Source organism: Colius striatus, chromosome 26 (assembly GCF_028858725.1).
Source record: "Colius striatus isolate bColStr4 chromosome 26, bColStr4.1.hap1, whole genome shotgun sequence".
In the NCBI taxonomy this organism is placed as follows: Eukaryota; Metazoa; Chordata; class Aves; order Coliiformes; family Coliidae; genus Colius; species Colius striatus.
The window spans coordinates 724573-793917 of NC_084784.1; the positions used below are offsets into that span (position 1 = coordinate 724573).

The 69345-nt window shown below is 49.3% G+C and overlaps 2 protein-coding genes and 5 pseudogenes across 3 annotated transcripts in view; 6 read left to right on the forward strand and 1 right to left on the reverse strand.

The window, feature by feature from the left end:
- Positions 1-6256: 6256 nt before the first annotated feature.
- Positions 6257-7486, forward strand: LOC133628008 (heat shock protein HSP 90-alpha A2-like; annotated as a pseudogene).
- A 7459-nt stretch (positions 7487-14945) lies between these two features.
- LOC133628007 (heat shock protein HSP 90-alpha A2-like) lies at positions 14946-16175 on the forward strand (annotated as a pseudogene).
- Positions 16176-23592: 7417 nt separating this feature from the next.
- Positions 23593-24822, forward strand: LOC133628009 (heat shock protein HSP 90-alpha A2-like; annotated as a pseudogene).
- A 7420-nt stretch (positions 24823-32242) lies between these two features.
- Positions 32243-39190, forward strand: LOC133628001 (heat shock protein HSP 90-alpha-like; annotated as a pseudogene).
- Positions 39191-40887: 1697 nt separating this feature from the next.
- Positions 40888-42117, forward strand: LOC133627987 (heat shock protein HSP 90-alpha A2-like; annotated as a pseudogene).
- Positions 42118-49630: 7513 nt separating this feature from the next.
- On the forward strand, positions 49631-50866 carry LOC133627986 (heat shock protein HSP 90-alpha A2-like; the record flags this gene model as incomplete). The annotated part of the gene is given in 4 exon segments (XM_062015644.1): positions 49631-49789; positions 49883-49979; positions 49982-50242; positions 50736-50866. Coding segments are annotated over 4 exon segments (648 nt in total), but the record flags the coding sequence as incomplete, so codon positions are not given.
- Positions 50867-68250: 17384 nt separating this feature from the next.
- LOC133628004 (maestro heat-like repeat family member 5) overlaps positions 68251-69345 on the reverse strand; it is a 2500-nt gene continuing 1405 nt past the window's right edge. For both annotated transcript variants that reach the window (XM_062015682.1, XM_062015681.1), the window contains exons 6-8: positions 69112-69217; positions 68871-68927; positions 68251-68596 (exon numbers count right to left, since the gene is read on the reverse strand). In XM_062015682.1, coding sequence (XP_061871666.1) covers positions 68430-68596; positions 68871-68927; positions 69112-69217 — 330 coding nt within the window. In that variant the 3' untranslated portion in view covers positions 68251-68429. The remainder of the gene's footprint in view (positions 68597-68870; positions 68928-69111; positions 69218-69345) is intronic.

Sequence of the window (69345 nt, forward strand, 5' to 3'; positions counted from 1 at the left end):
GTGCTGGGGAAGGACTTTTGGAGAGGGGCTGGGTGCTGGGGAGGGCTCTGGGTGCTGAGGGAGGGGGTTTGGGTGCTTGGGGAAGGGGTTTGGGTGCTGGGGGAGGGCTCAGGGTGCTGGGGAGGGGGATAGGGAGGGAATTTGGGTGCCGAGGAGGAAATTTGGGAGGGGGTTGGGTGCTGGGGCGGGCTCAGTCTTGAAAGGGGGCTCCTGGTGTTGGGGGGTGGTCAGGGTGCTGGAGGAGGGGTCAGTCTGGTTGGGGGGGGGTCAGACTGAAAGGGGGCTCAGGCTGATTTGAGGGAGTCAGGCTGGTTTGGGGGCTCAGGCTGGTGTGGAGGTGTCTGTTTTGGGGGGCTCAATCTGGTGTGGGGGTGTCTGTGTTTTGGGGGGCTCAGGCTGGTTTGCGGGGTTCAGGCTGGTTTGGGGGTGTCTGTGTTTTGGAGGGCTCAGGCTAGTTTTGGGGGGCTCAGGCTTGTGTGGGGGTGTCTATGTTTTGGGGGCTCAATCTGGTGTGGGGGTGTCTGTGTTTTGGGGGGCTCAGGCTGGTTTGGGGGCTCAGTGTGTTTTGAGGGGCTCAATCTGGTTTGGGGGCTCAGTGTGTTTTGGGGGGCTCAGGCTAGTTTGGGGGCTCAGGCTGGTTTGAGGGCTCAGTCTGATTTGGGGGTGTCAGTGTGTTTTGGGGGGCTCAGTCTGGTTTGGGGGCTCAGGTTGGTTTTGGGGGGCTCAGTCTGGTCTGGGGGGCTCAGTGTGTTTTGGGGGACTCAGGCTGGTGTGGGGGTGTTTGTGGTTTGGGGGGCTCAGGCTGGTTTTGGGGGCCTCAGGCTGGTGTGGGGGTGTCTGTGTTTTGGGGGGCTCAGGCTGGTTTTGGGGGACAGTGTGTTTTGGGGCGCTCAGGCTGGTGTGTGAGTGTCTGTGTTTTGGGGGGCTCAGGCTTGTTTGGGGGGCTCAGGCTGGTGTGGGGGTGTCTGTGTTTTGGGGGGCTCAGACTGGTTTTGGGGGATAGTGTGTTTTGGGGGGCTCAGGCTGGTGTGGGAGTGTCTGTGTTTTGGGGGGCTCAGGCTTGTTTGGGGGGCTCAGGCTGGTGTGGGGGTGTCTGTGTTTTGGGGGGCTCAGGCTGGTGTGGGGGTGTCTGTGTTTTGGGGGGCTCAGGCTGGTGTGGGGGTGTCTCACCGACACAGTCGAGCTGCGCCGGGTCCAGCCGGTAGCCGGGGTCGCAGCTGCAGGTGAAGCCGTCGGGGAGCCGGACACAGCGCCCGTGGTGGCACCCAGTGAGCACCCCACACTCCTCCCCTGGGGCTGGGGGGGTCAGGCTGGGGGTCAGCACCCCAAAATCCACCCCCTCAGGCTGGTTTGGGGGTGTCTGTGTTTTGGAGGGCTCAGGCTGGTTTTGGGGGGCTCAGGCTGATTTGGGGGACAGTGTGTTTTGGGGGGCTCAGAGTGGTGTGGGAGTGTCTGTGTTTTGGGGGGCTCAGGCTGGTTTAGGGGGCTCAGGCTGGTGTGGGGGTGTCTGTGTTTTGGGCGGCTCAGGCTGGTGTGGGGGTGTCTGTGTTTTGGGGGGCTCAGGCTGGTTTTGGGGGACAGTGTGTTTTGGGGGGCTCAGGCTGGTGTGGGGGTGTCTCACCGACACAGTCGAGCTGCGTCGGGTCCAGCCGGTAGCCGGGGTCGCAGCTGCAGGTGAAGCCGTCGGGGAGCCGGACGCAGCGCCCGTGGTGGCACCCAGTGAGCACCCCACACTCCTCCCCTGGGGCTGGGGGGGGTCAGGCTGGGGGTCAGCACCCCAAAATCCACCTCCCCTCCACCCCACCCCCTCCCCAAACTCACCCTCCTCCTCTTCCTTCTCCTCTTCCTCCTCCACCAAGGCTCCGTGGGCTTGGTAGGACCAGGCGTGGGGGTCGGGGTGGGGGTCAGGGTGGGGGTCGAGGGGTTCATAACGGGGTCCCCGAGGTCGGTGAGGGATGAAAGGTAAAGGGGGGGCCTCAAAATCATCCCCCTCGTACCGGGGGGGGGGGGGGGTGTAAAGAGGATCGTGAGCGCCGATGCCGCCAAGCAGCGCCCCGAAGGAGTAAGGGTCGTATTCGGAACGGGGGGGCAGAGTGGGGGGGGCGAGGTGGGACCCCCTGAAATAGTCGGGACTGTAAGGTGGGGGTGGGGGGGGCGTAAGGGGGGGGGGTGCTCGAAGGGGGGCGTGGCGTAGCCCGGGGAGCGCAGAACGTTGCACAGGAACTCCGTCTGGGGAGGAGGGAGGAGAGAGAGAGGAGAGAGGGGGGTTATGGGGGACCCCCACACACAGTAAATGGGAATGGGAGGGGGTTGGGGGGCTGGGGAGGGGGTTGGGGTGGGGGTTTGGATGCTGGGGAGGGAGTTTGGGTGCTGGAGGTGGGCTCAGGGTGCTGGGGAGGGGGTTTGGGTGCTGGGGGAGGACTCTGGGTGCTGTGGAGGGGATTGGGGAGGGAGTTTGGGTGCTGGGGAGGGGGTTTAGGTGTTGGAGGTGGGCTGAGGGTGCTGGGGAGGGGGTTGGGAGGGCTTGGGATGCCGGGGAAGAGGGTTATGTTTTGGGGGTTTGGGTGCTGGGGGTGGGCTCAGGGGGTCTGGGTGCTGGGAGGGGGTTGGGGGGGACAGGGTGCTGGGGAGGGGGTTTGGGTGCTGGGGGAGGGCTCTGGGTGCTATGGAGGGGGTTGGGGAGGGGGTTTGGGTGCTGGGGGTGGGTTCAGGGTGCTATGGAGGGGGTTGGGGAGGGGGTTTGGGTGCTGAGGAGGGGGTTTGAGTGCTGGGGGTGGGCTCTGGGTGCTGAGAGGGGGTTTGGGTGCTGAGGGGGAGGGGGATTGGTGCTGGGGGGATAAAAACGCCCCCCAAAGGGGTCCTGAGATGGGGGGTGGGGGGCTATGCGTGACCTTCTTAGTGAGGCACTTGGGGTCCCATCATGGGGGTGCATGGAGGGGTCAGCTGGATCCCTCCCATCGCCACGGGGTGAGTGGGGAATGTTGGGGGGTCCCTGTTGCTGCCCATTCCCGAAGGAAATGGGCACACTCCCCAGGCTGTGTGCGTTGGTGTACAGGCAACACAGGGGCTCCCTCCAGCAGATGGGTTTCCCTGGCCCCTGGCAGGCCACACCTTTCCCTACTCCTTGTCCCATCTACGGACGGGTGTCTCGATGCCTTTTCACAGTGAGTCACCCCCAAGGAGCAGCCCTTGCTTTTTACAGGGCCTGTTGCCAGGGGCACAGTTGATGGTGTATTGGTTGTTGAGATTTGCCCACCCAGACCGTGTTCATTCATGACCACATTTATTAGAGCTACAAAGGTATAATTTATTGGAACACGGGAGGGAAGGTCACGAAGGGGAGAGGGTCGTGTACCAGAGAGTGGCAAAGCGGAGAGGGGAGAGGGTCGCGATGCGGAGAGAGTCTTGAAGTGGAGAGGGACGTGGAGAGTGTCATGAACATAGAGAGCCTTGTGAAGCGGGGAGTCCTGAAGCTGGAGTCCTGAAGCTGGAGTCCTGAAGCTGGAGTCCTGAAGCGGGGAGTCTTGAAGTGGAGAGGGTCACATAGTAGAGAGAGTCGTGAAGTGTAGAGGGTCGTGGAGGGGGTCGTGAACTGGAGGGTCTTGAAGTGGAGAGGGTCGTTAAGCGTGAGTCGTGGAGACAGTCTTGAAGTGGAGAAAGTTGTAAAGCTGCAAGGCTCTTGGAGAGGGTCTTGAAGTGGTGAGTCATGAAGCGCAGAGTTGTGGAGGGTGCCTGAAGTGCAGAGTCTTGAAGTGGAAAGGGTCATGAAGCAGAGAGTCGTGACCTTGAGATGTTTGTGAACTATAGAGTGTCGAGAAGCAGAGAGTCGTGAAGTAGAGAGGGTCGTGAAACTGGAAGGATCGTGGAAAAGGTCCTGAAGTGGTGAGTGGTGGAGGGTCGTGGAGAGGGTCGGAAGCATCGAGTCTTGGAAGTGGAGAGGGTCGTGAAGTGGAGAGTTGTGAAGTTGAGAAGTTTGTGAAGTGTAGAGAGTCTTGGAGAGTCGTGAAGTGCAGGTGGTGGGAAGCACAGAGTGGTGAAGTGGAGAGGGACGTGAAGCGGAGAGTGGTGGAGAGAGTCGTGGAGACAGTCATGAAGCTGAAATAGTGAAGAGGGTCGTGAAACGGAGAGTGGTGGAGAGAGTCATGTACCTTAGAGTCCCAAAGTGGGGAGTGGGGAAGTGGGGAGGGTCGTTTACCTTAGAGTCATGAAGTGGGGAGTCGGGAAGTGGGGAGGGTCGTAAAGCAGAGAGGGTCACGAAGCGGAGGGTCCAAGGTCTTGTGCTGCAATGGATTCTGACACTAGAGTGGCACTCTGACATCAATATTTCCGTGGTGTTGCAAAGAGGAGCCTTGGCATTCGTTTGTGATGCCGGGACCCATACTGTGGTGGATCGACCTCCATGGGCTCTTCCCGATCCTGAGGTGGATCCACCTCCATGGGCTCCTCCTGATCCTTTGGTGGATCCACTTCCATTGGCTCCACCCTGTCAGCTGCTGGAGGAAAAGCCATTGCAGCAGGAGCAAGAAGAGTTGCGGGAGGAGGAAAAAATGGTGCGGGAGGAGGAAAAAATGGTGCAGTAGGAGGAAAAGGGAGGGGAAAGGCAGCCATCGGTGCAGGGGGGCAAGTCGTTGTTGCAGGCATTGCTGGAGGAAAGGCAGGAGGTGCTGGAAGAGGAAAGGTGAACGTTGGTGGTACAGGAAAAGCCATTGGTGCAGGGGGAAAAGCTGGCGGAAAGGCAGGTGCTGCTGGAGGAGGAAAGGCAGGTGTTGCTGCTGCTTTGTTGATCTTGAGAAGTCTCTGAAGCCACATCTTCACCCTCCTGAACTTCTTCTCTTCTTGGCCAGGCAGAGATGAGCAACTGCTGTCTTTGGTGCTAAGGATCCCCGTCCAAGTGTGTGGAGGTCACGACGCCAGGAGCTCTGCAGCTGAGAGTCAAGTGCCGTGTGTCGGTTGGTATGCTAATGGGGTTAACGGACATGGCAGGAGACAGCGTGATGTCAGCAGCACACGCTGGGGTGAATGCAAATGTCCACGCGGACGACTGTGATTGGCTCCCGTGTGTGTTGGCTTGGCAGCGTGAGCTTAGGACTAGATGATGGTCAAGGCCTTTTCCAAGCAAACTAATGCTATGATTTGATGAAAGGTAGCGTGGTGTGGGAGGAAGAGGAGGGCTGTGGAGGGGCAGAGGGCCCCTTCCTGGGAGTGTCCCCTCTGTGTCCATTGCTAAAGGAGGGCCGTAGCAGGGATTGGGTCTGACCTGTGGTTTCTGGGTGTTAAGTAGGAGAAACACAGCACGTCACAAGGCAAGGCTGCTGCGGCTTTCAAAGCTACCCTTGAACTGGATTTGTGACTTAGGCACCTTGATCTTGTAGAGAGGGCTTGGATGGGATTGCCGAGTGGGTGGCCTCCACAGTGCTCCAAAATATGCCTTTCTTGGCTGCTGAGAAGTGCCAGTGGGCTGATGCTTCTTGTCCAAGTGGTGCTTTGCAGCCCTACTTTCCTGACTTTGGGCCAGAGCCCTTCCGAGTGGGCTTGTCAAGCCCCAGAAGTGCCTTCTAAGCTGCACTGGATCTCATGGATGTGAAGCCGTGCCGTTCGTTGCCTTCTCTCCTTTGGCACTTAGTGCAGGGAGCTTTGGCTGCTTGTCTGTCAGCATCAGGATGTTGTGAGTTCAAGGCTCCTGCCTTCCATTGGCTGCATCCTGTTGGCTCTGCAGACTGGGAGCAGGCTGGCATTTTTCAGGCAGGAGCAAGGTAGTTCTGATCCTCTGGCACTATCAGAAAGCATCAGTGTTTGTGCTGTAGCAAGACTGAAAAGAGTCCCCCGCAGAGAGTGACTGGGAAGAACAGGCAAGCTGCTGCTGCCAAGGAAGGCTACGTCTTTCTGTCCAGCAAAGGCTTTCACGTTTATTGCCAAGGCATAAGGTGCCCGTCATGCGCAAACAGTTGCAAGGTGTCTTTGGAAGGCAGCAAAACCTGTTGCTTCCTGATCTCGCTTCACGTCTCCAACGTTGCTCTGCATGAAGCATCTGAAGGGTGGAGAGGAGTGGGTTGGTATCTAAAAATCAATCCTCGTTTTGCTTTAATTCTAAAGCAAAGATATCCTTGTGTCCTCTCATCTGGAGAAAGAGGATCCTGTGTGTAGTCAAGCACATAGTTAAATAGCTTTATCTGGTAAGGCCATTGTTGCTGCCTGCAAGAAGATAATGTGCCCAGAGCTGCTGGAGGTGGGATTTGAACTCCTTCTCTTGTTGCAGATGGCGGAAGCTGTGCAGACTCAAGATCAACCAATGGAGGAGGAGGTGGAGACCTTTGCCTTCCAGGCAGAGATTGCTCAGTTGATGTCTCTGATGATCAACACTTTCTATTCCAATAAGGAAATCTTTCTGAGGGAGCTGATTTCCAACTGATCAGAGGTAAGTTCTTTAAGGTCTGCCCTCATTCATGTCAATAAAGCTGCTATAATGTTAAAAACCAGGCAATGCTAAAGCCTGCGTCTTCTTTTAAAGGCTCTGGACAAGATAAGGTACGAGAGCTTGACAGACCCAAGCAAGTGGGATTCTGGAAAAGACCTGAAAATTGACTTGGTTCCAAACAAGCACGATCGCCCACTGTGGATACAGGCATAGGGATGACCAAAGCTGACCTGGTCAACAACCTTGGTACTATTGTCAAATGTGGTACTAAGGCTTTGATGGAAGCACTGCAGGCAGGAGCTGATATGTCCATGATTGGGCGGTTTGGTGTTGCTTTCTACTCGGCCTACTTGGTTGCAGAAAAAGTGCCAGTGATCACCAAGCACAATGATGATGAGCAGGACGCTTGGGAGTGGTCAGCTGGAGGATCTTTCACTGTCAGACTTGATAATGGTGAGTATGAAATGTCTCTGCTCAAGTATGCTTTCTAGAAGGTTTTTGGTACTCGGATACCTAATGTATTCATTGAAAATGAAAGGAATTGGGACTAGTCATGTGTCAGGTGAAGCCCAGGCCCAGTTGTTCTCATGCCATTCCTGTTTGAGTAGCTGTTGGTACCAAAGGGAATGCTTCATAATGAACAGTAAGCTTTCAAAGCTTGTAGATATCAATATTTCTGTAGATTCCTACAGTTTATCTACAGAAACTTGAAAGAGACCATGTGAGTAGATGAATGAGTTTCAAATCTCTTAGACTTGCCTGAAGTACCTTCTAGGTACGGTCAGCCCGAGGAAGTGTCTGTGAGGCTGTTCCTGTGCCCAGAAGTTTCCCTTCTCCCAGTAAAGATACTGCAGGACGTAGTCAAAGAAAATCTGCTTTAATATTCATTCCAAAGTGTAGGCTTCTGCTGCACAAATTAAAGCCGTCAACACCGTTCTAGGTGAACCTTTGGGCCCTGGAACAAAAGTCATCCTGCATCTGAAGGAAGATCAGACTGAATACCTGGAAGAGCGGCGAATCAAGGAGATTGTGAAGAAGCACTCTCAGTTCATTGGCTACCCCATCACACTCTTTGTACGTACCTTGCTTGAAGTTTTTACAAGGCTATTAATACATTTCACAAGATCTAGGTAAGTCACGTCATTTTAAGGGTTGGAAGGGACCTGGAAAGCTCATCCAGTGCAACCCCCCTGCCAGAGCAGGACCACCTAGAGTAGGTCACACAGGAACTGATCCAGATGAGTTTGGAATGTTTCCAGAGGAGAGTCCACAGCCCATCTGGGCAGCCCCTGCCAGTGCGGCCTCACCTGAACACTGAAGAGGTGTGTTTCTTTGGAAGCTCTTACGTTCCAGCTTGTACCCATTGCCCCTTGTCCTAGAGCACAGCCTGGCTCTATCCTCCTCACACGCAGCCTTTATGGCTTTGTCAACATGAATGAGGTCACTGCTCAGTCTCCTCCAAGCTCAAGAGCCCCAGCTCCCTCAGCCTTTCATCACAAGGGAGATGCTCCACTCCATCATCTCTGTGGCCCTGTGCTGAACTGTCTCCAGGAGCTCCCTGTCCTTCTGGAACTAAGGAGCCCAGAACTGTGCTGCCCGTTCCCAAAGGAAAACACAAAACAACCGAGGTCGTTTCATGTGGTGCTTTATTGAGGGCCCTAGGGACCTGAGGACTGGTGTCCAAAGTCAGAGCCCCCACTAACAGAAAATTTCACAGAGTTTATATACTTTCCACAAATGATTACTTCATCAGGTCCCCGTGATGTTTACCAGTTTTCTTAGACTTTAGGATTATGTCGTGCTCTTTCATGTAGTTACTTGAGACAACGCTTATCTGAATCCACAGCCAGAAATTTCCATAGATAACAAACAGGTAAACATTCCAGATAACGATTTCTTTGAGAAAAACAAGATTCAGGTTCAGCATTCTTCACTAATCTCTTTGCTTTGTTTAAGCGAGAATGCACAAGCTCAGCATGCCCCACTAGTTCCCCAGACTGCTAGGTTACATCAACATCCCACACTGCTCACTAGGCCTCGATACAGACCTTAGCCTAACTACTTCTAACTTTCCATATACAGTAATGCTAACAACTGGACACTATTCCAGATGTCGTCTCACGAGGGCAGAGTGAAGGGGGAGCAGAAGCTCAGGATCACAGTCTCCAAATCACTGAGAAAAATGAAACACATCTTGATGTGTTGTCAGTGGTAGTTGAGTGTAATTGAAACGAGACAGTATAAATTACATCAGCACATGGAAATACACCAGCACTTGTGCCTGGGCACGCAGAATGCAAGGAGGAAAGTACCGTTTCCCTGGTGCCATTTTCAGGCCAAAGAAGAGAAAGCGGCCTCGTTATCCCAGGAGATTTGTCCAAGCAGGTCTTTGAAGAGGCCCAAGTCAGCTGGCCGAAGCCCAGGCTTGCAAGCCAGTTTGGCATCCTGCTGCTTCTCCATAGCAGCTGGAACTGCACCATTTCATGGTCACTGCAGCCAAGGCTGCCTCCAACCTCCACATCCCCAAGCAGCCCTTCTTTCTTGGTCAGCACAAGGTGCAGCAGCACACCCCTCCTCCTTGGCTCACAACATTTGTCCAGTGCAACAGCTTAGTGTTATTGCTTGTGTTTCCAGACCAGTAAGGAATGCACAAAGAGGTCAAGAGACTTGCTGGAGGGGAGGAGGAGCATGGATGAGACAGCTGGCAAGAGACCTCAAGTCTCCTTCCTCCTATCCCTGTAGTTTTCCCTGAAGACCGTTGTTGTGCGTATGAAATAAGACGGGGACAAAGGCTGTTTTCCTGGTAGTCTGATGTAGTCTTGAGGTCTGTGTAATAAACCCGGCGTCTGTTAGAATTCCAGCATGTAATATAAGGACCCTGTAATGAAATGAGTAATACAGACAGAGAGATATTTGTAACTGTTAATAAGATCCCTACTCAGTCTTCTCTTTTCTAGACTAAACAGCCCCAGTTCCCGCAGCCTTTCCTGGTATGAGAGATGCTCCAGTCCCCTGATCTTCTTGGTGGCCCTGCGCGGGACTGTCTCCAGAAGTTCTCTGTCCCTCTAGAGCTGAGGAGCCCAGAACTGGACAGAGGATGTCATTGCTGTGAGTTTCATCTTTAGAAACATTTCCCTTCAAGGTGTTTACATTGAAATTCAAGGTGTTCTAGATGTGCCAAACCACTCGGGAAAAACCACTGGGTTTTGCCCTCTTAAGACTCAGCTGGTGGTGTTGGTAACCTCAACCATCTTTTGAGGTGAGTTGAGATAGAACTGTGCGTGCTCAGGTTCTCAGCTGTGCTCGTCACCAAATGTTCACTTGAAATATTCCATCATTCACTTCCTCTTCTCACTTACCTTGGGGTCTGCGTAGACACTTGTCCCTCATGCAACTCCTTCCACTTCCCAGAAAAATAAGCTTCCTCTACTTTCTTCCTCTGACAAAGGGGTTGTGGAGGGTGCCCAATTGGCTCAGCCCCAGAGGTGGGTCTTACTTAGAGACAGGGAAATTTTTGAGCAACTTAGCATTAGCATAAGGACCAATATTACAGCTCCTTCCCTGGGACCAGAACCAGCTCTACACAGAGCCAAGACGTTAGCTAATGTTGTTCCTTGTGTGTGTTTGTGTTTGTTTGTCTTGTTATTCAACCAGTTGCAAAACCTTGTTTTCAAATAGAATCCTAGAATCATAGAATGGTAGGGGTTGGATTGTTGACGGATCTGCAATCCATGAAAAACTTCCCTACACAGGAATGCAGAGAAGCAGGCACTTCTTTATTCTGCAGCGCTGGGAAGACACGAGGGATAGCTCCTCCATAGGTGCTTCCTTGTTAGTTACCATTGTCAGGGTTTTTACAGAGCTGAAAGAAAAGGATCACATTTGCCAATACAAGCATGCATAAAATGTCCATCTGTCAGTTTAGCCCTTCACCTTGATTGGTTCCCAACAAACACAAAATTTCCAAAACCACAGTGATTGGTCAAAGAAAGATATCAGTCCCTTTGTTTTAGTAACAACTAAGGTAACAGCCAAGGTAACCTAAGGAATACATTGACCAGGGTCTCGTAGTTCAGGTAACAGCCAAGGTAACCTAAGGAATACATTGACCAGGGTCTTGTAGTTAAGGTAACAGCCAAGGTAACCTAAGGAATACATTGACCAGGGTCTTGTAGTTAAGGTAACAGCCAAGGTAACCTAAGGAATACGTTGACCAGGGTCTTGTAGTTCAGGTAACAGCCAAGGTAACCTAAGGAATACGTTGACCAGGGTCTTGTAGTTAAGGTAACAGCCAAGGTAACCTAAGGAATACGTTGACCAGGGTCTTGTGGCTAAGGTAACACGTCCCCATCAGGGTGGTATGTAACTCTTGCAGTTTGATCCTTATGTGATTCAAAGGAATGCTTACAATCCATAGGTGTGTGAGTTATTTGAAGTGCTGAGGTAACTGATTGGTCTCTTACTAACTAGGTGCTTAACAAGTACTTCTGGTGGTGATAAGCGGTTCACTAAAATAATTGTGTGTGTGCAACAAGAAGGGACCTTTAGAGATGATCTAGTCCAACCTCCCATGGCAAAGCAGGTCCACCTAGATCAGGTCACACAGGAACATGTCCAGGTGTGTTGGGAAGCCCCCCAGAGAAGGCTACTCCCCACCCTCCCTGGGCAGCCTGTGCCCGTGCTCCGTCACCCTGACAGTGAACTAGTTTTTCCTTAGGGTTAAATCATAGAATGATAGAATGGTAGGGGTTGGAAGGGAGCTTTCCCCTTCTCCTTGGCTCCTTGACCACTTGTGACAGTTGGTTGTCACGAGCACTGTGCAGGAAGCTCCTGGCCTGTGTGTGCTTGGCTGAGTGGCTTTGCCAGCAAATATCAGGGGTGTTGAGGTCCCCGTGAGGACCGGGGATGATGATTGTGAGGCAGCTCTGAGCCGTTTCTTCGAAGGCCCGATGCACTTCTTCTTCCTGCTCAGGTGGCCTAGAGTAAAGTGCCATAGTAGGATCACCCACACTAGCCTGCCCCTTTGTTTTCACCCAGAAGCACTCACCCCAGCCCTCATCCCCACCCAGGCAGAGCTCAATGTGCTCTAACTGCTCTCTCACCTAGAGAACAACTCCAGCCCCTCGGCCCAGTTGCCTATGTTTCCTAAACAGCACGTAGCCATGGCTGGCTGTGCTCCAGCCCCGTGAGCTGGCCCAGCACATCCGTGTCACTGGCGTGAGATCATGGGCGCCCTATCTCTGCAGCCACATCTCTAGTTCCCCCTGCTCACTCCCCAGGCTGTGTGCGTTGGTGTACAGGCAACACAGGGGCTCCCTCCAGCAGATGGGTTTCCCTGGCCCCTGGCAGGCCACACCTTTCCCCACTCCTTGTCCCATCTACGGACGGGTGTCTCGATGCCTCTTCACAGTGAGTCACCCCCAAGGAGCAGCCCTTGCTTTTTACAGGGCCTGTTGCCAGGGGCACAGTTGGTGGTGTATTGGTTGTTGAGATTTCCCCACCCAGACCGTGTTCATTCATGACCACATTTATTAGAGCTACAAAGGTATAATTTATTGGAACACGGGAGGGAGGGTCACGAAGGGGAGAGGGTCGTGTACCAGAGAGTGGCAAAGCGGAGAGGGGAGAGGGTCGCGATGCGGAGAGAGTCTTGAAGTGGAGAGGGACGTGGAGAGTGTCATGAACATAGAGAGCCTTGTGAAGCGGGGAGTCCTGAAGCTGGAGTCCTGAAGCTGGAGTCCTGAAGCTGGAGTCCTGAAGCGGTGAGTCCTGAATCTGGAGTCCTGAAGCGGGGAGTCTTGAAGTGGAGAGGGTCACATAGTAGAGAGAGTCGTGAAGTGTAGAGGGTCGTGGAGGGGGTCGTGAACTGGAGGGTCTTGAAGTGGAGAGGGTCGTTAAGCGTGAGTCGTGGAGACAGTCTTGAAGTGGAGAAAGTTGTAAAGCTGCAAGGCTCTTGGAGAGGGTCTTGAAGTGGTGAGTCATGAAGCGCAGAGTTGTGGAGGGTGCCTGAAGTGCAGAGTCTTGAAGTGGAAAGGGTCATGAAGCAGAGAGTCGTGACCTTGAGATGTTTGTGAACTATAGAGTGTCGAGAAGCAGAGAGTCGTGAAGTAGAGAGGGTCGTGAAACTGGAAGGATCGTGGAAAAGGTCCTGAAGTGGTGAGTGGTGGAGGGTCGTGGAGAGGGTCGGAAGCATCGAGTCTTGGAAGTGGAGATGGTCGTGAAGTGGAGAGTTGTGAAGTTGAGAAGTTTGTGAAGTGTAGAGAGTCTTGGAGAGTCGTGAAGTGCAGGTGGTGGGAAGCACAGAGTGGTGAAGTGGAGAGGGACGTGAAGCGGAGAGTGGTGGAGAGAGTCGTGGAGACAGTCATGAAGCTGAAATAGTGAAGAGGGTCGCGAAACGGAGAGTGGTGGAGAGAGTCATGTACCTTAGAGTCCCAAAGTGGGGAGTGGGGAAGTGGGGAGGGTCGTTTACCTTAGAGTCATGAAGTGGGGAGTCGGGAAGTGGGGAGGGTCGTAAAGCAGAGAGGGTCACGAAGCGGAGGGTCCAAGGTCTTGTGCTGCAATGGATTCTGACACTAGAGTGGCACTCTGACATCAATATTTCCGTGGTGTTGCAAAGAGGAGCCTTGGCATTCGTTTGTGATGCCGGGACCCATACTGTGGTGGATCGACCTCCATGGGCTCTTCCCGATCCTGAGGTGGATCCACCTCCATGGGCTCCTCCTGATCCTTTGGTGGATCCACTTCCATTGGCTCCACCCTGTCAGCTGCTGGAGGAAAAGCCATTGCAGCAGGAGCAAGAAGAGTTGCGGGAGGAGGAAAAAATGGTGCGGGAGGAGGAAAAAATGGTGCAGTAGGAGGAAAAGGGAGGGGAAAGGCAGCCATCGGTGCAGGGGGGCAAGTCGTTGTTGCAGGCATTGCTGGAGGAAAGGCAGGAGGTGCTGGAAGAGGAAAGGTGAACGTTGGTGGTACAGGAAAAGCCATTGGTGCAGGGGGAAAAGCTGGCGGAAAGGCAGGTGCTGCTGGAGGAGGAAAGGCAGGTGTTGCTGCTGCTTTGTTGATCTTGAGAAGTCTCTGAAGCCACATCTTCACCCTCCTGAACTTCTTCTCTTCTTGGCCAGGCAGAGATGAGCAACTGCTGTCTTTGGTGCTAAGGATCCCCGTCCAAGTGTGTGGAGGTCACGACGCCAGGAGCTCTGCAGCTGAGAGTCAAGTGCCGTGTGTCGGTTGGTATGCTAATGGGGTTAACGGACATGGCAGGAGACAGCGTGATGTCAGCAGCACACGCTGGGGTGAATGCAAATGTCCACGCGGACGACTGTGATTGGCTCCCGTGTGTGTTGGCTTGGCAGCGTGAGCTTAGGACTAGATGATGGTCAAGGCCTTTTCCAAGCAAACTAATGCTATGATTTGATGAAAGGTAGCGTGGTGTGGGAGGAAGAGGAGGGCTGTGGAGGGGCAGAGGGCCCCTTCCTGGGAGTGTCCCCTCTGTGTCCATTGCTAAAGGAGGGCCGTAGCAGGGATTGGGTCTGACCTGTGGTTTCTGGGTGTTAAGTAGGAGAAACACAGCACGTCACAAGGCAAGGCTGCTGCGGCTTTCAAAGCTACCCTTGAACTGGATTTGTGACTTAGGCACCTTGATCTTGTAGAGAGGGCTTGGATGGGATTGCCGAGTGGGTGGCCTCCACAGTGCTCCAAAATATGCCTTTCTTGGCTGCTGAGAAGTGCCAGTGGGCTGATGCTTCTTGTCCAAGTGGTGCTTTGCAGCCCTACTTTCCTGACTTTGGGCCAGAGCCCTTCCGAGTGGGCTTGTCAAGCCCCAGAAGTGCCTTCTAAGCTGCACTGGATCTCATGGATGTGAAGCCGTGCCGTTCGTTGCCTTCTCTCCTTTGGCACTTAGTGCAGGGAGCTTTGGCTGCTTGTCTGTCAGCATCAGGATGTTGTGAGTTCAAGGCTCCTGCCTTCCATTGGCTGCATCCTGTTGGCTCTGCAGACTGGGAGCAGGCTGGCATTTTTCAGGCAGGAGCAAGGTAGTTCTGATCCTCTGGCACTATCAGAAAGCATCAGTGTTTGTGCTGTAGCAAGACTGAAAAGAGTCCCCCGCAGAGAGTGACTGGGAAGAACAGGCAAGCTGCTGCTGCCAAGGAAGGCTACGTCTTTCTGTCCAGCAAAGGCTTTCACGTTTATTGCCAAGGCATAAGGTGCCCGTCATGCGCAAACAGTTGCAAGGTGTCTTTGGAAGGCAGCAAAACCTGTTGCTTCCTGATCTCGCTTCACGTCTCCAACGTTGCTCTGCATGAAGCATCTGAAGGGTGGAGAGGAGTGGGTTGGTATCTAAAAATCAATCCTCGTTTTGCTTTAATTCTAAAGCAAAGATATCCTTGTGTCCTCTCATCTGGAGAAAGAGGATCCTGTGTGTAGTCAAGCACATAGTTAAATAGCTTTATCTGGTAAGGCCATTGTTGCTGCCTGCAAGAAGATAATGTGCCCAGAGCTGCTGGAGGTGGGATTTGAACTCCTTCTCTTGTTGCAGATGGCGGAAGCTGTGCAGACTCAAGATCAACCAATGGAGGAGGAGGTGGAGACCTTTGCCTTCCAGGCAGAGATTGCTCAGTTGATGTCTCTGATGATCAACACTTTCTATTCCAATAAGGAAATCTTTCTGAGGGAGCTGATTTCCAACTGATCAGAGGTAAGTTCTTTAAGGTCTGCCCTCATTCATGTCAATAAAGCTGCTATAATGTTAAAAACCAGGCAATGCTAAAGCCTGCGTCTTCTTTTAAAGGCTCTGGACAAGATAAGGTACGAGAGCTTGACAGACCCAAGCAAGTGGGATTCTGGAAAAGACCTGAAAATTGACTTGGTTCCAAACAAGCACGATCGCCCACTGTGGATACAGGCATAGGGATGACCAAAGCTGACCTGGTCAACAACCTTGGTACTATTGTCAAATGTGGTACTAAGGCTTTGATGGAAGCACTGCAGGCAGGAGCTGATATGTCCATGATTGGGCGGTTTGGTGTTGCTTTCTACTCGGCCTACTTGGTTGCAGAAAAAGTGCCAGTGATCACCAAGCACAATGATGATGAGCAGGACGCTTGGGAGTGGTCAGCTGGAGGATCTTTCACTGTCAGACTTGATAATGGTGAGTATGAAATGTCTCTGCTCAAGTATGCTTTCTAGAAGGTTTTTGGTACTCGGATACCTAATGTATTCATTGAAAATGAAAGGAATTGGGACTAGTCATGTGTCAGGTGAAGCCCAGGCCCAGTTGTTCTCATGCCATTCCTGTTTGAGTAGCTGTTGGTACCAAAGGGAATGCTTCATAATGAACAGTAAGCTTTCAAAGCTTGTAGATATCAATATTTCTGTAGATTCCTACAGTTTATCTACAGAAACTTGAAAGAGACCATGTGAGTAGATGAATGAGTTTCAAATCTCTTAGACTTGCCTGAAGTACCTTCTAGGTACGGTCAGCCCGAGGAAGTGTCTGTGAGGCTGTTCCTGTGCCCAGAAGTTTCCCTTCTCCCAGTAAAGATACTGCAGGACGTAGTCAAAGAAAATCTGCTTTAATATTCATTCCAAAGTGTAGGCTTCTGCTGCACAAATTAAAGCCGTCAACACCGTTCTAGGTGAACCTTTGGGCCCTGGAACAAAAGTCATCCTGCATCTGAAGGAAGATCAGACTGAATACCTGGAAGAGCGGCGAATCAAGGAGATTGTGAAGAAGCACTCTCAGTTCATTGGCTACCCCATCACACTCTTTGTACGTACCTTGCTTGAAGTTTTTACAAGGCTATTAATACATTTCACAAGATCTAGGTAAGTCACGTCATTTTAAGGGTTGGAAGGGACCTGGAAAGCTCATCCAGTGCAACCCCCCTGCCAGAGCAGGACCACCTAGAGTAGGTCACACAGGAACTGATCCAGATGAGTTTGGAATGTTTCCAGAGGAGAGTCCACAGCCCATCTGGGCAGCCCCTGCCAGTGCGGCCTCACCTGAACACTGAAGAGGTGTGTTTCTTTGGAAGCTCTTACGTTCCAGCTTGTACCCATTGCCCCTTGTCCTAGAGCACAGCCTGGCTCTATCCTCCTCACACGCAGCCTTTATGGCTTTGTCAACATGAATGAGGTCACTGCTCAGTCTCCTCCAAGCTCAAGAGCCCCAGCTCCCTCAGCCTTTCATCACAAGGGAGATGCTCCACTCCATCATCTCTGTGGCCCTGTGCTGAACTGTCTCCAGGAGCTCCCTGTCCTTCTGGAACTAAGGAGCCCAGAACTGTGCTGCCCGTTCCCAAAGGAAAACACAAAACAACCGAGGTCGTTTCATGCGGTGCTTTATTGAGGACCCTGGGGACCTGAGGACTGGTGTCCAAAGTCAGAGCCCCCACTAACAGAAAATTTCACAGAGTTTATATACTTTCCACAAATGATTACTTCATCAGGTCCCCGTGATGTTTACCAGTTTTCTTAGACTTTAGGATTATGTCGTGCTCTTTCATGTAGTTACTTGAGACAACGCTTATCTGAATCCACAGCCAGAAATTTCCATAGATAACAAACAGGTAAACATTCCAGATAACGATTTCTTTGAGAAAAACAAGATTCAGGTTCAGCATTCTTCACTAATCTCTTTGCTTTGTTTAAGCGAGAATGCACAAGCTCAGCATGCCCCACTAGTTCCCCAGACTGCTAGGTTACATCAACATCCCACACTGCTCACTAGGCCTCGATACAGACCTTAGCCTAACTACTTCTAACTTTCCATATACAGTAATGCTAACAACTGGACACTATTCCAGATGTCGTCTCACGAGGGCAGAGTGAAGGGGGAGCAGAAGCTCAGGATCACAGTCTCCAAATCACTGAGAAAAATGAAACACATCTTGATGTGTTGTCAGTGGTAGTTGAGTGTAATTGAAACGAGACAGTATAAATGACATCAGCACATGGAAATACACCAGCACTTGTGCCTGGGCACGCAGAATGCAAGGAGGAAAGTACCGTTTCCCTGGTGCCATTTTCAGGCCAAAGAAGAGAAAGCGGCCTCGTTATCCCAGGAGATTTGTCCAAGCAGGTCTTTGAAGAGGCCCAAGTCAGCTGGCCGAAGCCCAGGCTTGCAAGCCAGTTTGGCATCCTGCTGCTTCTCCATAGCAGCTGGAACTGCACCATTTCATGGTCACTGCAGCCAAGGCTGCCTCCAACCTCCACATCCCCAAGCAGCCCTTCTTTCTTGGTCAGCACAAGGTGCAGCAGCACACCCCTCCTCCTTGGCTCACAACATTTGTCCAGTGCAACAGCTTAGTGTTATTGCTTGTGTTTCCAGACCAGTAAGGAATGCACAAAGAGGTCAAGAGACTTGCTGGAGGGGAGGAGGAGCATGGATGAGACAGCTGGCAAGAGACCTCAAGTCTCCTTCCTCCTATCCCTGTAGTTTTCCCTGAAGACCGTTGTTGTGCGTATGAAATAAGACGGGGACAAAGGCTGTTTTCCTGGTAGTCTGATGTAGTCTTGAGGTCTGTGTAATAAACCCGGAGTCTGTTAGAATTCCAGCATGTAATATAAGGACCCTGTAATGAAATGAGTAATACAGACAGAGAGATATTTGTAACTGTTAATAAGATCCCTACTCAGTCTTCTCTTTTCTAGACTAAACAGCCCCAGTTCCCGCAGCCTTTCCTGGTATGAGAGATGCTCCAGTCCCCTGATCTTCTTGGTGGCCCTGCGCGGGACTGTCTCCAGAAGTTCTCTGTCCCTCTAGAGCTGAGGAGCCCAGAACTGGACAGAGGATGTCATTGCTGTGAGTTTCATCTTTAGAAACATTTCCCTTCAAGGTGTTTACATTGAAATTCAAGGTGTTCTAGATGTGCCAAACCACTCGGGAAAAACCACTGGGTTTTGCCCTCTTAAGACTCAGCTGGTGGTGTTGGTAACCTCAACCATCTTTTGAGGTGAGTTGAGATAGAACTGTGCGTGCTCAGGTTCTCAGCTGTGCTCGTCACCAAATGTTCACTTGAAATATTCCATCATTCACTTCCTCTTCTCACTTACCTTGGGGTCTGCGTAGACACTTGTCCCTCATGCAACTCCTTCCACTTCCCAGAAAAATAAGCTTCCTCTACTTTCTTCCTCTGACAAAGGGGTTGTGGAGGGTGCCCAATTGGCTCAGCCCCAGAGGTGGGTCTTACTTAGAGACAGGGAAATTTTTGAGCAACTTAGCATTAGCATAAGGACCAATATTACAGCTCCTTCCCTGGGACCAGAACCAGCTCTACACAGAGCCAAGACGTTAGCTAATGTTGTTCCTTGTGTGTGTTTGTGTTTGTTTGTCTTGTTATTCAACCAGTTGCAAAACCTTGTTTTCAAATAGAATCCTAGAATCATAGAATGGTAGGGGTTGGATTGTTGACGGATCTGCAATCCATGAAAAACTTCCCTACACAGGAATGCAGAGAAGCAGGCACTTCTTTATTCTGCAGCGCTGGGAAGACACGAGGGATAGCTCCTCCATAGGTGCTTCCTTGTTAGTTACCATTGTCAGGGTTTTTACAGAGCTGAAAGAAAAGGATCACATTTGCCAATACAAGCATGCATAAAATGTCCATCTGTCAGTTTAGCCCTTCACCTTGATTGGTTCCCAACAAACACAAAATTTCCAAAACCACAGTGATTGGTCAAAGAAAGATATCAGTCCCTTTGTTTTAGTAACAACTAAGGTAACAGCCAAGGTAACCTAAGGAATACATTGACCAGGGTCTCGTAGTTCAGGTAACAGCCAAGGTAACCTAAGGAATACATTGACCAGGGTCTTGTAGTTAAGGTAACAGCCAAGGTAACCTAAGGAATACATTGACCAGGGTCTTGTAGTTAAGGTAACAGCCAAGGTAACCTAAGGAATACGTTGACCAGGGTCTTGTAGTTCAGGTAACAGCCAAGGTAACCTAAGGAATACGTTGACCAGGGTCTTGTAGTTAAGGTAACAGCCAAGGTAACCTAAGGAATACGTTGACCAGGGTCTTGTGGCTAAGGTAACACGTCCCCATCAGGGTGGTATGTAACTCTTGCAGTTTGATCCTTATGTGATTCAAAGGAATGCTTACAATCCATAGGTGTGTGAGTTATTTGAAGTGCTGAGGTAACTGATTGGTCTCTTACTAACTAGGTGCTTAACAAGTACTTCTGGTGGTGATAAGCGGTTCACTAAAATAATTGTGTGTGTGCAACAAGAAGGGACCTTTAGAGATGATCTAGTCCAACCTCCCATGGCAAAGCAGGTCCACCTAGATCAGGTCACACAGGAACATGTCCAGGTGTGTTGGGAAGCCCCCCAGAGAAGGCTACTCCCCACCCTCCCTGGGCAGCCTGTGCCCGTGCTCCGTCACCCTGACAGTGAACTAGTTTTTCCTTAGGGTTAAATCATAGAATGATAGAATGGTAGGGGTTGGAAGGGAGCTTTCCCCTTCTCCTTGGCTCCTTGACCACTTGTGACAGTTGGTTGTCACGAGCACTGTGCAGGAAGCTCCTGGCCTGTGTGTGCTTGGCTGAGTGGCTTTGCCAGCAAATATCAGGGGTGTTGAGGTCCCCGTGAGGACCGGGGATGATGATTGTGAGGCAGCTCTGAGCCGTTTCTTCGAAGGCCCGATGCACTTCTTCTTCCTGCTCAGGTGGCCTAGAGTAAAGTGCCATAGTAGGATCACCCACACTAGCCTGCCCCTTTGTTTTCACCCAGAAGCACTCACCCCAGCCCTCATCCCCACCCAGGCAGAGCTCAATGTGCTCTAACTGCTCTCTCACCTAGAGAACAACTCCAGCCCCTCGGCCCAGTTGCCTGTGTTTCCTAAACAGCACGTAGCCATGGCTGGCTGTGCTCCAGCCCCGTGAGCTGGCCCAGCACGTCCGTGTCACTGGCGTGAGATCATGGGCGCCCTATCTCTGCAGCCACATCTCTAGTTCCCCCTGCTCACTCCCCAGGCTGTGTGCGTTGGTGTACAGGCAACACAGGGGCTCCCTCCAGCAGATGGGTTTCCCTGGCCCCTGGCAGGCCACACCTTTCCCCACTCCTTGTCCCATCTACGGACGGGTGTCTCGATGCCTCTTCACAGTGAGTCACCCCCAAGGAGCAGCCCTTGCTTTTTACAGGGCCTGTTGCCAGGGGCACAGTTGGTGGTGTATTGGTTGTTGAGATTTCCCCACCCAGACCGTGTTCATTCATGACCACATTTATTAGAGCTACAAAGGTATAATTTATTGGAACACGGGAGGGAGGGTCATGAAGGGGAGAGGGTCGTGTACCAGAGAGTGGCAAAGCGGAGAGGGGAGAGGGTCGCGATGCGGAGAGAGTCTTGAAGTGGAGAGGGACGTGGAGAGTGTCATGAACATAGAGAGCCTTGTGAAGCGGGGAGTCCTGAAGCGGTGAGTCCTGAAGCTGGAGTCCTGAAGCGGGGAGTCTTGAAGTGGAGAGGGTCACATAGTAGAGAGAGTCGTGAAGTGTAGAGGGTCGTGGAGGGGGTCGTCAACTGGAGGGTCTTGAAGTGGAGAGGGTCGTTAAGCGTGAGTCGTGGAGACAGTCTTGAAGTGGAGAAAGTTGTAAAGCTGCAAGGCTCTTGGAGAGGGTCTTGAAGTGGTGAGTCATGAAGCGCAGAGTTGTGGAGGGTGCCTGAAGTGCAGAGTCTTGAAGTGGAAAGGGTCATGAAGCAGAGAGTCGTGACCTTGAGATGTTTGTGAACTATAGAGTGTCGAGAAGCAGAGAGTCGTGAAGTAGAGAGGGTCGTGAAACTGGAAGGATCGTGGAAAAGGTCCTGAAGTGGTGAGTGGTGGAGGGTCGTGGAGAGGGTCGGAAGCATCGAGTCTTGGAAGTGGAGATGGTCGTGAAGTGGAGAGTTGTGAAGTTGAGAAGTTTGTGAAGTGTAGAGAGTCTTGGAGAGTCGTGAAGTGCAGGTGGTGGGAAGCACAGAGTGGTGAAGTGGAGAGGGACGTGAAGCGGAGAGTGGTGGAGAGAGTCGTGGAGACAGTCATGAAGCTGAAATAGTGAAGAGGGTCGCGAAACGGAGAGTGGTGGAGAGAGTCATGTACCTTAGAGTCCCAAAGTGGGGAGTGGGGAAGTGGGGAGGGTCGTTTACCTTAGAGTCATGAAGTGGGGAGTCGGGAAGTGGGGAGGGTCGTAAAGCAGAGAGGGTCACGAAGCGGAGGGTCCAAGGTCTTGTGCTGCAATGGATTCTGACACTAGAGTGGCACTCTGACATCAATATTTCCGTGGTGTTGCAAAGAGGAGCCTTGGCATTCGTTTGTGATGCCGGGACCCATACTGTGGTGGATCGACCTCCATGGGCTCTTCCCGATCCTGAGGTGGATCCACCTCCATGGGCTCCTCCTGATCCTTTGGTGGATCCACTTCCATTGGCTCCACCCTGTCAGCTGCTGGAGGAAAAGCCATTGCAGCAGGAGCAAGAAGAGTTGCGGGAGGAGGAAAAAATGGTGCGGGAGGAGGAAAAAATGGTGCAGTAGGAGGAAAAGGGAGGGGAAAGGCAGCCATCGGTGCAGGGGGGCAAGTCGTTGTTGCAGGCATTGCTGGAGGAAAGGCAGGAGGTGCTGGAAGAGGAAAGGTGAACGTTGGTGGTACAGGAAAAGCCATTGGTGCAGGGGGAAAAGCTGGCGGAAAGGCAGGTGCTGCTGGAGGAGGAAAGGCAGGTGTTGCTGCTGCTTTGTTGATCTTGAGAAGTCTCTGAAGCCACATCTTCACCCTCCTGAACTTCTTCTCTTCTTGGCCAGGCAGAGATGAGCAACTGCTGTCTTTGGTGCTAAGGATCCCCGTCCAAGTGTGTGGAGGTCACGACGCCAGGAGCTCTGCAGCTGAGAGTCAAGTGCCGTGTGTCGGTTGGTATGCTAATGGGGTTAACGGACATGGCAGGAGACAGCGTGATGTCAGCAGCACACGCTGGGGTGAATGCAAATGTCCACGCGGACGACTGTGATTGGCTCCCGTGTGTGTTGGCTTGGCAGCGTGAGCTTAGGACTAGATGATGGTCAAGGCCTTTTCCAAGCAAACTAATGCTATGATTTGATGAAAGGTAGCGTGGTGTGGGAGGAAGAGGAGGGCTGTGGAGGGGCAGAGGGCCCCTTCCTGGGAGTGTCCCCTCTGTGTCCATTGCTAAAGGAGGGCCGTAGCAGGGATTGGGTCTGACCTGTGGTTTCTGGGTGTTAAGTAGGAGAAACACAGCACGTCACAAGGCAAGGCTGCTGCGGCTTTCAAAGCTACCCTTGAACTGGATTTGTGACTTAGGCACCTTGATCTTGTAGAGAGGGCTTGGATGGGATTGCCGAGTGGGTGGCCTCCACAGTGCTCCAAAATATGCCTTTCTTGGCTGCTGAGAAGTGCCAGTGGGCTGATGCTTCTTGTCCAAGTGGTGCTTTGCAGCCCTACTTTCCTGACTTTGGGCCAGAGCCCTTCCGAGTGGGCTTGTCAAGCCCCAGAAGTGCCTTCTAAGCTGCACTGGATCTCATGGATGTGAAGCCGTGCCGTTCGTTGCCTTCTCTCCTTTGGCACTTAGTGCAGGGAGCTTTGGCTGCTTGTCTGTCAGCATCAGGATGTTGTGAGTTCAAGGCTCCTGCCTTCCATTGGCTGCATCCTGTTGGCTCTGCAGACTGGGAGCAGGCTGGCATTTTTCAGGCAGGAGCAAGGTAGTTCTGATCCTCTGGCACTATCAGAAAGCATCAGTGTTTGTGCTGTAGCAAGACTGAAAAGAGTCCCCCGCAGAGAGTGACTGGGAAGAACAGGCAAGCTGCTGCTGCCAAGGAAGGCTACGTCTTTCTGTCCAGCAAAGGCTTTCACGTTTATTGCCAAGGCATAAGGTGCCCGTCATGCGCAAACAGTTGCAAGGTGTCTTTGGAAGGCAGCAAAACCTGTTGCTTCCTGATCTCGCTTCACGTCTCCAACGTTGCTCTGCATGAAGCATCTGAAGGGTGGAGAGGAGTGGGTTGGTATCTAAAAATCAATCCTCGTTTTGCTTTAATTCTAAAGCAAAGATATCCTTGTGTCCTCTCATCTGGAGAAAGAGGATCCTGTGTGTAGTCAAGCACATAGTTAAATAGCTTTATCTGGTAAGGCCATTGTTGCTGCCTGCAAGAAGATAATGTGCCCAGAGCTGCTGGAGGTGGGATTTGAACTCCTTCTCTTGTTGCAGATGGCGGAAGCTGTGCAGACTCAAGATCAACCAATGGAGGAGGAGGTGGAGACCTTTGCCTTCCAGGCAGAGATTGCTCAGTTGATGTCTCTGATGATCAACACTTTCTATTCCAATCAGGAAATCTTTCTGAGGGAGCTGATTTCCAACTGATCAGAGGTAAGTTCTTTAAGGTCTGCCCTCATTCATGTCAATAAAGCTGCTATAATGTTAAAAACCAGGCAATGCTAAAGCCTGCGTCTTCTTTTAAAGGCTCTGGACAAGATAAGGTACGAGAGCTTGACAGACCCAAGCAAGTGGGATTCTGGAAAAGACCTGAAAATTGACTTGGTTCCAAACAAGCACGATCGCCCACTGTGGATACAGGCATAGGGATGACCAAAGCTGACCTGGTCAACAACCTTGGTACTATTGTCAAATGTGGTACTAAGGCTTTGATGGAAGCACTGCAGGCAGGAGCTGATATGTCCATGATTGGGCGGTTTGGTGTTGCTTTCTACTCGGCCTACTTGGTTGCAGAAAAAGTGCCAGTGATCACCAAGCACAATGATGATGAGCAGGACGCTTGGGAGTGGTCAGCTGGAGGATCTTTCACTGTCAGACTTGATAATGGTGAGTACGAAATGTCTCTGCTCAAGTATGCTTTCTAGAAGGTTTTTGGTACTCGGATACCTAATGTATTCATTGAAAATGAAAGGAATTGGGACTAGTCATGTGTCAGGTGAAGCCCAGGCCCAGTTGTTCTCATGCCATTCCTGTTTGAGTAGCTGTTGGTACCAAAGGGAATGCTTCATAATGAACAGTAAGCTTTCAAAGCTTGTAGATATCAATATTTCTGTAGATTCCTACAGTTTATCTACAGAAACTTGAAAGAGACCATGTGAGTAGATGAATGAGTTTCAAATCTCTTAGACTTGCCTGAAGTACCTTCTAGGTACGGTCAGCCCGAGGAAGTGTCTGTGAGGCTGTTCCTGTGCCCAGAAGTTTCCCTTCTCCCAGTAAAGATACTGCAGGACGTAGTCAAAGAAAATCTGCTTTAATATTCATTCCAAAGTGTAGGCTTCTGCTGCACAAATTAAAGCCGTCAACACCGTTCTAGGTGAACCTTTGGGCCCTGGAACAAAAGTCATCCTGCATCTGAAGGAAGATCAGACTGAATACCTGGAAGAGCGGCGAATCAAGGAGATTGTGAAGAAGCACTCTCAGTTCATTGGCTACCCCATCACACTCTTTGTACGTACCTTGCTTGAAGTTTTTACAAGGCTATTAATACATTTCACAAGATCTAGGTAAGTCACGTCATTTTAAGGGTTGGAAGGGACCTGGAAAGCTCATCCAGTGCAACCCCCCTGCCAGAGCAGGACCACCTAGAGTAGGTCACACAGGAACTGATCCAGATGAGTTTGGAATGTTTCCAGAGGAGAGTCCACAGCCCATCTGGGCAGCCCCTGCCAGTGCGGCCTCACCTGAACACTGAAGAGGTGTGTTTCTTTGGAAGCTCTTACGTTCCAGCTTGTACCCATTGCCCCTTGTCCTAGAGCACAGCCTGGCTCTATCCTCCTCACACGCAGCCTTTATGGCTTTGTCAACATGAATGAGGTCACTGCTCAGTCTCCTCCAAGCTCAAGAGCCCCAGCTCCCTCAGCCTTTCATCACAAGGGAGATGCTCCACTCCATCATCTCTGTGGCCCTGTGCTGAACTGTCTCCAGGAGCTCCCTGTCCTTCTGGAACTAAGGAGCCCAGAACTGTGCTGCCCGTTCCCAAAGGAAAACACAAAACAACCGAGGTCGTTTCATGCGGTGCTTTATTGAGGGCCCTAGGGACCTGAGGACTGGTGTCCAAAGTCAGAGCCCCCACTAACAGAAAATTTCACAGAGTTTATATACTTTCCACAAATGATTACTTCATCAGGTCCCCGTGATGTTTACCAGTTTTCTTAGACTTTAGGATTATGTCGTGCTCTTTCATGTAGTTACTTGAGACAACGCTTATCTGAATCCACAGCCAGAAATTTCCATAGATAACAAACAGGTAAACATTCCAGATAACGATTTCTTTGAGAAAAACAAGATTCAGGTTCAGCATTCTTCACTAATCTCTTTGCTTTGTTTAAGCGAGAATGCACAAGCTCAGCATGCCCCACTAGTTCCCCAGACTGCTAGGTTACATCAACATCCCACACTGCTCACTAGGCCTCGATACAGACCTTAGCCTAACTACTTCTAACTTTCCATATACAGTAATGCTAACAACTGGACACTATTCCAGATGTCGTCTCACGAGGGCAGAGTGAAGGGGGAGCAGAAGCTCAGGATCACAGTCTCCAAATCACTGAGAAAAATGAAACACATCTTGATGTGTTGTCAGTGGTAGTTGAGTGTAATTGAAACGAGACAGTATAAATGACATCAGCACATGGAAATACACCAGCACTTGTGCCTGGGCACGCAGAATGCAAGGAGGAAAGTACCGTTTCCCTGGTGCCATTTTCAGGCCAAAGAAGAGAAAGCGGCCTCGTTATCCCAGGAGATTTGTCCAAGCAGGTCTTTGAAGAGGCCCAAGTCAGCTGGCCGAAGCCCAGGCTTGCAAGCCAGTTTGGCATCCTGCTGCTTCTCCATAGCAGCTGGAACTGCACCATTTCATGGTCACTGCAGCCAAGGCTGCCTCCAACCTCCACATCCCCAAGCAGCCCTTCTTTCTTGGTCAGCACAAGGTGCAGCAGCACACCCCTCCTCCTTGGCTCACAACATTTGTCCAGTGCAACAGCTTAGTGTTATTGCTTGTGTTTCCAGACCAGTAAGGAATGCACAAAGAGGTCAAGAGACTTGCTGGAGGGGAGGAGGAGCATGGATGAGACAGCTGGCAAGAGACCTCAAGTCTCCTTCCTCCTATCCCTGTAGTTTTCCCTGAAGACCGTTGTTGTGCGTATGAAATAAGACGGGGACAAAGGCTGTTTTCCTGGTAGTCTGATGTAGTCTTGAGGTCTGTGTAATAAACCCGGCGTCTGTTAGAATTCCAGCATGTAATATAAGGACCCTGTAATGAAATGAGTAATACAGACAGAGAGATATTTGTAACTGTTAATAAGATCCCTACTCAGTCTTCTCTTTTCTAGACTAAACAGCCCCAGTTCCCGCAGCCTTTCCTGGTATGAGAGATGCTCCAGTCCCCTGATCTTCTTGGTGGCCCTGCGCGGGACTGTCTCCAGAAGTTCTCTGTCCCTCTAGAGCTGAGGAGCCCAGAACTGGACAGAGGATGTCATTGCTGTGAGTTTCATCTTTAGAAACATTTCCCTTCAAGGTGTTTACATTGAAATTCAAGGTGTTCTAGATGTGCCAAACCACTCGGGAAAAACCACTGGGTTTTGCCCTCTTAAGACTCAGCTGGTGGTGTTGGTAACCTCAACCATCTTTTGAGGTGAGTTGAGATAGAACTGTGCGTGCTCAGGTTCTCAGCTGTGCTCGTCACCAAATGTTCACTTGAAATATTCCATCATTCACTTCCTCTTCTCACTTACCTTGGGGTCTGCGTAGACACTTGTCCCTCATGCAACTCCTTCCACTTCCCAGAAAAATAAGCTTCCTCTACTTTCTTCCTCTGACAAAGGGGTTGTGGAGGGTGCCCAATTGGCTCAGCCCCAGAGGTGGGTCTTACTTAGAGACAGGGAAATTTTTGAGCAACTTAGCATTAGCATAAGGACCAATATTACAGCTCCTTCCCTGGGACCAGAACCAGCTCTACACAGAGCCAAGACGTTAGCTAATGTTGTTCCTTGTGTGTGTTTGTGTTTGTTTGTCTTGTTATTCAACCAGTTGCAAAACCTTGTTTTCAAATAGAATCCTAGAATCATAGAATGGTAGGGGTTGGATTGTTGACGGATCTGCAATCCATGAAAAACTTCCCTACACAGGAATGCAGAGAAGCAGGCACTTCTTTATTCTGCAGCGCTGGGAAGACACGAGGGATAGCTCCTCCATAGGTGCTTCCTTGTTAGTTACCATTGTCAGGGTTTTTACAGAGCTGAAAGAAAAGGATCACATTTGCCAACACAAGCATGCATAAAATGTCCATCTGTCAGTTTAGCCCTTCACCTTGATTGGTTCCCAACAAACACAAAATTTCCAAAACCACAGTGATTGGTCAAAGAAAGATATCAGTCCCTTTGTTTTAGTAACAACTAAGGTAACAGCCAAGGTAACCTAAGGAATACATTGACCAGGGTCTTGTAGTTCAGGTAACAGCCAAGGTAACCTAAGGAATACATTGACCAGGGTCTTGTAGTTAAGGTAACAGCCAAGGTAACCTAAGGAATACATTGACCAGGGTCTTGTAGTTAAGGTAACAGCCAAGGTAACCTAAGGAATACGTTGACCAGGGTCTTGTAGTTCAGGTAACAGCCAAGGTAACCTAAGGAATACGTTGACCAGGGTCTTGTAGTTAAGGTAACAGCCAAGGTAACCTAAGGAATACGTTGACCAGGGTCTTGTGGCTAAGGTAACACGTCCCCATCAGGGTGGTATGTAACTCTTGCAGTTTGATCCTTATGTGATTCAAAGGAATACTTACTTAATCCATAGGTGTGTGAGTTATTTGAAGTGCTGAGGTAACTGATTGGTCTCTTACTAACTAGGTGCTTAACAAGTACTTCTGGTGGTGATAAGCGGTTCACTAAAATAATTGTGTGTGTGCAACAAGAAGGGACCTTTAGAGATGATCTAGTCCAACCTCCCATGGCAAAGCAGGTCCACCTAGATCAGGTCACACAGGAACATGTCCAGGTGTGTTGGGAAGCCCCCCAGAGAAGGCTACTCCCCACCCTCCCTGGGCAGCCTGTGCCCGTGCTCCGTCACCCTGACAGTGAACTAGTTTTTCCTTAGGGTTAAATCATAGAATGATAGAATGGTAGGGGTTGGAAGGGAGCTTTCCCCTTCTCCTTGGCTCCTTGACCACTTGTGACAGTTGGTTGTCACGAGCACTGTGCAGGAAGCTCCTGGCCTGTGTGTGCTTGGCTGAGTGGCTTTGCCAGCAAATATCAGGGGTGTTGAGGTCCCCGTGAGGACCGGGGATGATGATTGTGAGGCAGCTCTGAGCCGTTTCTTCGAAGGCCCGATGCACTTCTTCTTCCTGCTCAGGTGGCCTAGAGTAAAGTGCCATAGTAGGATCACCCACACTAGCCTGCCCCTTTGTTTTCACCCAGAAGCACTCACCCCAGCCCTCATCCCCACCCAGGCAGAGCTCAATGTGCTCTAACTGCTCTCTCACCTAGAGAACAACTCCAGCCCCTCGGCCCAGTTGCCTGTGTTTCCTAAACAGCACGTAGCCATGGCTGGCTGTGCTCCAGCCCCGTGAGCTGGCCCAGCACGTCCGTGTCACTAGCGTGAGATCATGGGCGCCCTATCTCTGCAGCCACATCTCTAGTTCCCCCTGCTCACTCCCCAGGCTGTGTGCGTTGGTGTACAGGCAACACAGGGGCTCCCTCCAGCAGATGGGTTTCCCTGGCCCCTGGCAGGCCACACCTTTCCCCACTCCTTGTCCCATCTACGGACGGGTGTCTCGATGCCTCTTCACAGTGAGTCACCCCCAAGGAGCAGCCCTTGCTTTTTACAGGGCCTGTTGCCAGGGGCACAGTTGGTGGTGTATTGGTTGTTGAGATTTCCCCACCCAGACCGTGTTCATTCATGACCACATTTATTAGAGCTACAAAGATATAATTTATTGGAACACGGGAGGGAGGGTCACGAAGGGGAGAGGGTCGTGTACCAGAGAGTGGCAAAGCGGAGAGGGGAGAGGGTCGCGATGCGGAGAGAGTCTTGAAGTGGAGAGGGACGTGGAGAGTGTCATGAACATAGAGAGCCTTGTGAAGCGGGGAGTCCTGAAGCGGGGAGTCCTGAAGCGGGGAGTCCTGAAGCGGGGAGTCCTGAAGTGGAGAGTGTCACATAGTAGAGAGAGTCGTGAAGTGTAGAGGGTTGTGGAGGGGGTCGTGAACTGGAGGGTCTTGAAGTGGAGAGGGTCGTTAAGCGTGAGTCGTGGAGACAGTCTTGAAGTGGAGAAAGTTGTAAAGCTGCAAGGCTCTTGGAGAGGGTCTTGAAGTGGTGAGTCATGAAGCGCAGAGTTGTGGAGGGTGCCCGAAGTGCAGAGTCTTGAAGTGGAAAGGGTCATGAAGCAGAGAGTCGTGACCTTGAGATGTTTGTGAACTATAGAGTGTCGAGAAGCAGAGAGTCGTGAAGTAGAGAGGGTCGTGAAACTGAAAGGATCGTGGAGAAGGTCCTGAAGTGGTGAGTGGTGGAGGGTCGTGGAGAGGGTCGGAAGCATCGAGTCTTGGAAGTGGAGAGGGTCGTGAAGTGGAGAGTTGTGAAGTTGAGAAGTTTGTGAAGTGTAGAGAGTCTTGGAGAGTCGTGAAGTGCAGGTGGTGGGAAGCACAGAGTGGTGAAGTGGAGAGGGACGCGAAGCGGAGAGTGGTGGAGAGAGTCGTGGAGACAGTCATGAAGCTGAGATAGTGAAGAGGGTCGCGAAACGGAGAGTGGTGGAGAGAGTCATGTACCTTAGAGTCCCAAAGTGGGGAGTGGGGAAGTGGGGAGGGTCGTTTACCTTAGAGTCATGAAGTGGGGAGTCGGGAAGTGGGGAGGGTCGTAAAGCAGAGAGGGTCACGAAGCGGAGGGTCCAAGGTCTTGTGCTGCAATGGATTCTGACACTAGAGTGGCACTCTGACATCAATATTTCCGTGGTGTTGCAAAGAGGAGCCTTGGCATTCGTTTGTAGTGCCGAGACCCATACTGTGGTGGATCGACCTCCATGGGCTCTTCCTGATCCTGAGGTGGATCCACCTCCATGGGCTCCTCCTGATCCTTTGGTGGATCCACTTCCATTGGCTCCACCCTGTCAGCTGCTGGAGGAAAAGCCATTGCAGCAGGAGCAAGAAGAGTTGCGGGAGGAGGAAAAAATGGTGCGGGAGGAGGAAAAAATGGTGCAGTAGGAGGAAAAGGGAGGGGAAAGGCAGCCATCGGTGCAGGGGGGCAAGTCGTTGTTGCAGGCATTGCTGGAGGAAAGGCAGGAGGTGCTGGAGGAGGAAAGGTGAACGTTGGTGGTACAGGAAAAGCCATTGGTGCAGGGGGAAAAGCTGGCGGAAAGGCAGGTGCTGCTGGAGGAGGAAAGGCAGGTGTTGCTGCTGCTTTGTTGATCTTGAGAAGTCTCTGAAGCCACATCTTCACCCTCCTGAACTTCTTCTCTTCTTGGCCAGGCAGAGATGAGCAACTGCTGTCTTTGGTGCTAAGGATCCCCGTCCAAGTGTGTGGAGGTCACGACGCCAGGAGCTCTGCAGCTGAGAGTCAAGTGCCGTGTGTCGGTTGGTATGCTAATGGGGTTAACGGACATGGCAGGAGACAGCGTGATGTCAGCAGCACACGCTGGGGTGAATGCAAATGTCCACGCGGACGACTGTGATTGGCTCCCGTGTGTGTTGGCTTGGCAGCGTGAGCTTAGGACTAGATGATGGTCAAGGCCTTTTCCAAGCAAACTAATGCTATGATTTGATGAAAGGTAGCGTGGTGTGGGAGGAAGAGGAGGGCTGTGGAGGGGCAGAGGGCCCCTTCCTGGGAGTGTCCCCTCTGTGTCCATTGCTAAAGGAGGGCCGTAGCAGGGATTGGGTCTGACCTGTGGTTTCTGGGTGTTAAGTAGGAGAAACACAGCACGTCACAAGGCAAGGCTGCTGCGGCTTTCAAAGCTACCCTTGAACTGGATTTGTGACTTAGGCACCTTGATCTTGTAGAGAGGGCTTGGATGGGATTGCCGAGTGGGTGGCCTCCACAGTGCTCCAAAATATGCCTTTCTTGGCTGCTGAGAAGTGCCAGTGGGCTGATGCTTCTTGTCCAAGTGGTGCTTTGCAGCCCTACTTTCCTGACTTTGGGCCAGAGCCCTTCCGAGTGGGCTTGTCAAGCCCCAGAAGTGCCTTCTAAGCTGCACTGGATCTCATGGATGTGAAGCCGTGCCGTTGGTTGCCTTCTCTCCTTTGGCACTTAGTGCAGGGAGCTTTGGCTGCTTGTCTGTCAGCATCAGGATGTTGTGAGTTCAAGGCTCCTGCCTTCCATTGGCTGCATCCTGTTGGCTCTGCAGACTGGGAGCAGGCTGGCATTTTTCAGGCAGGAGCAAGGTAGTTCTGATCCTCTGGCACTATCAGAAAGCATCAGTGTTTGTGCTGTAGCAAGACTGAAAAGAGTCCCCCGCAGAGAGTGACTGGGAAGAACAGGCAAGCTGCTGCTGCCAAGGAAGGCTACGTCTTTCTGTCCAGCAAAGGCTTTCACGTTTATTGCCAAGGCATAAGGTGCCCGTCATGCGCAAACAGTTGCAAGGTGTCTTTGGAAGGCAGCAAAACCTGTTGCTTCCTGATCTCGCTTCACGTCTCCAACGTTGCTCTGCATGAAGCATCTGAAGGGTGGAGAGGAGTGGGTTGGTATCTAAAAATCAATCCTCGTTTTGCTTTAATTCTAAAGCAAAGATATCCTTGTGTCCTCTCATCTGGAGAAAGAGGATCCTGTGTGTAGTCAAGCACATAGTTAAATAGCTTTATCTGGTAAGGCCATTGTTGCTGCCTGCAAGAAGATAATGTGCCCAGAGCTGCTGGAGGTGGGATTTGAAGTCCTTCTCTTGTTGCAGATGGCGGAAGCTGTGCAGACTCAAGATCAACCAATGGAGGAGGAGGTGGAGACCTTTGCCTTCCAGGCAGAGATTGCTCAGTTGATGTCTCTGATGATCAACACTTTCTATTCCAATAAGGAAATCTTTCTGAGGGAGCTGATTTCCAACTGATCAGAGGTAAGTTCTTTAAGGTCTGCCCTCATTCATGTCAATAAAGCTGCTATAATGTTAAAAACCAGGCAATGCTAAAGCCTGCGTCTTCTTTTAAAGGCTCTGGACAAGATAAGGTACGAGAGCTTGACAGACCCAAGCAAGTGGGATTCTGGAAAAGACCTGAAAATTGACTTGGTTCCAAACAAGCACGATCGCCCACTGTGGATACAGGCATAGGGATGACCAAAGCTGACCTGGTCAACAACCTTGGTACTATTGTCAAATGTGGTACTAAGGCTTTGATGGAAGCACTGCAGGCAGGAGCTGATATGTCCATGATTGGGCGGTTTGGTGTTGCTTTCTACTCGGCCTACTTGGTTGCAGAAAAAGTGCCAGTGATCACCAAGCACAATGATGATGAGCAGGACGCTTGGGAGTGGTCAGCTGGAGGATCTTTCACTGTCAGACTTGATAATGGTGAGTATGAAATGTCTCTGCTCAAGTATGCTTTCTAGAAGGTTTTTGGTACTCGGATACCTAATGTATTCATTGAAAATGAAAGGAATTGGGACTAGTCATGTGTCAGGTGAAGCCCAGGCCCAGTTGTTCTCATGCCATTCCTGTTTGAGTAGCTGTTGGTACCAAAGGGAATGCTTCATAATGAACAGTAAGCTTTCAAAGCTTGTAGATATCAATATTTCTGTAGATTCCTACAGTTTATCTACAGAAACTTGAAAGAGACCATGTGAGTAGATGAATGAGTTTCAAATCTCTTAGACTTGCCTGAAGTACCTTCTAGGTACGGTCAGCCCGAGGAAGTGTCTGTGAGGCTGTTCCTGTGCCCAGAAGTTTCCCTTCTCCCAGTAAAGATACTGCAGGACGTAGTCAAAGAAAATCTGCTTTAATATTCATTCCAAAGTGTAGGCTTCTGCTGCACAAATTAAAGCCGTCAACACCGTTCTAGGTGAACCTTTGGGCCCTGGAACAAAAGTCATCCTGCATCTGAAGGAAGATCAGACTGAATACCTGGAAGAGCGGCGAATCAAGGAGATTGTGAAGAAGCACTCTCAGTTCATTGGCTACCCCATCACACTCTTTGTACGTACCTTGCTTGAAGTTTTTACAAGGCTATTAATACATTTCACAAGATCTAGGTAAGTCACGTCATTTTAAGGGTTGGAAGGGACCTGGAAAGCTCATCCAGTGCAACCCCCCTGCCAGAGCAGGACCACCTAGAGTAGGTCACACAGGAACTGATCCAGATGAGTTTGGAATGTTTCCAGAGGAGAGTCCACAGCCCATCTGGGCAGCCCCTGCCAGTGCGGCCTCACCTGAACACTGAAGAGGTGTGTTTCTTTGGAAGCTCTTACGTTCCAGCTTGTACCCATTGCCCCTTGTCCTAGAGCACAGCCTGGCTCTATCCTCCTCACACGCAGCCTTTATGGCTTTGTCAACATGAATGAGGTCACTGCTCAGTCTCCTCCAAGCTCAAGAGCCCCAGCTCCCTCAGCCTTTCATCACAAGGGAGATGCTCCACTCCATCATCTCTGTGGCCCTGTGCTGAACTGACTCCAGGAGCTCCCTGTCCTTCTGGAACTAAGGAGCCCAGAACTGTGCTGCCCGTTCCCAAAGGAAAACACAAAACAACCGAGGTCGTTTCATGCGGTGCTTTATTGAGGACCCTGGGGACCTGAGGACTGGTGTCCAAAGTCAGAGCCCCCACTAACAGAAAATTTCACAGAGTTTATATACTTTCCACAAATGATTACTTCATCAGGTCCCCGTGATGTTTACCAGTTTTCTTAGACTTTAGGATTATGTCGTGCTCTTTCATGTAGTTACTTGAGACAACGCTTATCTGAATCCACAGCCAGAAATTTCCATAGATAACAAACAGGTAAACATTCCAGATAACGATTTCTTTGAGAAAAACAAGATTCAGGTTCAGCATTCTTCACTAATCTCTTTGCTTTGTTTAAGCGAGAATGCACAAGCTCAGCATGCCCCACTAGTTCCCCAGACTGCTAGGTTACATCAACATCCCACACTGCTCACTAGGCCTCGATACAGACCTTAGCCTAACTACTTCTAACTTTCCATATACAGTAATGCTAACAACTGGACACTATTCCAGATGTCGTCTCACGAGGGCAGAGTGAAGGGGGAGCAGAAGCTCAGGATCACAGTCTCCAAATCACTGAGAAAAATGAAACACATCTTGATGTGTTGTCAGTGGTAGTTGAGTGTAATTGAAACGAGACAGTATAAATGACATCAGCACATGGAAATACACCAGCACTTGTGCCTGGGCACGCAGAATGCAAGGAGGAAAGTACCGTTTCCCTGGTGCCATTTTCAGGCCAAAGAAGAGAAAGCGGCCTCGTTATCCCAGGAGATTTGTCCAAGCAGGTCTTTGAAGAGGCCCAAGTCAGCTGGCCGAAGCCCAGGCTTGCAAGCCAGTTTGGCATCCTGCTGCTTCTCCATAGCAGCTGGAACTGCACCATTTCATGGTCACTGCAGCCAAGGCTGCCTCCAACCTCCACATCCCCAAGCAGCCCTTCTTTCTTGGTCAGCACAAGGTGCAGCAGCACACCCCTCCTCCTTGGCTCACAACATTTGTCCAGTGCAACAGCTTAGTGTTATTGCTTGTGTTTCCAGACCAGTAAGGAATGCACAAAGAGGTCAAGAGACTTGCTGGAGGGGAGGAGGAGCATGGATGAGACAGCTGGCAAGAGACCTCAAGTCTCCTTCCTCCTATCCCTGTAGTTTTCCCTGAAGACCGTTGTTGTGCGTATGAAATAAGACGGGGACAAAGGCTGTTTTCCTGGTAGTCTGATGTAGTCTTGAGGTCTGTGTAATAAACCCGGCGTCTGTTAGAATTCCAGCATGTAATATAAGGACCCTGTAATGAAATGAGTAATACAGACAGAGAGATATTTGTAACTGTTAATAAGATCCCTACTCAGTCTTCTCTTTTCTAGACTAAACAGCCCCAGTTCCCGCAGCCTTTCCTGGTATGAGAGATGCTCCAGTCCCCTGATCTTCTTGGTGGCCCTGCGCGGGACTGTCTCCAGAAGTTCTCTGTCCCTCTAGAGCTGAGGAGCCCAGAACTGGACAGAGGATGTCATTGCTGTGAGTTTCATCTTTAGAAACATTTCCCTTCAAGGTGTTTACATTGAAATTCAAGGTGTTCTAGATGTGCCAAACCACTCGGGAAAAACCACTGGGTTTTGCCCTCTTAAGACTCAGCTGGTGGTGTTGGTAACCTCAACCATCTTTTGAGGTGAGTTGAGATAGAACTGTGCGTGCTCAGGTTCTCAGCTGTGCTCGTCACCAAATGTTCACTTGAAATATTCCATCATTCACTTCCTCTTCTCACTTACCTTGGGGTCTGCGTAGACACTTGTCCCTCATGCAACTCCTTCCACTTCCCAGAAAAATAAGCTTCCTCTACTTTCTTCCTCTGACAAAGGGGTTGTGGAGGGTGCCCAATTGGCTCAGCCCCAGAGGTGGGTCTTACTTAGAGACAGGGAAATTTTTGAGCAACTTAGCATTAGCATAAGGACCAATATTACAGCTCCTTCCCTGGGACCAGAACCAGCTCTACACAGAGCCAAGACGTTAGCTAATGTTGTTCCTTGTGTGTGTTTGTGTTTGTTTGTCTTGTTATTCAACCAGTTGCAAAACCTTGTTTTCAAATAGAATCCTAGAATCATAGAATGGTAGGGGTTGGATTGTTGATGGATCTGCAATCCATGAAAAACTTCCCTACACAGGAATGCAGAGAAGCAGGCACTTCTTTATTCTGCAGCGCTGGGAAGACACGAGGGATAGCTCCTCCATAGGTGCTTCCTTGTTAGTTACCATTGTCAGGGTTTTTACAGAGCTGAAAGAAAAGGATCACATTTGCCAACACAAGCATGCATAAAATGTCCATCTGTCAGTTTAGCCCTTCACCTTGATTGGTTCCCAACAAACACAAAATTTCCAAAACCACAGTGATTGGTCAAAGAAAGATATCAGTCCCTTTGTTTTAGTAACAACTGAGGTAACAGCCAAGGTAACCTAAGGAATACATTGACCAGGGTCTTGTAGTTCAGGTAACAGCCAAGGTAACCTAAGGAATACATTGACCAGGGTCTTGTAGTTAAGGTAACAGCCAAGGTAACCTAAGGAATACATTGACCAGGGTCTTGTAGTTAAGGTAACAGCCAAGGTAACCTAAGGAATACGTTGACCAGGGTCTTGTAGTTCAGGTAACAGCCAAGGTAACCTAAGGAATACGTTGACCAGGGTCTTGTAGTTAAGGTAACAGCCAAGGTAACCTAAGGAATACGTTGACCAGGGTCTTGTGGCTAAGGTAACACGTCCCCATCAGGGTGGTATGTAACTCTTGCAGTTTGATCCTTATGTGATTCAAAGGAATACTTACTTAATCCATAGGTGTGTGAGTTATTTGAAGTGCTGAGGTAACTGATTGGTCTCTTACTAACTAGGTGCTTAACAAGTACTTCTGGTGGTGATAAGCGGTTCACTAAAATAATTGTGTGTGTGCAACAAGAAGGGACCTTTAGAGATGATCTAGTCCAACCTCCCATGGCAAAGCAGGTCCACCTAGATCAGGTCACACAGGAACATGTCCAGGTGTGTTGGGAAGCCCCCCAGAGAAGGCTACTCCCCACCCTCCCTGGGCAGCCTGTGCCCGTGCTCCGTCACCCTGACAGTGAACTAGTTTTTCCTTAGGGTTAAATCATAGAATGATAGAATGGTAGGGGTTGGAAGGGAGCTTTCCCCTTCTCCTTGGCTCCTTGACCACTTGTGACAGTTGGTTGTCACGAGCACTGTGCAGGAAGCTCCTGGCCTGTGTGTGCTTGGCTGAGTGGCTTTGCCAGCAAATATCAGGGGTGTTGAGGTCCCCGTGAGGACCGGGGATGATGATTGTGAGGCAGCTCTGAGCCGTTTCTTCGAAGGCCCGATGCACTTCTTCTTCCTGCTCAGGTGGCCTAAAGTGCCATAGTAGGATCACCCACACTAGCCTGCCCCTTTGTTTTCACCCAGAAGCACTCACCCCAGCCCTCATCCCCACCCAGGCAGAGCTCAATGTGCTCTAACTGCTCTCTCACCTAGAGAACAACTCCAGCCCCTCGGCCCAGTTGCCTGTGTTTCCTAAACAGCACGTAGCCATGGCTGGCTGTGCTCCAGCCCCGTGAGCTGGCCCAGCACGTCCGTGTCACTAGCGTGAGATCATGGGCGCCCTATCTCTGCAGCCACATCTCTAGTTCCCCCTGCTCACTCCCCAGGCTGTGTGCGTTGGTGTACAGGCAACACAGGGGCTCCCTCCAGCAGATGGGTTTCCCTGGCCCCTGGCAGGCCACACCTTTCCCCACTCCTTGTCCCATCTACGGACGGGTGTCTCGATGCCTCTTCACAGTGAGTCACCCCCAAGGAGCAGCCCTTGCTTTTTACAGGGCCTGTTGCCAGGGGCACAGTTGGTGGTGTATTGGTTGTTGAGATTTCCCCACCCAGACCGTGTTCATTCATGACCACATTTATTAGAGCTACAAAGGTATAATTTATTGGAACACGGGAGGGAGGGTCACGAAGGGGAGAGGGTCGTGTACCAGAGAGTGGCAAAGCGGAGAGGGGAGAGGGTCGCGATGCGGAGAGAGTCTTGAAGTGGAGAGGGACGTGGAGAGTGTCATGAACATAGAGAGCCTTGTGAAGCGGGGAGTCCTGAAGCGGGGAGTCCTGAAGCGGGGAGTCCTGAAGCGGGGAGTCCTGAAGTGGAGAGTGTCACATAGTAGAGAGAGTCGTGAAGTGTAGAGGGTTGTGGAGGGGGTCGTGAACTGGAGGGTCTTGAAGTGGAGAGGGTCGTTAAGCGTGAGTCGTGGAGACAGTCTTGAAGTGGAGAAAGTTGTAAAGCTGCAAGGCTCTTGGAGAGGGTCTTGAAGTGGTGAGTCATGAAGCGCAGAGTTGTGGAGGGTGCCCGAAGTGCAGAGTCTTGAAGTGGAAAGGGTCATGAAGCAGAGAGTCGTGACCTTGAGATGTTTGTGAACTATAGAGTGTCGAGAAGCAGAGAGTCGTGAAGTAGAGAGGGTCGTGAAACTGAAAGGATCGTGGAGAAGGTCCTGAAGTGGTGAGTGGTGGAGGGTCGTGGAGAGGGTCGGAAGCATCGAGTCTTGGAAGTGGAGAGGGTCGTGAAGTGGAGAGTTGTGAAGTTGAGAAGTTTGTGAAGTGTAGAGAGTCTTGGAGAGTCGTGAAGTGCAGGTGGTGGGAAGCACAGAGTGGTGAAGTGGAGAGGGACGCGAAGCGGAGAGTGGTGGAGAGAGTCGTGGAGACAGTCATGAAGCTGAGATAGTGAAGAGGGTCGCGAAACGGAGAGTGGTGGAGAGAGTCATGTACCTTAGAGTCCCAAAGTGGGGAGTGGGGAAGTGGGGAGGGTCGTTTACCTTAGAGTCATGAAGTGGGGAGTCGGGAAGTGGGGAGGGTCGTAAAGCAGAGAGGGTCACGAAGCGGAGGGTCCAAGGTCTTGTGCTGCAATGGATTCTGACACTAGAGTGGCACTCTGACATCAATATTTCCGTGGTGTTGCAAAGAGGAGCCTTGGCATTCGTTTGTAGTGCCGAGACCCATACTGTGGTGGATCGACCTCCATGGGCTCTTCCTGATCCTGAGGTGGATCCACCTCCATGGGCTCCTCCTGATCCTTTGGTGGATCCACTTCCATTGGCTCCACCCTGTCAGCTGCTGGAGGAAAAGCCATTGCAGCAGGAGCAAGAAGAGTTGCGGGAGGAGGAAAAAATGGTGCGGGAGGAGGAAAAAATGGTGCAGTAGGAGGAAAAGGGAGGGGAAAGGCAGCCATCGGTGCAGGGGGGCAAGTCGTTGTTGCAGGCATTGCTGGAGGAAAGGCAGGAGGTGCTGGAGGAGGAAAGGTGAACGTTGGTGGTACAGGAAAAGCCATTGGTGCAGGGGGAAAAGCTGGCGGAAAGGCAGGTGCTGCTGGAGGAGGAAAGGCAGGTGTTGCTGCTGCTTTGTTGATCTTGAGAAGTCTCTGAAGCCACATCTTCACCCTCCTGAACTTCTTCTCTTCTTGGCCAGGCAGAGATGAGCAACTGCTGTCTTTGGTGCTAAGGATCCCCGTCCAAGTGTGTGGAGGTCACGACGCCAGGAGCTCTGCAGCTGAGAGTCAAGTGCCGTGTGTCGGTTGGTATGCTAATGGGGTTAACGGACATGGCAGGAGACAGCGTGATGTCAGCAGCACACGCTGGGGTGAATGCAAATGTCCACGCGGACGACTGTGATTGGCTCCCGTGTGTGTTGGCTTGGCAGCGTGAGCTTAGGACTAGATGATGGTCAAGGCCTTTTCCAAGCAAACTAATGCTATGATTTGATGAAAGGTAGCGTGGTGTGGGAGGAAGAGGAGGGCTGTGGAGGGGCAGAGGGCCCCTTCCTGGGAGTGTCCCCTCTGTGTCCATTGCTAAAGGAGGGCCGTAGCAGGGATTGGGTCTGACCTGTGGTTTCTGGGTGTTAAGTAGGAGAAACACAGCACGTCACAAGGCAAGGCTGCTGCGGCTTTCAAAGCTACCCTTGAACTGGATTTGTGACTTAGGCACCTTGATCTTGTAGAGAGGGCTTGGATGGGATTGCCGAGTGGGTGGCCTCCACAGTGCTCCAAAATATGCCTTTCTTGGCTGCTGAGAAGTGCCAGTGGGCTGATGCTTCTTGTCCAAGTGGTGCTTTGCAGCCCTACTTTCCTGACTTTGGGCCAGAGCCCTTCCGAGTGGGCTTGTCAAGCCCCAGAAGTGCCTTCTAAGCTGCACTGGATCTCATGGATGTGAAGCCGTGCCGTTCGTTGCCTTCTCTCCTTTGGCACTTAGTGCAGGGAGCTTTGGCTGCTTGTCTGTCAGCATCAGGATGTTGTGAGTTCAAGGCTCCTGCCTTCCATTGGCTGCATCCTGTTGGCTCTGCAGACTGGGAGCAGGCTGGCATTTTTCAGGCAGGAGCAAGGTAGTTCTGATCCTCTGGCACTATCAGAAAGCATCAGTGTTTGTGCTGTAGCAAGACTGAAAAGAGTCCCCCGCAGAGAGTGACTGGGAAGAACAGGCAAGCTGCTGCTGCCAAGGAAGGCTACGTCTTTCTGTCCAGCAAAGGCTTTCACGTTTATTGCCAAGGCATAAGGTGCCCGTCATGCGCAAACAGTTGCAAGGTGTCTTTGGAAGGCAGCAAAACCTGTTGCTTCCTGATCTCGCTTCACGTCTCCAACGTTGCTCTGCATGAAGCATCTGAAGGGTGGAGAGGAGTGGGTTGGTATCTAAAAATCAATCCTCGTTTTGCTTTAATTCTAAAGCAAAGATATCCTTGTGTCCTCTCATCTGGAGAAAGAGGATCCTGTGTGTAGTCAAGCACATAGTTAAATAGCTTTATCTGGTAAGGCCATTGTTGCTGCCTGCAAGAAGATAATGTGCCCAGAGCTGCTGGAGGTGGGATTTGAAGTCCTTCTCTTGTTGCAGATGGCGGAAGCTGTGCAGACTCAAGATCAACCAATGGAGGAGGAGGTGGAGACCTTTGCCTTCCAGGCAGAGATTGCTCAGTTGATGTCTCTGATGATCAACACTTTCTATTCCAATAAGGAAATCTTTCTGAGGGAGCTGATTTCCAACTGATCAGAGGTAAGTTCTTTAAGGTCTGCCCTCATTCATGTCAATAAAGCTGCTATAATGTTAAAAACCAGGCAATGCTAAAGCCTGCGTCTTCTTTTAAAGGCTCTGGACAAGATAAGGTACGAGAGCTTGACAGACCCAAGCAAGTGGGATTCTGGAAAAGACCTGAAAATTGACTTGGTTCCAAACAAGCACGATCGCCCACTGTGGATACAGGCATAGGGATGACCAAAGCTGACCTGGTCAACAACCTTGGTACTATTGTCAAATGTGGTACTAAGGCTTTGATGGAAGCACTGCGGGCAGGAGCTGATATGTCCATGATTGGGCGGTTTGGTGTTGCTTTCTACTCGGCCTACTTGGTTGCAGAAAAAGTGCCAGTGATCACCAAGCACAATGATGATGAGCAGGACGCTTGGGAGTGGTCAGCTGGAGGATCTTTCACTGTCAGACTTGATAATGGTGAGTATGAAATGTCTCTGCTCAAGTATGCTTTCTAGAAGGTTTTTGGTACTCGGATACCTAATGTATTCATTGAAAATGAAAGGAATTGGGACTAGTCATGTGTCAGGTGAAGCCCAGGCCCAGTTGTTCTCATGCCATTCCTGTTTGAGTAGCTGTTGGTACCAAAGGGAATGCTTCATAATGAACAGTAAGCTTTCAAAGCTTGTAGATATCAATATTTCTGTAGATTCCTACAGTTTATCTACAGAAACTTGAAAGAGACCATGTGAGTAGATGAATGAGTTTCAAATCTCTTAGACTTGCCTGAAGTACCTTCTAGGTACGGTCAGCCCGAGGAAGTGTCTGTGAGGCTGTTCCTGTGCCCAGAAGTTTCCCTTCTCCCAGTAAAGATACTGCAGGACGTAGTCAAAGAAAATCTGCTTTAATATTCATTCCAAAGTGTAGGCTTCTGCTGCACAAATTAAAGCCGTCAACACCGTTCTAGGTGAACCTTTGGGCCCTGGAACAAAAGTCATCCTGCATCTGAAGGAAGATCAGACTGAATACCTGGAAGAGCGGCGAATCAAGGAGATTGTGAAGAAGCACTCTCAGTTCATTGGCTACCCCATCACACTCTTTGTACGTACCTTGCTTGAAGTTTTTACAAGGCTATTAATACATTTCACAAGATCTAGGTAAGTCACGTCATTTTAAGGGTTGGAAGGGACCTGGAAAGCTCATCCAGTGCAACCCCCCTGCCAGAGCAGGACCACCTAGAGTAGGTCACACAGGAACTGATCCAGATGAGTTTGGAATGTTTCCAGAGGAGAGTCCACAGCCCATCTGGGCAGCCCCTGCCAGTGCGGCCTCACCTGAACACTGAAGAGGTGTGTTTCTTTGGAAGCTCTTACGTTCCAGCTTGTACCCATTGCCCCTTGTCCTAGAGCACAGCCTGGCTCTATCCTCCTCACACGCAGCCTTTATGGCTTTGTCAACATGAATGAGGTCACTGCTCAGTCTCCTCCAAGCTCAAGAGCCCCAGCTCCCTCAGCCTTTCATCACAAGGGAGATGCTCCACTCCATCATCTCTGTGGCCCTGTGCTGAACTGACTCCAGGAGCTCCCTGTCCTTCTGGAACTAAGGAGCCCAGAACTGTGCTGCCCGTTCCCAAAGGAAAACACAAAACAACCGAGGTCGTTTCATGCGGTGCTTTATTGAGGGCCCTAGGGACCTGAGGACTGGTGTCCAAAGTCAGAGCCCCCACTAACAGAAAATTTCACAGAGTTTATATACTTTCCACAAATGATTACTTCATCAGGTCCCCGTGATGTTTACCAGTTTTCTTAGACTTTAGGATTATGTTGTGCTCTTTCATGTAGTTACTTGAGACAACGCTTATCTGAATCCACAGCCAGAAATTTCCATAGATAACAAACAGGTAAACATTCCAGATAACGATTTCTTTGAGAAAAACAAGATTCAGGTTCAGCATTCTTCACTAATCTCTTTGCTTTGTTTAAGCGAGAATGCACAAGCTCAGCATGCCCCACTAGTTCCCCAGACTGCTAGGTTACATCAACATCCCACACTGCTCACTAGGCCTCGATACAGACCTTAGCCTAACTACTTCTAACTTTCCATATACAGTAATGCTAACAACTGGACACTATTCCAGATGTCGTCTCACGAGGGCAGAGTGAAGGGGGAGCAGAAGCTCAGGATCACAGTCTCCAAATCACTGAGAAAAATGAAACACATCTTGATGTGTTGTCAGTGGTAGTTGAGTGTAATTGAAACGAGACAGTATAAATTACATCAGCACATGGAAATACACCAGCACTTGTGCCTGGGCACGCAGAATGCAAGGAGGAAAGTACCGTTTCCCTGGTGCCATTTTCAGGCCAAAGAAGAGAAAGCGGCCTCGTTATCCCAGGAGATTTGTCCAAGCAGGTCTTTGAAGAGGCCCAAGTCAGCTGGCCGAAGCCCAGGCTTGCAAGCCAGTTTGGCATCCTGCTGCTTCTCCATAGCAGCTGGAACTGCACCATTTCATGGTCACTGCAGCCAAGGCTGCCTCCAACCTCCACATCCCCAAGCAGCCCTTCTTTCTTGGTCAGCACAAGGTGCAGCAGCACACCCCTCCTCCTTGGCTCACAACATTTGTCCAGTGCAACAGCTTAGTGTTATTGCTTGTGTTTCCAGACCAGTAAGGAATGCACAAAGAGGTCAAGAGACTTGCTGGAGGGGAGGAGGAGCATGGATGAGACAGCTGGCAAGAGACCTCAAGTCTCCTTCCTCCTATCCCTGTAGTTTTCCCTGAACCGTTGTTGTGCGTATGAAATAAGATGGGGACAAAGGCTGTTTTCCTGGTAGTCTGATGTAGTCTTGAGGTCTGTGTAATAAACCCGGAGTCTGTTAGAATTCCAGCATGTAATATAAGGACCCTGTAATGAAATGAGTAATACAGACAGAGAGATATTTGTAACTGTTAATAAGATCCCTACTCAGTCTTCTCTTTTCTAGACTAAACAGCCCCAGTTCCCGCAGCCTTTCCTGGTATGAGAGATGCTCCAGTCCCCTGATCTTCTTGGTGGCCCTGCGCGGGACTGTCTCCAGAAGTTCTCTGTCCCTCTAGAGCTGAGGAGTCCAGAACTGGACAGAGGATGTCATTGCTGTGAGTTTCATCTTTAGAAACATTTCCCTTCAAGGTGTTTACATTGAAATTCAAGGTGTTCTAGATGTGCCAAACCACTCGGGAAAAACCACTGGGTTTTGCCCTCTTAAGACTCAGCTGGTGGTGTTGGTAACCTCAACCATCTTTTGAGGTGAGTTGAGATAGAACTGTGCGTGCTCAGGTTCTCAGCTGTGCTCGTCACCAAATGTTCACTTGAAATATTCCATCATTCACTTCCTCTTCTCACTTACCTTGGGGTCTGCGTAGACACTTGTCCCTCATGCAACTCCTTCCACTTCCCAGAAAAATAAGCTTCCTCTACTTTCTTCCTCTGACAAAGGGGTTGTGGAGGGTGCCCAATTGGCTCAGCCCCAGAGGTGGGTCTTACTTAGAGACAGGGAAATTTTTGAGCAACTTAGCATTAGCATAAGGACCAATATTACAGCTCCTTCCCTGGGACCAGAACCAGCTCTACACAGAGCCAAGACGTTAGCTAATGTTGTTCCTTGTGTGTGTTTGTGTTTGTTTGTCTTGTTATTCAACCAGTTGCAAAACCTTGTTTTCAAATAGAATCCTAGAATCATAGAATGGTAGGGGTTGGATTGTTGACGGATCTGCAATCCATGAAAAACTTCCCTACACAGGAATGCAGAGAAGCAGGCACTTCTTTATTCTGCAGCGCTGGGAAGACACGAGGGATAGCTCCTCCATAGGTGCTTCCTTGTTAGTTACCATTGTCAGGGTTTTTACAGAGCTGAAAGAAAAGGATTACATTTGCCAACACAAGCATGCATAAAATGTCCATCTGTCAGTTTAGCCCTTCACCTTGATTGGTTCCCAACAAACACAAAATTTCCAAAACCACAGTGATTGGTCAAAGAAAGATATCAGTCCCTTTGTTTTAGTAACAACTAAGGTAACAGCCAAGGTAACCTAAGGAATACATTGACCAGGGTCTCGTAGTTCAGGTAACAGCCAAGGTAACCTAAGGAATACATTGACCAGGGTCTTGTAGTTAAGGTAACAGCCAAGGTAACCTAAGGAATACATTGACCAGGGTCTTGTAGTTAAGGTAACAGCCAAGGTAACCTAAGGAATACGTTGACCAGGGTCTTGTAGTTAAGGTAACAGCCAAGGTAACCTAAGGAATACGTTGACCAGGGTCTTGTAGTTAAGGTAACAGCCAAGGTAACCTAAGGAATACGTTGACCAGGGTCTTGTGGCTAAGGTAACACGTCCCCATCAGGGTGGTATGTAACTCTTGCAGTTTGATCCTTATGTGATTCAAAGGAATACTTACTTAATCCATAGGTGTGTGAGTTATTTGAAGTGCTGAGGTAACTGATTGGTCTCTTACTAACTAGGTGCTTAACAAGTACTTCTGGTGGTGATAAGCGGTTCACTAAAATAATTGTGTGTGTGCAACAAGAAGGGACCTTTAGAGATGATCTAGTCCAACCTCCCATGGCAAAGCAGGTCCACCTAGATCAGGTCACACAGGAACATGTCCAGGTGTGTTGGGAAGCCCCCCAGAGAAGGCTACTCCCCACCCTCCCTGGGCAGCCTGTGCCCGTGCTCCATCACCCTGACAGTGAACTAGTTTTTCCTTAGGGTTAAATCATAGAATGATAGAATGGTAGGGGTTGGAAGGGAGCTTTCCCCTTCTCCTTGGCTCCTTGACCACTTGTGACAGTTGGTTGTCACGAGCACTGTGCAGGAAGCTCCTGGCCTGTGTGTGCTTAGCTGAGTGGCTTTGCCAGCAAATATCAGGGGTGTTGAGGTCCCCGTGAGGACCGGGGATGATGATTGTGAGGCAGCTCTGAGCCGTTTCTTCGAAGGCCCGATGCACTTCTTCTTCCTGCTCAGGTGGCCTAGAGTAAAGTGCCATAGTAGGATCACCCACACTAGCCTGCCCCTTTGTTTTCACCCAGAAGCACTCACCCCAGCCCTCATCCCCACCCAGGCAGAGCTCAATGTGCTCTAACTGCTCTCTCACCTAGAGAACAACTCCAGCCCCTCGGCCCAGTTGCCTGTGTTTCCTAAACAGCACGTAGCCATGGCTGGCTGTGCTCCAGCCCCGTGAGCTGGCCCAGCACGTCCGTGTCACTGGCGTGAGATCATGGGCGCCCTATCTCTGCAGCCACATCTCTAGTTCCCCCTGCTCACTCCCCAGGCTGTGTGCGTTGGTGTACAGGCAACACAGGGGCTCCCTCCAGCAGATGGGTTTCCCTGGCCCCTGGCAGGCCACACCTTTCCCCACTCCTTGTCCCATCTACGGACGGGTGTCTCGATGCCTCTTCACAGTGAGTCACCCCCAAGGAGCAGCCCTTGCTTCTTACAGGGCCTGTTGCCAGGGGCACAGTTGGTGGTGTATTGGTTGTTGAGATTTCCCCACCCAGACCGTGTTCATTCATGACCACATTTATTAGAGCTACAAAGGTATAATTTATTGGAACACGGGAGGGAGGGTCACGAAGGGGAGAGGGTCGTGTACCAGAGAGTGGCAAAGCGGAGAGGGGAGAGGGTCGCGATGCGGAGAGAGTCTTGAAGTGGAGAGGGACGTGGAGAGTGTCATGAACATAGAGAGCCTTGTGAAGCAGGGAGTCCTGAAGCTGGAGTCCTGAAGCTGGAGTACTGAAGCGGGGAGTCCTGAAGCTGGAGTCCTGAAGCGGGGAGTCCTGAAGCTGGAGTCCTGAAGCTGGAGTCCTGAAGCGGTGAGTCCTGAATCTGGAGTCCTGAATCTGGAGTCCTGAAGCGGGGAGTCTTGAAGTGGAGAGGGTCACATAGTAGAGAGAGTCGTGAAGTGTAGAGGGTCGTGGAGGGGGTCGTGAACTGGAGGGTCTTGAAGTGGAGAGGGTCGTTAAGCGTGAGTCGTGGAGACAGTCTTGAAGTGGAGAAAGTTGTAAAGCTGCAAGGCTCTTGGAGAGGGTCTTGAAGTGGTGAGTCATGAAGCGCAGAGTTGTGGAGGGTGCCTGAAGTGCAGAGTCTTGAAGTGGAAAGGGTCATGAAGCAGAGAGTCGTGACCTTGAGATGTTTGTGAACTATAGAGTGTCGAGAAGCAGAGAGTCGTGAAGTAGAGAGGGTCGTGAAACTGGAAGGATCGTGGAGAAGGTCCTGAAGTGGTGAGTGGTGGAGGGTCGTGGAGAGGGTCGGAAGCATCGAGTCTTGGAAGTGGAGAGGGTCGTGAAGTGGAGAGTTGTGAAGTTGAGAAGTTTGTGAAGTGTAGAGAGTCTTGGAGAGTCGTGAAGTGCAGGTGGTGGGAAGCACAGAGTGGTGAAGTGGAGAGGGACGTGAAGCGGAGAGTGGTGGAGAGAGTCGTGGAGACAGTCATGAAGCTGAAATAGTGAAGAGGGTCGCGAAACGGAGAGTGGTGGAGAGAGTCATGTACCTTAGAGTCCCAAAGTGGGGAGTGGGGAAGTGGGGAGGGTCGTTTACCTTAGAGTCATGAAGTGGGGAGTCGGGAAGTGGGGAGGGTCGTAAAGCAGAGAGGGTCACGAAGCGGAGGGTCCAAGGTCTTGTGCTGCAATGGATTCTGACACTAGAGTGGCACTCTGACATCAATATTTCCGTGGTGTTGCAAAGAGGAGCCTTGGCATTCGTTTGTAGTGCCGGGACCCATACTGTGGTGGATCGACCTCCATGGGCTCTTCCTGATCCTGAGGTGGATCCACCTCCATGGGCTCCTCCTGATCCTTTGGTGGATCCACTTCCATTGGCTCCACCCTGTCAGCTGCTGGAGGAAAAGCCATTGCAGCAGGAGTAAGAAGAGTTGCGGGAGGAGGAAAAAATGGTGCGGGAGGAGGAAAAAATGGTGCAGTAGGAGGAAAAGGGAGGGGAAAGGCAGCCATGGGTGCAGGGGGGCAAGTCGTTGTTGCAGGCATTGCTGGAGGAAAGGCAGGAGGTGCTGGAGGAGGAAAGGTGAACGTTGGTGGTACAGGAAAAGCCATTGGTGCAGGGGGAAAAGCTGGCGGAAAGGCAGGTGCTGCTGGAGGAGGAAAGGCAGGTGTTGCTGCTGCTTTGTTGATCTTGAGAAGTCTCTGAAGCCACATCTTCACCCTCCTGAACTTCTTCTCTTCTTGGCCAGGCAGAGATGAGCAACTGCTGTCTTTGGTGCTAAGGATCCCCGTCCAAGTGTGTGGAGGTCACGACGCCAGGAGCTCTGCAGCTGAGAGTCAAGTGCCGTGTGTCGGTTGGTATGCTAATGGGGTTAACGGACATGGCAGGAGACAGCGTGATGTCAGCAGCACACGCTGGGGTGAATGCAAATGTCCACGCGGACGACTGTGATTGGCTCCCGTGTGTGTTGGCTTGGCAGCGTGAGCTTAGGACTAGATGATGGTCAAGGCCTTTTCCAAGCAAACTAATGCTATGATTTGATGAAAGGTAGCGTGGTGTGGGAGGAAGAGGAGGGCTGTGGAGGGGCAGAGGGCCCCTTCCTGGGAGTGTCCCCTCTGTGTCCATTGCTAAAGGAGGGCCGTAGCAGGGATTGGGTCTGACCTGTGGTTTCTGGGTGTTAAGTAGGAGAAACACAGCACGTCACAAGGCAAGGCTGCTGCGGCTTTCAAAGCTACCCTTGAACTGGATTTGTGACTTAGGCACCTTGATCTTGTAGAGAGGGCTTGGATGGGATTGCCGAGTGGGTGGCCTCCACAGTGCTCCAAAATATGCCTTTCTTGGCTGCTGAGAAGTGCCAGTGGGCTGATGCTTCTTGTCCAAGTGGTGCTTTGCAGCCCTATTTTCCTGACTTTGGGCCAGAGCCCTTCCGAGTGGGCTTGTCAAGCCCCAGAAGTGCCTTCATGGATGTGAAGCCGTGCCGTTCGTTGCCTTCTCTCCTTTGGCACTTAGTGCAGGGAGCTTTGGCTGCTTGTCTGTCAGCATCAGGATGTTGTGAGTTCAAGGCTCCTGCCTTCCATTGGCTGCATCCTGTTGGCTCTGCAGACTGGGAGCAGGCTGGCATTTTTCAGGCAGGAGCAAGGTAGTTCTGATCCTCTGGCACTATCAGAAAGCATCAGTGTTTGTGCTGTAGCAAGACTGAAAAGAGTCCCCCGCAGAGAGTGACTGGGAAGAACAGGCAAGCTGCTGCTGCCAAGGAAGGCTACGTCTTTCTGTCCAGCAAAGGCTTTCACGTTTATTGCCAAGGCATAAGGTGCCCGTCATGCGCAAACAGTTGCAAGGTGTCTTTGGAAGGCAGCAAAACCTGTTGCTTCCTGATCTCGCTTCACGTCTCCAACGTTGCTCTGCATGAAGCATCTGAAGGGTGGAGAGGAGTGGGTTGGTATCTAAAAATCAATCCTCGTTTTGCTTTAATTCTAAAGCAAAGATATCCTTGTGTCCTCTCATCTGGAGAAAGAGGATCCTGTGTGTAGTCAAGCACATAGTTAAATAGCTTTATCTGGTAAGGCCATTGTTGCTGCCTGCAAGAAGATAATGTGCCCAGAGCTGCTGGAGGTGGGATTTGAACTCCTTCTCTTGTTGCAGATGGCGGAAGCTGTGCAGTCTCAAGATCAACCAATGGAGGAGGAGGTGGAGACCTTTGCCTTCCAGGCAGAGATTGCTCAGTTGATGTCTCTGATGATCAACACTTTCTATTCCAATCAGGAAATCTTTCTGAGGGAGCTGATTTCCAACTGATCAGAGGTAAGTCCTTTAAGGTCTGCCCTCATTCATGTCAATAAAGCTGCTATAATGTTAAAAACCAGGCAATGCTAAAGCCTGCGTCTTCTTTTAAAGGCTCTGGACAAGATAAGGTACGAGAGCTTGACAGACCCAAGCAAGCGGGATTCTGGAAAAGACCTGAACATTGACTTGGTTCCAAACAAGCACGATCGCCCACTGTGGATACAGGCATAGGGATGACCAAAGCTGACCTGGTCAACAACCTTGGTACTATTGCCAAATGTGGTACTAAGGCTTTGATGGAAGCACTGCAGGCAGGAGCTGATATGTCCATGATTGGGCGGTTTGGTGTTGCTTTCTACTCGGCCTACTTGGTTGCAGAAAAAGTGCCAGTGATCACCAAGCACAATGATGATGAGCAGGACGCTTGGGAGAGGTCAGCTGGAGGATCTTTCACTGCCAGACTTGATAATGGTGAGTATGAAATGTCTCTGCTCAAGTATGCTTTCTAGAAGGTTTTTGGTACTCGGATACCTAATGTATTCATTGAAAATGAAAGGAATTGGGACTAGTCATGTGTCAGGTGAAGCCCAGGCCCAGTTGTTCTCATGCCATTCCTGTTTGAGTAGCTGTTGGTACCAAAGGGAATGCTTCATAATGAACAGTAAGCTTTCAAAGCTTGTAGATATCAATATTTCTGTAGATTCCTACAGTTTATCTACAGAAACTTGAAAGAGACCATGTGAGTAGATGAATGAGTTTCAAATCTCTTAGACTTGCCTGAAGTACCTTCTAGGTACAGTCAGCCCGAGGAAGTGTCTGTGAGGCTGTTCCTGTGCCCAGAAGTTTCCCTTCTCCCAGTAAAGATACTGCAGGACGTAGTCAAAGAAAATCTGCTTTAATATTCATTCCAAAGTCAAAGTGTAGGCTTCTGCTGCACAAATTAAAGCCGTCAACACCGTTCTAGGTGAACCTTTGGGCCCTGGAACAAAAGTCATCCTGCATCTGAAGGAAGATCAGACTGAATACCTGGAAGAGCGGCGAATCAAGGAGATTGTGAAGAAGCACTCTCAGTTCATTGGCTACCCCATCACACTCTTTGTACGTACCTTGCTTCAAGTTTTTACAAGGCTATTAATACATTTCACAAGATCTAGGTAAGTCACGTCATTTTAAGGGTTGGAAGGGACCTGGAAAGCTCATCCAGTGCAACCCCCCTGCCAGAGCAGGACCACCTAGAGTAGGTCACACAGGAACTGATCCAGATGGGTTTGGAATGTTTCCAGAGGAGAGTCCACAGCCCATCTGGGCAGCCCCTGCCAGTGCGGCCTCACCTGAACACTGAAGAGGTGTGTTTCTTTGGAAGCTCTTACGTTCCAGCTTGTACCCATTGCCCCTTGTCCTAGAGCACAGCCTGGCTCTATCCTCCTTACACGCAGCCTTTATGGCTTTGTCAACATGAATGAGGTCACTGCTCAGTCTCCTCCAAGCTCAAGAGCCCCAGCTCCCTCAGCCTTTCATCACAAGGGAGATGCTCCACTCCATCATCTCTGTGGCCCTGTGCTGAACTGTCTCCAGGAGCTCCCTGTCCTTCTGGAACTAAGGAGCCCAGAACTGTGCTGCCCGTTCCCAAAGGAAAACACAAAACAACCGAGGTCGTTTCATGCGGTGCTTTATTGAGGGCCCTAGGGACCTGAGGACTAGTGTCCAAAGTCAGAGCCCCCACTAACAGAAAATTTCACAGAGTTTATATACTTTCCACAAATGATTACTTCATCAGGTCCCCGTGATGTTTACCAGTTTTCTTAGACTTTAGGATTATGTTGTGCTCTTTCATGTAGTTACTTGAGACAACGCTTATCTGAATCCACAACCAGAAATTTCCATAGATAACAAACAGGTAAACATTCCAGATAACGATTTCTTTGAGAAAAACAAGATTCAGGTTCAGCATTCTTCACTAATCTCTTTGCTTTGTTTAAGCAAGAATGCACAAGCTCAGCATGCCCCACTAGTTCCCCAGACTGCTAGGTTACATCAACATCCCATACTGCTCACTAGGCCTCGATACAGACCTTAGCCTAACTACTTCTAACTTTCCATATACAGTAATGCTAACAACTGGACACTATTCCAGATGTCGTCTCACGAGGGCAGAGTGGAGGGGGAGCAGAAGCTCAGGATCACAGTCTCCAAATCACTGAGAAAAATGAAACACATCTTGACGTGTTGTCAGTGGTAGTTGAGTGTAATTGAAACGAGACAGTATAAATTACATCAGGACATGGAAATACACCAGCACTTGTGCCTGGGCACGCAGAATGCAAGGAGGAAAGTACCGTTTCCCTGGTGCCATTTTCAGGCCAAAGAAGAGAAAGCGGCCTCGTTATCCCAGGAGATTTGTCCAAGCAGGTCTTTGAAGAGGCCCAAGTCAGCTGGCCGAAGCCCAGGCTTGCAAGCCAGTTTGGCATCCTGCTGCTTCTCCATAGCAGCTGGAACTGCACCATTTCATGGTCACTGCAGCCAAGGCTGCCTCCAACCTCCACATCCCCAAGCAGCCCTTCTTTCTTGGTCAGCACAAGGTGCAGCAGCACACCCCTCTGTCAGAGACCAGCTCTTTCCAGGACGATGAAGGACAGGCGGACCACTGCTCTTAGGGCAAGTGACAGTTTATTGCTTCTTCTTATGCTCTTTTTATAGTCAGTACATATCGCAAAGGTCATCAGTATAGGTTAACAAACAATATGAGTACGTATATTTTCTATATGCTACAAATCAATCAAATGTTATCTACAAAATTTATGGTACTGTTTACTACATTTTTGTGATATATGTTCCGTGGCTACAAGACATCTGGTGTCGTTATCATTGTTGTGTATACAGGATGTTTTTGCTTAAGTTAGGGGCTTTGTTTAAGGAGCCAACCCTTTCAGGCAGGCTTCCTTAGAAAAGATTAACCCTTACCAGGCAAATCCTTTCGAGGGCCATTCTACCCTTTCAGGCAGATTGGTCTCATCATTTCACCCTTTTTTCTTTTTATTCAGTATGTATTGTAGCGGGAACGTGTTGTGTAGCCATTAATTGTAATTTTTTTTGTTTTTATACTCGTTTGTTTTATCATATCATACATTAAACGAAATATGCAAGGTAATACTACAACTAGGACAATTATGCATAAAGTTGCTCCTATAAGGCAATAGATTCCTTTATAAAATGAAGATAAGGATGGAAAAGAAGCTTTTAAAACACTAACAAAATCATGAGCACGTTGGGCGAGAGGCAACTGCAATTTTTCTGTATTTTGTAGAGAGAGAATTTCTCCATGCAATTGTTTTAAGTTAATTGAAGAGTTGGCATTATTCCATATTATGCTAAGCCAATAAGCAAAGATCTGTAATGATGACCAATAGTTAAAATCATGTTGTTGTGGTCGAGGTTGTTGTGGTATCAGCATCAGGCGTTGAAACCTCTTTCGGAGCTTGCCTATTTTCGTTTTTGGCATGTCGAACACAGCGTTCTGGAATCCACCGAGGTACAGGCTCATCTGTTGGGAAAATACAAACATACCCTCTACCCCATAATAGAACCGGGTCAGGGCCTCTCGTGGATCCATCAATAGGATCTTTCCATAATACTGCAGGTTTCTGCTGAGCTGGGGATTGCCAATGACGATCAGCAGCCGAAAGGCCAGCTGCATCGAGAGTAAAAAAGTTTAAAACAAAAAGAGCATGATTTAACAAAGACAAAGGAGTGTCCTTAATCCCCCATGTCCCCGTTTTTAATTTCTTTAATTGTGTCTTCAGAGTAAGGTTAAAGTGTTCAATCATGCCTTGACCCTGTGGATTATAAGGAATCCCTGTTTTATGTGTTATAGAAAAATGAGCACAAAATTTTGAAAATTTAGCACTAGTATATGCGGGGCCATTGTCTGTCTTGATAGTCTTTGGTATACCTAAGGCTGAAAAACAGTGTAACAAATGTGAAATTACTTGTGCGGTTGATTCTCCAGACAAAGGAGTGGCTACTGCAAAATGAGAAAAGGTATCAAGGGTTACATGGATATAAGAGAGGCGGCCAAAAGAAGGATAATGAGTAACATCCATCTGCCAGAGATCATTAGGTAAAAGACCTCGAGGATTAACTCCATAATGAGGAATTGGTAAAAAAGAAACACACGAAGAACATGTTCGAACAATTTCTCTAGCTTGTTCTCGAGAGATATGGCACATACGTTGTAGAGTAGCTGCAGGTAAGTGATGCAGAGAGTGCAAACGCTGGGCTTCTGCAACAGTAGCAACAGTAAAACGAGTTAACAAATCAGCCTGATTGTTGCCGTGACTCAAAGGTCCAGGTAATTTAGAGTGACTACGAATGTGTCCTACAAAAAGAGGTGCATCTCTTATTATTAAGAGAGATTGAATCAGACCAAAATATCGTTGTATAAAAGAAACTTTAGAAGCTATGACAGGAACTGTTTCTAAAAATTGTAATGAAGTGACAATGTAACGACTGTCAGAATAGATATTCAAAGGCTCAGAAAATTTCAACAGTGCTTGATAAATTGCATATAATTCAGTCATTTGTGCAGAAACATTCTCTAATTTCCAAACAAATTGGTCTGTAGGAGTATACAGGACTGCTTGTCCATTAGATGATCCATCTGTAAAAACAGTCAATGCTCCTGTTATAGGAGCTCCTTTAACGACCCTAGGAAAAGCTAAAGAATGATAGGTAGCAAAACTAAGAATTTTATCAGAAGGGAACTTTTGTGTTATTTCTCCAGGAAAAGCAGCTAAGGCTACAGCAAAATCGTCTACAGTGGCCATCAGCCAAGTAATTTGAGCAGGTGTGTATGGAATTCCAATTACTGCCGGTTCTCTCCCAAGATGAGTAATACATAACTTTCGTCCTTGTTTAATTCGTTCTGCTATCTTTTGAGGATATGAAACAAGAACTCCTTTTGCAGAGTGAGATCCATGTATCCAACACAGAACACCGTCTTGATACAAGACTCCTGTAGGAGTCATTACTGTAGGCAAGATATATAAAAAGAAAGACTTTGTTATGTCTGCATATTGTAATTGAGCATTTTCTATGGCCTTTTCAACCAATCGAAGAGCTTGTTTTCCCTCTTCTGTTAACTTGCGAGGAGAGGTAGGATCAGGGTTTCCCTCAAGTATTTTAAAAAGAGGATGCAAATCGGCTATTGTTAACTTAAGAAAAGATCTGAGCCAATTAATGTCTCCCAAAAGTTTTTGAAAATCATTCAAGGTTTTTAAAGAATTTGTTCGTATGGCAATTTTTTGTGGCATAAAAGATTTAGGATATAGTTGAAACCCCAAATATTGAAAAGGATATGATTTTTGTACCTTTTCTTGTGCTATTTTCAAACCATGTTTAGTTAACATCTGTTCAATATGAGCATAAGCATGTTGCAACTTATCGATAGATGAGGCTGCTAAAAGGATATCATCCATATAATGGATACAAAGAACATCAGGAAATTGTTGTCTAGTCGCTTTTATACTTTCATGAACAAATTTTTGCCAAAGAGTAGGACTATTAGCCATTCCTTGAGGCAATACTTTCCATTGGTAGCGTTCCATAGGTTCACTAAAATTTATGGATGGAATGCTAAAAGCAAATCGACATTTGTCATCTGGATGTAAGGGGATAGTGTAAAAACAATCTTTTAAGTCAATAATTATTTTTTCAAAATTTTGAGGAATGGCAATAGGACTGGGTAGACCAGGTTGTAACGCTCCCATGGTACACATTGTTTTATTGACTTCTCTCAAGTCTTGGAGAAGTCGCCATTTCCCCGATTTCTTTTTTATAACAAAAATAGGTGAGTTCCATGGTGATGTGGAAGGTTCTATATGACCTAATTGTAATTGTTCCACTACTAATTGACGAGCAGCTTGCAATTTTTCTTTAGTTAGAGGCCATTGATCAACCCAAACAGGATGATCTGATTTCCAACAGATTTTATCTGCATACATAGTTACTGATAAATTTATCAGATTAACTGCTAGGCGTATAAAGGTATGCACCCATTTGTGTCAAGATATCTCGGCCCCAGAGGTTAAGAGGCAAGCTTTCTAGTACATATGGTTGAATGGAACCAGAGTGTCCCTCTTTGTCTGTCCAACTTAACAACTTACAGCTTTGAAGAGGCAAATTTGCAACTCCAATTCCTTTTAGATCAGCTGAAGCATGCTGTAAAGGCCATTCTTTTGGCCATTGTTTTAAAGTCATTACCGATACATCTGCTCCGGTGTCCAAGAGTCCTGTAAAATTTTTACCATCAATTGTTAACTGAAGTTCAGGTCTCTGATGATTGATGGGCTGTAAAAGATAAACATCAGTAGATCCAAAACCGCCTGTTCCCCGAATGTGGGAATCAGCTTTTCCTATAGATGAAACATAAGGAATTAAAAGCAACTGTGCAATCTTTGTTCCTGCAGGTAGATTAAAGACAGAAATTTCAGATTGTAACATAACTTTTAACTCTCCTTCATAATCACAATCAATTAGTCCTGGTATAACTCGCAATCCTTTCATGCTCAGACTACTTCGTCCCAATACCAAACCGCATGTTCCCGCAGGTAACGGGCCATATATCCCTGTTGGGATAGCTTGTGCCCCCATCTCAGGTGTTAATACGAAGTGGGAGGAGGAACACAGGTCCAGTCCGGCACTATGACTGGTGGCTCGGTGGAGTTGTGAAATGGATTGTTTAGCTGGTGCTCTGAGGTTTGCACCTGCACAGGATACATCCCCTGTTTGTTTGGGTGGGCCCGGGGCAAGCCCATTGAGAAGTTTCCCGACTGTAAGGAATTGCCGTTCTTATCATATTTAGATCGGCATTCATTAGCCCAATGATTACCCTTTTTGCATTTTGGGCATAAACCTGGATTTTTTCCATTATTACTTGGAATCTTTTTATTAGGACATTGACGTACTTGATGCCCCATTTGTCCGCAATGAAAACAGCTACCAGGAGGGCCTGCAACCCTTCTGTTTTTCTTAAATTGCATTGCAGCTAAAACTTGCTCAACAGGTTTGCCCTGTTGTGCTGCGGCAGTGACTATGCCTTGAATATATCCAGAGCTAACATCAGAACATAATCTGATATAGTCATTTAATGTTGATTTATTTTTCCAAGGTCTTAATATGGATTGACAGATATTATTAGCATTTTCAAAAGCTAATTCCTTAACTAAAATCATAGCTGAATCGGTGTCTTGTATGAGCCTAGATGAAGTTTGTAACAAACGAGATACAAAATCATGATAAGGTTCGTCTGGTCCCTGTCGGACTTTAGTTAATTCTTCCCTAGACGTTCCATGTCTAGGTAGCCCTTTCCAGGCTTTCAAACCAATTTCTCGAATGGCATCATATGTCGCAGCAGGGTAAGTTAATTGTTGTGCCAGATCAACATGTGGTCCTGTGCCAGCTAACATTTCATGAGTAATTCCTTGTTGGCGAAAGTGTGGTTTTTGAGAATAATCATAACAGGAATCCATAAAATCTGTAAGCCATAACAAATATTCTCCTCCCGTTAAGGTAGCTTTAGCTACCTTAAGCTTTCCAGTCCCATGGGGGAAGAACTTCAGCTGCAATGGTCTCTAAAATAGCAATAGTATATGGTGCAGTTGCACCATATTGAGCAGCAGCTGTTTTCAATTCTTTAAGATTCTTAAATGTAATGGATGTATATGTAGCAATTCTAACATTGGCTTGAGTAGGGTGAGGAGCATATGTTATAGGATAAGCATGCAATATTTTTGAAAACCCACTCACATCTTCACCTTGTTGTTTAGCTTGTAGCAATGATAACTGTAAGGGTGAGTGAGGTGATATTTGATGGTATATGTCAGGAGGGGGCGGACGTCTACCAGCTTCTATTGCTGGTAAAACAACAGGTTCCTTTTTTAAAAGTGTTTGCTGTTTCTTCAATTTAAAAGGCGTGTTAACAAACACTTGATCATCTTCATTATGATACTGAGCAGCTTCTTTTTCTAATTCAGCTTCCTCATCGGAGGATAATTCTTCAGATAATTCTATAGGTCTCAAGGCGCTCTTGCTTTGTTTTAACGGTCGGCATTTTTTACCTCCCGTATTTGAGTACATAAGAAAGGGATTTTTAAAATTAGATTCCTGAATATCTTTTTGTTCATTATTGATTATTGATGGATATTCAGGTGGAGCAGAGGGTTGTGAATCGGGATTAGTAACAGCAGAAGGTTTTAAACCTGAATCCGCTGAACGAGATCGAGGACGTGTTTGTCGTTGCCATTTATCATATTCAGTATCACCTTGTAAACATTCTTTAATTAAAATCCATAAAGGAAAAGCATCTATAGGGATCTTATCAGGGCCGTTAGCAGCATAATAGCCTTTAATGTTTTCACCAACCTTATTCCAGGTTTCCAAGTTAATAGTGCCTTTATTCGGAAACCAAGGACACACAGTGTCTATAAATTCTAAAAATCCACCCACTTGCTTGGTGGTTACAAATATATTTCGACTTTTTAACAACGTCTTAACCATAGCTACAAACAGCTGTCTTTCCGTACTATGTACATGTCCCATATTTTAAATTGTAAATGCTGAATATGAGGGAGCCCTACCGTTGAGTCACGAGGTTCAGTTTGGACCCCCTTGCTTTCTAAGACACCTTATAGAAAGGGCTTAGGTGCGGCTGGATCCAGACTTAGTCTCAGACTTGGTCAACGGAAAATCTAAGACAAAAAAGGGATTTTTGTTTTTATTTTACTGAGATAAATTTCTACTTTCTTATATTTTACACCTTCCTAGTAGTTCTGCCCCCCTTTATTTCCCCTTTTCCTTACCGCGGTTCTGTTGATTCGGAGGCAGCTCACCCTGGTCAAAGGCAACCGAGTTTCCCGGGTTTCGGCACCATTTGTCAGAGACCAGCTCTTTCCAGGACGATGAAGGACAGGCGGACCACTGCTCTTAGGGCAAGTGACAGTTTATTGCTTCTTCTTATGCTCTTTTTATAGTCAGTACATATCGCAAAGGTCATCAGTATAGGTTAACAAACAATATGAGTACGTATATTTTCTATATGCTACAAATCAATCAAATGTTATCTACAAAATTTATGGTACTGTTTACTACATTTTTGTGATATATGTTCCGTGGCTACAAGACATCTGGTGTCGTTATCATTGTTGTGTATACAGGATGTTTTTGCTTAAGTTAGGGGCTTTGTTTAAGGAGCCAACCCTTTCAGGCAGGCTTCCTTAGAAAAGATTAACCCTTACCAGGCAAATCCTTTCGAGGGCCATTCTACCCTTTCAGGCAGATTGGTCTCATCACCCCTCCTCCTTGGCTCACAACATTTGTCCAGTGCAACAGCTTAGTGTTATTGCTTGTGTTTCCAGACCAGTAAGGAATGCACAAAGAGGTCAAGAGACTTGCTGGAGGGGAGGAGGAGCATGGATGAGACAGCTGGCAAGAGACCTCAAGTCTCCTTCCTCCTATCCCTGTAGTTTTCCCTGAAGACCGTTGTTGTGCGTATGAAATAAGACGGGGACAAAGGCTGTTTTCCTGGTAGTCTGATGTAGTCTTGAGGTCTGTGTAATAAACCCGGAGTCTGTTAGAATTCCAGCATGTAATATAAGGACCCTGTAATGAAATGAGTAATACAGACAGAGAGATATTTGTAACTATTAATAAGGTCCCTACTCAGTCTTCTCTTTTCTAGACTAAACAGCCCCAGTTCCCGCAGCCTTTCCTGGTATGAGAGGTGCTCCAGTCCCCTGATATTCTTGGTGGCCCTGCACGGGACTGTCTCCAGAAGTTCTCTGTCCCTCTAGAGCTGAGGAGCCCAGAACTGGACACAGGATGTCATTGCTGTGAGTTTCATCTTTAGAAACATTTCCCTTCAAGGTGTTTACATTGAAATTCAAGGTGTTCTAGATGTGCCAGACCACTCGGGAAAAACCACTGGGTTTTGCCGTCTTAAGACTCAGCTGGTGGTGTTGGTAACCTCAACCATCTTTTGAGGTGAGTTGAGATAGAACTGTGCGTGCTCAGGTTCTCAGCTGTGCTCGTCACCAAATGTTCACTTGAAATATTCCATCATTCACTTCCTCTTCTCACTTACCTTGGGGTCTGCGTAGACACTTGTCCCTCATGCAACTCCTTCCACTTCCCAGAAAAATAAGCTTCCTCTACTTTCTTCCTCTGACAAAGGGGTTGTGGAGGGTGCCCAATTGGCTCAGCCCCAGAGGTGGGTCTTACTTAGAGACAGGGAAATTTTTGAGCAACTTAGCATTAGCATAAGGACCAATATTACAGCTCCTTCCCTGGGACCAGAACCAGCTCTACACAGAGCCAAGACGTTAGCTAATGTTGTTCCTTGTGTGTGTTTGTGTTTGTTTGTCTTGTTATTCAACCAGTTGCAAAACCTTGTTTTCAAATAGAATCCTAGAATCATAGAATGGTAGGGGTTGGATTGTTGACGGATCTGCAATCCATGAAAAACTTCCCTACACAGGAATGCAGAGAAGCAGGCACTTCTTTATTCTGCAGCGCTGGGAAGACACGAGGGATAGCTCCTCCATAGGTGCTTCCTTGTTAGTTACCATTGTCAGGGTTTTTACAGAGCTGAAAGAAAAGGATCACATTTGCCAACACAAGCATGCATAAAATGTCCATCTGTCAGTTTAGCCCTTCACCTTGATTGGTTCCCAACAAACACAAAATTTCCAAAACCACAGTGATTGGTCAAAGAAAGATATCAGTCCCTTTGTTTTAGTAACAACTAAGGTAACAGCCAAGGTAACCTAAGGAATACATTGACCAGGGTCTTGTAGTTAAGGTAACAGCCAAGGTAACCTAAGGAATACGTTGACCAGGGTCTTGTAGTTAAGGTAACAGCCAAGGTAACCTAAGGAATACGTTGACCAGGGTCTTGTAGTTAAGGTAACAGCCAAGGTAACCTAAGGAATACATTGACCAGGGTCTTGTGGCTAAGGTAACACGTCCCCATCAGGTGTGGTATGTAACTCTTGCAGTTTGATCCTTATGTGATTCAAAGGAATACTTACTTAATCCATAGGTGTGTGAGTTATTTGAAGTGCTGAGCTAACTGATTGGTCTCTTACTAACTAGGTGCTTAACAAGTACTTCTGGTGGTGATAAGTGGTTCACTAAAATAATTGTGTGTGTGCAACAAGAAGGGACCTTTAGAGATGATCTAGTCCAACCTCCCATGGCAAAGCAGGTCCACCTAGATCAGGTCACACAGGAACATGTCCAGGTGTGTTGGGAAGCCCCCCAGAGAAGGCTACTCCCCACCCTCCCTGGGCAGCCTGTGCCCGTGCTCCGTCACCCTGACAGTGAACTAGTTTTTCCTTAGGGTTAAATCATAGAATGATAGAATGGTAGGGGTTGGAAGGGAGCTTTCCCCTTCTCCTTGGCTCCTTAACCACTTGTGACAGTTGGTTGTCACGAGCACTGTGCAGGAAGCTCCTGGCCTGTGTGTGCTTGGCTGAGTGGCTTTGCCAGCAAATATCAGGGGTGTTGAGGTCCCCGTGAGGACCGGGGATGATGATTGTGAGGCAGCTCTGAGCCGTTTCTTCGAAGGCCCGATGCACTTCTTCTTCCTGCTCAGGTGGCCTAGAGTAAAGTGCCATAGTAGGATCACCCACACTAGCCTGCCCCTTTGTTTTCACCCAGAAGCACTCACCCCAGCCCTCATCCCCACCCAGGCAGAGCTCAATGTGCTCTAACTGCTCTCTCACCTAGAGAACAACTCCAGCCCCTCGGCCCAGTTGCCTGTGTTTCCTAAACAGCACGTAGCCATGGCTGACTGTGCTCCAGCCCCGTGAGCTGGCCCAGCATGTCTGTGTCACTGGCGTGAGATCATGGGCGCCCTATCTCTGCACCCACATCTCTAGTTCCCCCTGCTCACTCCCCAGGCTGTGTGCGTTGGTGTACAGGCAACACAGGGGCTCCCTCCAGCAGATGGGTTTCCCTGGCCCCTGGCAGGCCACACCTTTCCCCACTCCTTGTCCCATCTACGGACGGGTGTCTCGATGCCTCTTCACAGTGAGTCACCCCCAAGGAGCAGCCCTTGCTTTTTACAGGGCCTGTTGCCAGGGGCACAGTTGGTGGTGTATTGGTTGTTGAGATTTCCCCACCCAGACCGTGTTCATTCATGACCACATTTATTAGAGCTACAAAGATATAATTTATTGGAACACGGGAGGGAGGGTCATGAAGGGGAGAGGGTCGTGTACCAGAGAGTGGCAAAGCGGAGAGGGGAGAGGGTCGCGATGCGGAGAGAGTCTTGAAGTGGAGAGGGACGTGGAGAGTGTCATGAACATAGAGAGCCTTGTGAAGCAGGGAGTCCTGAAGCTGGAGTCCTGAAGCGGGGAGTCCTGAAGCAGGGAGTCCTGAAGCTGGAGTCCTGAAGCGGGGAGTCCTGAAGCTAGAGTCCTGAAGCGGGGAGTCTTGAAGTGGAGAGGGTCACATAGTAGAGAGAGTCGTGAAGTGTAGAGGGTCGTGGAGGGGGTCGTGAACTGGAGGGTCTTGAAGTGGAGAGGGTCGTTAAGCGTGAGTCGTGGAGACAGTCTTGAAGTGGAGAAAGTTGTAAAGCTGCAAGGCTCTTGGAGAGGGTCTTGAAGTGGTGAGTCATGAAGCGCAGAGTTGTGGAGGGTGCCCGAAGTGCAGAGTCTTGAAGTGGAAAGGCTCATGAAGCAGAGAGTCGTGACCTTGAGATGTTTGTGAACTATAGAGTGTCGAGAAGCAGAGAGTCGTGAAGTAGAGAGGGTCGTGAAACTGAAAGGATCGTGGAGAAGGTCCTGAAGTGGTGAGTGGTGGAGGGTCGTGGAGAGGGTCGGAAGCATCGAGTCTTGGAAGTGGAGAGGGTCGTGAAGTGGAGAGTTGTGAAGTTGAGAAGTTTGTGAAGTGTAGAGAGTCTTGGAGAGTCGTGAAGTGCAGGTGGTGGGAAGCACAGAGTGGTGAAGTGGAGAGGGACGCGAAGCGGAGAGTGGTGGAGAGAGTCGTGGAGACAGTCATGAAGCTGAAATAGTGAAGAGGGTCGCGAAACGGAGAGTGGTGGAGAGAGTCATGTACCTTAGAGTCCCAAAGTGGGGAGTGGGGAAGTGGGGAGGGTCGTTTACCTTAGAGTCATGAAGTGGGGAGTCGGGAAGTGGGGAGGGTCGTAAAGCAGAGAGGGTCACGAAGCGGAGGGTCCAAGGTCTTGTGCTGCAATGGATTCTGACACTAGAGTGGCACTCTGACATCAATATTTCCGTGGTGTTGCAAAGAGGAGCCTTGGCATTCGTTTGTAGTGCCGGGACCCATACTGTGGTGGATCGACTTCCATGGGCTCTTCCCGATCCTGAGGTGGATCCACCTCCATGGGCTCCTCCTGATCCTTTGGTGGATCCACTTCCATTGGCTCCACCCTGTCAGCTGCTGGAGGAAAAGCCATTGCAGCAGGAGCAAGAAGAGTTGCGGGAGGAGGAAAAAATGGTGCGGGAGGAGGAAAAAATGGTGCAGTAGGAGGAAAAGGGAGGGGAAAGGCAGCCATCGGTGCAGGGGGGCAAGTCGTTGTTGCAGGCATTGCTGGAGGAAAGGCAGGAGGTGCTGGAGGAGGAAAGGTGAACGTTGGTGGTACAGGCAAAGCCATTGGTGCAGGGGGAAAAGCTGGCGGAAAGGCAGGTGCTGCTGGAGGAGGAAAGGCAGGTGTTGCTGCTGCTTTGTTGATCTTGAGAAGTCTCTGAAGCCACATCTTCACCCTCCTGAACTTCTTCCCTTCTTGGCCAGGCAGAGATGAGCAACTGCTGTCTTTGGTGCTAAGGATCCCCGTCCAAGTGTGTGGAGGTCACGACGCCAGGAGCTCTGCAGCTGAGAGTCAAGTGCCGTGTGTCGGTTGGTATGCTAATGGGGTTAACGGACATGGCAGGAGACAGCGTGATGTCAGCAGCACACGCTGGGGTGAATGCAAATGTCCACGCGGACGACTGTGATTGGCTCCTGTGTGTGTTGGCTTGGCAGCGTGAGCTTAGGACTAGATGATGGTCAAGGCCTTTTCTTAATAGTTCTAACTGTAAGAATTTTTCTATTATCAGTTTAATCCCCTCCCTGTCCTCCCTCCTCAAGGAATACTGTTTAGTCCTTACCAGCTGCTGCCCTCCTTTAAGTTTTATCTCCACTGGTAGGGCATTCCTGGCCCTTCTGGGTACATCTGTGGCCCATACTCCCGGATATACGGTTCATGATGTCTTCGTTAATGTTTCATTCTGTATCGATATTAGTAACAGGCTCATAATTTGTATAGAATTTTGATCACTCACCTCCAAGCTAATGAGACCATTTTCAAATTTAATCGTGGCTTGCAACTGCTCCAGCAAATCTCTTCCCAAAAGAGCTTTTGGGGCATTGGGCATATACAAAAACCTGTGAATTCCTACTTGCTTTCCCAATTTGTACTTTAAGGGCTCAAAAAAGTGTGACTTTTCACATTGGCCAGTGGCTCCCATCACCACAACAGAATCATTGCTTAGCGGTAACAGTTCTTGATTTAAGACTGAAAACATTGCCCCTGTATCTATTAGAAATTCGACTTGTTTTTCATTTTTCCCCAGCTTTAATGTAACCAGTGGATCTGCTAGGGTAGACTCCCCAGGTCCCCGTCAATCATCCTCCTTTAAGTGGGCTATCACAGGTCTCCCTCTTCGTCCGTCGTAGCTCCCCTTGGACTCCTTAGGGCATTCTTTTTTCCAGTGTCCCTTTTTTTACAGTACACACACTCATCCCTATCCAGTCTCAGTAGCTCTGTTCTTTGTGGTCTCTGTTCCAGAGCTGCCACAGTTGCTATTATTCTTTGTTCCATTCTCCTGTCCTTGTTACTTTCCCTATTCCCAAAGACCTTCCATGCTTCTTCGATTAACCCTTCTATATCCCGCACGTCTGCTCCTCTTAATTTTTGCAGTTTTCTTTGGATATCATCACATGACTGGCCTCTGAACAAGGATATTGGCTGTTGCTGGCCAACAGGTCCAGAGGAGTGTATTTGCACATAGCAAGTCTTATTCTGTCTAAAAAGGGGTTTTAAAGGGGCCTTGTCTTACAGCATATAGCATTGACCAATTTATAGTTTCAGGAATCGCATTTTCCAACCCATATTTTATCCACTGTTGATATTGTTGCAACTGCTGATATTCATCATGATCATTTGGATCCCACCCTGGCTCTGTCAAAGGGATACACTGATCAACTATCTGTCCCAGTAATGTCCCTCCCGTAATTTGGGCCTGTGTTTTTGTGGTTTTCAATACCAACAGCTTTTCTGTTTCAGTCAGTGCATCCAACAGGCATCTATGTCTCCCCTGCCTGGTTCTAAGGTTTTAAGAATCATATCAAACCTTTTAGCAATGCCTATAGAGTCCTCTCGGTACTCTCTTACTGTTTCCTTCCAGGAATCTAAGTCAGTAGTGGTAAAGGGAACCTTTATTTTTGTGGGTCCCACTGGGCTCATTGCCTGTCTAAGCGGGGCTTGAATTATTGGACCTACTTTACTCCGAGTCCTTGATGTAATGGGGCTGAATCTGAGGCCTTGTGGCTCATTTTTCACTGTTCCTTTATCTGGTGTCAGTGGTGTTCCCATATTTATAACCCCTTCTGGTCTCATGGAAGGACCAGGACCCATTGCAGGGCCAGGTAAAGTTCCTCTGTCATTCATATTTATATTCATTGTTGGAGGAGGACCCTGGTTGTCAGTAGACACGCCCATATTCACTGTCCCCTGAGGACCCATGTATTCCATTCTCATTTTCTGTTTTATTCTGCCCCTCTTTCATTAGGAGGGGGCATGAAGGGTATATAGCCTTCCAGGCTTTCTCAATCATTTGCCTGATACACCTCATCTCTATTGGTGCAGCGTTGTCTGACAATACAGGACAAACAGCATCTTTTTAGTTTTCCCCTGTTTTCTTCTTCTAGGGCCAGTATCAGGGGATCTTGGGGAGGCGTTAACCCACAATCCTGCTGCCACTCTGGGTGATTTCTCAGAGCGAAAAACATATCCACATAAGAAGCCTCATCCCATTTTCCTTCCCTCCTTATAAACAACATTAACTGTAGGAGGGTATTCTAATTCAGAGTTCCATTTTGAGGCCACTTCTCTCTGTCATCTAATTTATAGAGCATCCACCATTGGTTGCAGTATTTTATAAGTGTTTTTTTTACTTTCTGTACCCTTAGTCCCCACAAGATCTTTCCAATGTGCAAATATGCATCCTAATGGACTTTTCTTGACTCTCACACTGAGTGCTTCCCATGATTTTCCTATATTCTCAAATTGCTCTTTGTAACTGTTTCTCTGAAATGTTTCTCAAAATAGGTAATCCCAACTCCCAACCACAAAACACGGTTGTAATCTCAGCTATGTGTTCTTCACACTCAGGACACCAGCTTAGATGCTTATCGCAGTCACCACCCCTTCCAACACTATTACATTTATATATTTTGGCAAGAAGTACACTTCAGTTTTACCCACCCAGCATGTTCCAAATGGGGGTGTTTTAAACAGGGAATTTCTAATGGGGCAGTGGATGGAGTTCTTTCTTCTCCACTGTATAACTCACACACAAAAGTTAAGTATATTCCCTGATATTTATATAGTCCGGATCCTCCTGTTTGGGGCGGGATCCTCTCCCCCCACCCCAGGGGAATATAAAGTTAATGCATTAACACCGGGAAGCTGAAGCCACTGGCAAACTTCTCATTCCTGTTCCTTATCTCTACCTTGATAGTGTAAAACAGTACTATTAAAATATATTTCTTGGCTCCCTTAGTTCACATAAAACATATGTAGACAAGTTAACAAACACTACAATTACTTGACACGCTTCGTCCGTCTCCGGCCGGTCTCCTCGCGGAGATACGGAACCGCGGATAAGGGCTCCACACTCGCTTCACAGTCAGACTGCGTCTCATTCATTCAACACTCAGTTCACACACACATCACAACTTTAACCACCATATCAACAATATCCATTCATCTTAAATACAAATAAGCCCGGGTACTTCCAACGCCACAGTACTATTATTATTATACCAGTTGTTATCCCTTCTGCAGCTGCAAACTAAAACCAAGATGTCATGCGAATTTGCCCTGTAACCATCCGAATCTCGACTGGGGCCTCTGAGTTACGAATACCAAGTAACCCCCTCCCAATGCTGACTGGGGCCTCTGAGTGACGAAAACCAAGGGTGGGGGTGAATGGGGGCACTGAGCGAGAGACTGTCATGGTAGTGCTGTGCTAGCTGGGTCAAACCACAACAGGACATCTGGGTACTGTAGCAGTGCTCTTAGACATAACATAATATCTGGGCACTGAAACGGGACTCTGTGGCATCACAGCACACGTGGGCACTGCAAGAGTGCTCTATAATGTCATATCACAACTGGAGATCGCTACAGTGCTCTGTGACAGCATATCTCTACACTGCAACAGTGCTCTGTGACATCATAGCATTTGTAGGCACTGGAAGGGGCTGTGTGACATCACAGAGTATCTCTGCAAAGCAACAGTGCTCTCTGAAATCACAGCACTCCAGGACACTGCAGCCAGGTTCTGTGACTTCACATCACCACTGGGCACTGCAACAGTGCTCCATGAAATCACAGCACATGTGTGCACTGCAACAGGATTGTGCAGGACAGGATTGTGTAACACAACAGCACATCTGGGCTTTGTAGCGGGGCTGTGTGACATGACAGCGCGTCTGGTCACTGCAAAAGTGCTCTATGACAATGCAGGACGTCTGAGCACTGTAGCAGTGCTCTATGACTTCACAACATATCTGGGCATTGAAACGGGACTCTGTGGCATCACAGTAAAGGTGGGCACTGCAACAATGCTCTACAACATCCTATCACAATTGCACATTGCTACAGTGCTCTGTGACATCGTATCTCGACACTGCACCAGTGCTCTGTGACATCATAGCATATCTAGACACTGGAAGGGGGTTGTGTGATATCATAGAACATCTTGGCACTGCAACAGTGCTCCATGAAATCACAGCACTCCAGGGCACTGCAGCGGGATTCTGTAACGTCAAATCACCACTGCGCACTGCAAAAGTGCTCTGTGACATCACAGCACATGTGGGCACTGCAACAGTGCTGTGTGACATCATATCACAATTGCACATTGCTACAGTACTCTGTGAAAACACAGCATGTCTCGACACTGCACTAATGCTATATGACATCAAAGCACATCTGGTCACTGCAACAGGACTGTGTAACACAAAGCACGTCTGGACTTTGCAGTGGGGCTGTGTGACATGACAGCACATCTGGGCACTGCAATAGTGCTCTGTGACATTACAGGACATCTGGGCACGATAGCAGTGCTCAGTGACTTCACATAATATCATGTCACTGAAATGGGACATGCTTGACTTTTGATGACAGAGCTTTATTGTGTTTAGCAAAGCCCTTTGCACACATTAAAAACTACAAAGTGCCTGAACCACTGTGCCATGAATCAACAGAACACTGCTGGTGGGTTGAGGGATTAAAGACTTGCCAGGGAGCACAGGGAAGATCTCATGGAGTGTTGTCCTGGGACCAGCCCCGCGCTGAGCTGCAGCTGCCCAGTCAGCCACGGGCCCAGGAGGCAGCCCATCCCCTCCAGGCCCTGCAGAGCCGCTCTCGCAGGCTGGGTCTGGAGGAAGCTGCTTCCTCTGCAGCTCTCAGGCTCAGCTGGGTCTGAACTGCCAGGTTTGCGACCGACAGGTTGACGTCATCTGTCACGAGTTGAAGGGCTGAAACGGAGAGGAACAGAGCTGAGATCAGAGCCTGGGTTCCCCCCCAGGAACCCCTCCTGCCAGGGCCACCCCTCCAGCTCTTCCCATGGTCTGCATGGAGCCAGGACCAAGGGGATCAGCTGGAAGGTGCTGCCCACGGATACCCCACGTGCCCCTGATGTCACTCTGCTCTGCCCACGCTCTCTGCTCTCCCTGGCCAGGGCAGGAGTTGCAGGTCCCTGCTTAGGGCCTCCCAGCCAGTCCCTGCTGACAGCCCCCTGCCCTCACTCACCCCGATGGATCAGCTGCAGTTCCTTCTCCTGTCCCCTCAGGTGCTGCCCGGCAATTCCTGGGAACAGACTCTTGGTCACAGCTGCCCCACACCAGCCCCTCCAGCCCAGCCTCCAACCCCATTCCCCTTGGGCTGAGCCCAGGCTCTTCCCCGGGCACTGGGCACTTGAGGCTGCAGAGACCCAGAGCCGGGGCTGGGGCTGAGCTGCAGCGGCTCAGGGAGGGACGGGGCTGTGTCTCACCCAGGAACCTGACGGCCGCCTCTCGCACGGGCTGCTGTGGGCTGTAGAGGCACCACAGGGCCTGCTGCACGTACTGCACGGCTCTGCTGCTGCTGCACTGCGAGAGCTGCAGAGGGAGAGGAGGCAAAGGAAAGGGTTGGTGCCGACTCTCCCCCTGGCCGGGTGGTGGCTGTGCCCGGAACGAGCTGCAGCTGTGGGCAGGGGAACAGCGTGCCCAGGCTGGGGCTGGGCCTT